This window comes from Bubalus kerabau, unplaced genomic scaffold (genome assembly GCF_029407905.1).
Source record: "Bubalus kerabau isolate K-KA32 ecotype Philippines breed swamp buffalo unplaced genomic scaffold, PCC_UOA_SB_1v2 scaffold_40, whole genome shotgun sequence".
NCBI lineage: Eukaryota > Metazoa > Chordata > Mammalia > Artiodactyla > Bovidae > Bubalus > Bubalus kerabau.
Genome location: NW_026577894.1, coordinates 2,994,012 through 3,065,509, shown reverse-complemented (window position 1 = coordinate 3,065,509; position 71,498 = coordinate 2,994,012). Strand labels below are relative to the sequence as shown.

The window sequence follows — 71,498 nt, the reverse complement described above, 5'->3', positions numbered from 1 at the left end:
AGAACCCTCTGAGGGTACTTGTGTATACTAGAAACAGGCAATGGTGAAGTGTGAAGAGAAGACACAGAAACGGAAACATGCTTCTGGGGTGCTGTACAAATTTCCAAAGATCTGAAGTTCTTGATACTTGGCATTTTTAAAAGAAGCTTCTTAATGTGTAAACGCAGAAAGGATATTTCCAGGAGAAAGGACAAAGGAATCATCCCATTGGGACAATTTGGTGTCCATGTGGGAAAGTAAGTTGGATCCCTACCTCAAAAGACAGCACCAAATCAATTAGACACATAGTAAAAACCAACAATTGAAGGAAAAACTTGACAAAATTTCGAACCATTTTTGATGAGGGAATATCTTTTCTTTAAATTGAGGTATTGTTGATTTACAATTTGTTTAAGGTTTACAGCAAAGTGATTCAGTGATTCAGCCTCTCAGGTACTTCCTTGGACAAAATTCATTCCCTTTGGGAGGCCCCTAGGCCATGCCCTCTACTCAGAACAGCTAAGAATCCTGAATAGGCAAAGCAGCATGTCGTGGTGCTCAGTGAGGGTTTTTAGACTGAATAAACTATTCTAACACGATACAAGGAACAAGCCCAGAGTTTAAGAGAGGATCTCCAAACCTACCTTCCAAAAGGAGGTCTTGCTCCCTTGAATGTCAGTGCGTGAAACAGCGCTTGGGAAGGGAAAAGGTGTGTCATGAATATTTGGTCTGCAGAGGAGACAAAGTGGTGTGTAGAGATGATGTGCAGGCATGTCCCAGGACACTGAACACACGGACAGAGTGACCGGACTCTCAGCCCTGCTCTGGGGGCATTGCACTCTCTCCATCCCTGACAGAGCGTGAGCAGCTCACACGTGTCTTGGCGAGTATGGTCACATGACCTGGACCTGGCCAATCAGTGTGCTCCATCCCTGGGCACCATGATTGGCACTGACCAATCGGGACCCAGGACCAGGCCTCAAACTGGATTCAAAGGAAGAGGAGGGCTGGCTCTGCCGGAAGGGGTGGGGGCCTGTGAGGTCAGGCTGCAGCAGTGGGATGGGGTGTGAGTTCACCCGGGGCAGTTGGTGACCTTCTTGCGCCCGTTAGGGCAGAGCCGCTGGCCTGAGAAGGAGGGCGCTGCTGAGCCCAGGGGTTGAGAGCGCCGGTTCCTGCTGTGGTCCCGGGGCTCCACCTGAGACCGGAGGGAAGCCGTCTGCCCGTGAGTCCTCTCCTGCTTGACTGTCAGCTTGTTTGGGCTGCGCTGGGTTTTCTGTCCAGCTGGCTACGTGAAGACCCTGGAAATGCACCTGTGTGGGTTTTGGCTGGCTTCAGGGAAGAAATGCCAGATGACACTGGGAGACTCCAGTTTAATCCGGATTCAGGTCATATCTCTTGAAAGTGAAGTGAAAGTCCCTCAGTCGTGCCCACCTCTTGGCGACCCTGTGGGCTATACAGTCCATGGAATTCTGCAGGCCAGAATACTGGAGTGGGTAGCCTTTCCCTTCTCCAGGGGATCTTCCCAGTCCAGGGATTGAACCCAGGTTTCCCGCATTGCAGGCAGATTCTTTACCAGCTGAGCCACAAGAGAAGCCCAAGAATACTGCAGTGGGTAGTCTGTCCCTTGTGTAGCGGATCAGCATTCCCGACCCAGGAATCAAACCGGGGTCTCATGCATGGCAGGAGAATCCTTTACCAGCTGAGCTATCAGGGAAGCCCAGTATCTCTTAAGGCCAGCTATTCATTGTAGTATCAACCATATTAGTCTTCATGGGATTAAGGTAGCAACCTGCTAAGGTAGCAATCGATGTCCTTTTTCTAGAGGACAAAACTGGGGCTCAGAGAAGGGGGTAACACAGCTAGAGCAAGGAAGTGTGTACCTAGACAAAACCCCCCGATCCTGCTGTTAGAACTCAGGGAAGCCATACGGTGGCTTGTCCATGTGACGGGGGCTAAGACACCCAGCCCACACCGGATACTGTGGGGACCTGACTTGGTAACTGCCTTCTCGCAGCTCTGAGACTCAAAAAAGCGATTTTCACTGGAGAGAGGAAGGATACGTCCCTCCATCCAACCCACCACATCCTCCAGGTACTCCCACACCCTGCCCCCTTTCTCTTTCTTTGTGAGGGAATAAGCGTCACGCTCATGTGACCACATTGGCTGTCCACTGTTCACGAGCTACCACCTGGAGCTGCTACCGGAGAGGCCAAGAGCCTTTGCCCCCGAGTACCCCTCTTTCCTTTGCACCGTGGGGGCCCTTCTCGACACCTGCACACCAGAGGCCGTTTCTGAGGCATGCAGGGACCCTCCTTCAGTTTGCAACAGACTGCATCCATCACTGTCCTTTCAATGCTTCCCTTGACACTCAGCTCCTGAGCTCCTTTGTCTGCATTGCGACCCACCTGGCTGCCACGGGAGGGACAGAGCTGACCATGAATCCAAAGCTCAGATCTGACAGGCAGGAATCTGTGTATAAAGGGCCTGATTAATCATGCCGTAGAGGCTGTAGTGGGCTCCAAGGATCCGTAAGTAGGACTTGGGCCAAAGTGATTCCACAGCTGTTTTAATGCCTGGGGAGGGTCTGGCTGTAGTGGGGGTGGGGTGAGTCTCCTGAGGTTCTGAAGGCCCACTGTGTGCAGATTCATGGCACATAGAGAAGAGAAGGCGGAGTCCTTCCCTGGAGGTGGTCCAAGCTCATGGATGAGCCAGACAGGCAGGCAGGGCACGAAAGCACCTGAGCTGCCATTATGAGTGAATGGTGTGGGGGCAGAGGAAGAGAACCAGGTCTGCTCGCTTATTGGCGCCCAGGGCAGGTTGTCCCCAGACTAAACACTTATTATGGTGATGACCGTCACTGCTGTCTGCAAAGGGTTTACATTGGTGTGTGTCTTCATCGAGTGGTCAGGCCTTCTCTAAGCTACACTGGCCATGGGCATTGCCTCTCCTTGGAACTTGACATGATTCGTCTCTTCCTTATGGAACATTCATTTCTAAGAGGGTTTTTGGGCCACAAGGATGTTGGGTTTTTCTCTAGCTTTGTCTCATGAGGAACGCTTTTCCACTCGTTGATGTGGTTTGTTTTCCCAGCTCTCTTTCTTGCTTTATTTTGTCAATTTGTTTCTGCCAGAGGAAGAGCTCAGAATTTGCCTCTGGCTGATATGTGACACTTACAACAGCGACACCCACCTGGGTATTATGACCACATTTGCCGAAAGGGCTTTGTTTTGCAGAAGACATCTTGAAAGTACCTACACTGTCCTTTCAGATTCCCAAAGGCTATTTGAAATGAAAGAAAAACAAGAATTCTCAAGTTTAGTCTTACAATATGTGGGGAGTCAGAAAAATCCCCTGGAGAAGGGAAACACCACCCACTCCAGTATTCTGGCCTAGAGAATTCCATGGAGTGCCTACTCCGTGGGGTCACAAAGAATCAGACAAAATCTGATGACTAATCAACAACACCGAAGCTTCACCATTTGTCAGAGATAACAACAGTATTTACACGACCGTGTGCATGTTCAGTGGCTCATACGTGTCAAACTCTTTGCAGCCCTGTAGCCCCTAAGATCCTCTCTCTGTGGAATTTTTCAGGCAAGAATACTGAAATGGGTTGCCATTTCCTCCTCCAGGGGATCTTCCCAACCCAGGAATTGAACCCAGGTCTCCTGCATCTCCTACATTGGCTGTCGGGTTCTTTTCTGCTGAACCACCTGGGAAACAAGTCATTACATCACTGGGTTATCCTAAAGTACTTAACTTGGAGTCTGGCACTGGGGAAGTTCTCACTGGTGATGTGAATATTCAGTCATATATCATTATTGCTCATATGATAATGAAATGGCCATGCTCATAAAGGAGAAAGAAGAGCCTTTCCAAGTCCAATTAAATCCTTTGCCACACATATGTTTTTAAAAACTTCTTGACTTTGAAATGAACATCAAACATAAAGACATTGGTTATGGCCTCCAGAAAAGATTGAGCTGTACCAATAAGTGACGAGGATTCTTCTCCCAGTTCCAAAATGCATGCGTTGTTTCCCGGGCACCACCGAGCACTTCTCCGGTGGGCTCAGAGAGGCTGAGTCACTCACCAGAGACCACACAGCAGCAGACCAGGACTCCGACCCAGGTCGCTGAAACCACGGCTCCCTCCTGTGCCCATCTGACCTGCCCCTTGAGGGCAGCAGGAAGATCTGGGCTCCCCTGGCCTGAGCCCCTGGGCCTGCCTCCCCTCGTCCGCGCTGGGATGTGTCCATTCCCAAATCATGCACTGTGTCCCCCAGCCCTGGGCCGTCATGTCAGGCTCCAGGCTCCCTGCAGGTGAGCCCCACGCCCACCAGCACACCTCCGAGCCCTGCCCATCTGGTCTCTGTGCCCGAGTGTCCTGATCCTAACTGTTTTCTTGAGGCAGCCCCAGGACTGGGCCCTGCTTCCTCGAAGCTCCCTTCACCAAGCCCAGTGAGGCTCTGCCCTGTGGCTTCATGACAAGTATGTTGGGCTGAGTGGTGGCTCCGAAAGCCATCCATCCTTCTGCAGCCTCCAGAGGTGGCCTTATTCCGATGAAAGGTCTCGGCAGATGGAAGTAAGTTCCTGACCCCTGCACCAGATCACCCGGGATGCATGTGGACCCTAAATCCAACGACAGGTGTCCTTGGAAGAAAAGAGGGGGTGATCTGAGGCACAGAGCCACCCAGGGGAGAAGGTTTGTGCAGATGGACGCAGAGGTCGGGGTGATGTGGCCAGAAGCCCAGGGAGGCCTGGCGTCCCCCAAGGACTGGACCAGGCCAGAGGGACCCTCCTCTGGAGCCTCTGGAGGGAGCTCAGCCCTGCCCACACCTTGATCACAGGTTTCTGACTCCAGAACTGGGGGGGGGGGGGAATGAATTTGTGTTAAAGCTGTCCAGTCTGTGGCCAGTGGCTGCAGCCACCCCTGGACACCGAGAGTGAACTTGCTGGCTCCAAGGTGAGAACAGTGGCAGGACCCACCCCCTACCCCCCAACCCCAACACACAATCTTGTCATGAGGTTAAATGAGTTCATACACACAGATGGCTGAATCAGGGACTGACACTTGGATCTCAGCCCGCTTCACTTCCTCCTCCTCGTCACCATCACCGTCATTGTGAGGGGCCCTCATCCACTCATTCAGTGGACATACAAGGGCCTGATGTGGGCAGCGAGGCCAGCGAGCTGGGAGGCTCCGCACAGGACTCACCCTGTCTGCTGGGGCCGCATGGACGAGGCTTGTGCGGTGACACGGAGGCCCCGGGAGAGGCTGGATCCTCCGGTCGTGGGAGGCATGGGCGCCTCAGCATCAGAGGTGGAGGGTTGAGCTGGGTTCATCCTGGGGGGGTGCAGCCCTTCACTCAAAGTGAGGGAAGAACCCCATTTGGCACCCAGTGTCCGGTAGCCTCCCCTTGCCATGGCAGGCTGCGGGCAGAGCCATGGATGACCAGGAGTCTGCATCTCACTAGGAGCCGAGGCTGGCACTGAGGGAATCCTCAGTGAGGATTTTTTTTAAAAAAACCATCCTAAGTGACTTCAGCTCCATTGCTTTTTGCCAAAAACCTGCAATGATCCCAAGAGCTTTGTACACTCCAAGGGTGGTGACTGGACGTGGAGCCCAGCACAGACCCAAGTCAGTCCTGCCCTGAGTCCCACGGGCCGGCCACACCCTCCCCTTTCCTTGGCCTGGCTTTCTTCTGCCAGGACCCCCAGAATGGTGGAAAGGCAAGTGTGGCCTCAAGCTGAGGGGCCCAGCCTGGGCTCCAAGCCCCTGGGGGTCCCCTTGGGACGTCTGGTGGACCTAGTTCCCCCTGCCGTGGGGCAGCTCTCTCGCGGGGACTGTCGTGTTTCTTTGCTTTCTGCTGTGATGGGGCACCCCAGTTATCTCGGGGCGATGGGAAGTCTGTTGGTGTTACATGCTCCTGCCTTAGATGGGGAAACGTTATTGCTGCATTGACACTGCTCACTCGATACTGGGAATCGGTTAAACACAAATGGCAAGGGGAACAGAGCAAAACAGAAAAAGAAAAATAGAGAGTTGCTGGGTTGCTTCAGGGCTCACCTGTGATTAAGAGTGTGTACAGCCTGCACGTGAACCTGCGTTCCCACACCTGCCAACTACCAGGTGCCAGGCCCTGATTTTAGACCCCCAGCTTCACTAAGGAGTCATTGACAGATACAGTTTATGTGTATTTAAAGTCTACATTGTGATGACTTGATGCCCACAGATGTCATGGAATGATTGCCTTACATACGCATCACCTCACACGGTTAACTCTGTGTGTGTGTGTCTTTATGTTGTTCTTATAATCCGTGAACACAATATAGATAGCTCTCCATTTTTTAAGATCTTCTTTAATTTATCTTAGAAGTTTATAGTTTGCTGTATGTCTTACAAATGTTTAATTAGATATCTTGATATTTTCAGTGCCATTATAAATTCCTAATAGATACAGAATTTACTTTTCTATATTCACTTGGTAAATCCATATATTTCAAATCATTCTAATTGTATTTATTTATGTATACACAATTATGTCTGCAAATAAGTTCTTTTTTCCCCTTTGCAACTGTGATAACCCTTTACTTTTTCTTGCCTTATTGTATGGACTAGGATCTCCAGTACATTGGTGAACAGAAGTAGTGAGAATAAGTATCCTTGTCTCTTTCACATTATCAGAGGAAAAGCTTTCAGTATTTCACCATCACACATGATATTAGCTTTTCTGTAGACAGTTTAATCAAAATATGTAAATTCTTCTCTGTTAGTTTACTAAGAGTTTTTTCTTAGTCGTGCACTAAAATTATTACATTAAATTTTCTTGTTTATTTTCTGCAGATTTTGAAACAGGTAATTTTTCTTGTATGTGATTATTTTTCTTTTATGTGATTTAACTTTTAAAAAATTTTGTGATTCTAAAACGACCCCAACCTGATCTCAATGTATTCTCCTTCAGTTGGACTTTATTTCTTAGTGTTTTATTTAGGATTATTTCATCTATACTCAGAGTCTGTAATTTTACTTTCTTGTACTTCTTCCTGGTTGGATTTAGTATCAAGGTTATGCTAGTCTTATAAAACAAGGTTGGAGAGTGTTCCTTGTTTACTGCAAGAATTCCTGTGAGATGACTCTTTTCTTCCCTAGAATTTTGGAAGAATTGATTGGCAAAACCAGTTGGTTTTATTGTGGGGAGGCTTTTAATTTCAGATGTAATTTTTTTCATGCAAATAAAATTTTCTGATTTTGTATGTCTTCTTGGGTCTATTTCAGTAAAGCATTTCCCTCCTGCTAGGAAGTTATTGAGGCGAGCAGACTCTCCAGTTAGTAAGTGAACTGTGGTTCATAATATTTTTCTTATCTGCAAGATGTGTTGTCTCCCCTTTTAAAAACCCCTGATGCTGGTGATTTGAGCTTTGTCTCTTTCTCTTAATAAGTCTCTCTAGGGGTTTATCAGTTCTTTCAAAGAGCAAACTTTTGGCTTTGTTTTTAAAAAACTTCATATTTGCTTTCTGTTTCCTTGTTTTCTGCTCCCTTTTTTCCCCATCTATGTTGTGTTTCGTTTGCTATGTTTTTTCCCTGGTTTCTTGGGAGAGAGGCTTAATTGATTTTTAGCCTTCCTTCTTTTCCAGTGTATGTGTTTAAGGCTTTAAGTTACCCTCTAGACACAGTCGCTGTGTCCCACAGGTTTGAATAAGCCAGATTTTCATTATCTTTTATGGAAAAGTATTTTCTAATTTTCATTGTGTTTTTCAAAATCACTATCCATGAAATTCTTCAAGCAGTATGTCATTTAACTTCGCAATGTTTGGGGAGCTTTTTCCAGTGATCCTTTTTTGATTTCTAGCTTAATTCCATGAAGAGCCCCGTCATAGGCTTTTGGGGTTACTGTTATAAATCCTGTAGACTAGCTGATAAACAACAGAAAGTTGTTTCTTGGAGTCCTGAGGCTGGGGAGTCCCAAGATCACCAGCAGGTGCCACATCTGGTGAGGCCTGTTTCCTGGTTCCTAGACTGCCTCCTGCTTCTCCCTGTCCTCGCAGCACAGGAGCCCATTCCCTCCTGGCCTGACCCTTCCCAGAGTGCCTGCCTCCTCGGATCATCACCACGTGCTGGGTGAAGTTTGAGGGCCCATAAACCGTCAGCCCATTACAATCCCTAAGTATACTCTGCATTATTTCAGTCCTTTGAAATAATTCAGGCTTTCCTAATGGCTCAATACATATTCTTTCTGTTATATGTTCCTTGGGCTCTTGAATATGTATCAGTGGGAATGCAATGTTCCATGTGTATCAGTCAGATCAGGCTTGTCACTCATGTAATTCAGATTCCGGTAGCCACGTTGAATAAAAGCAGAAGTAGGTGAAATTACCTGTAATATATTTTATTTTAACACACCCCAAATATTATCATTTCCGTGTGTCATCAACATGATAAAACCTAATGAAATAGTTCACGTTCTTTTTTTCACGCTAAGTCTTTAAAATCCAGTGTGTGTTTCATGCCTGCAGCGCATCTGATTGTAGAGCAGCCACATTTCAGGTACTTCATGGCTGCAGGTGACTACATACCAGGGGGCCCAGTTCCACGAGAGATGTGTCTTTAACGTCTCCCACTGGGATTATGAACTCGGCTGTTACTCCTTTTCTATTTCTGTTGGTTTTTATGTATTGATATTTTGAAGTTATGTTATTAGGTACATTCAAATTTAGAATCCTCATCTTCTTGCTAGACTGAACTTGTATCAGTATGAGATGCTTCTTTTTATCGCTAGAAATGCTTCTTTTTTAGAGACTATTTGACAGTGATATTGCCACATCGGTTTTCTGTCCTTGTTGGCCTGGGTATCTTTTAGGTTCACCTGTCTAAAAGATATTCCATCTTAACATGTAGCTCTGTGAATAGTGTGTAGTTTTCATTGGAATCAGTTTGACACTTTATCTTTTAATGAGAGTATTTGCTCTGTTTATAATGTTGATATTCAGTGTGTAGACACCATGTTGCTGTGTGTTTTCTGTTTGTCCCGCCTAGTCTGTGTTCTTTGCTCTTGCCTTCTTTTAGAAGTTTGAAATGTTTCTCTAGTTCTGTGCTCCTCTGTCAGATTGTTGGGTGCACATTCAGAGACACAGCGTGTGTTTTACATTGAAGTCTAACTTAGTACTTTTACTGCCTCCCTGACACGACTGTTTCCTCCTTGTCACTGTTACACTTTGAACTGTTAGATATATATTTGGCGTTAACATCATTGTTTTGTAAAGTTTGTATTTACCCTCACAGTTACCTCATTGTTGGTCTCTACTTGTTTTTTATATTTCCATCAGAGACTACTTTTTTTTTTTTCCCAAAGCACTGCCTTAATATTTTTTTAGTGCATGTGTGTGGGTGATGAGTTGTCTCATTTCCATTTGCCATAAAAGTCTTTATTTTGCTTTCATTTTCAAAGAGTGTTTTTCTTGGGTATAGAATTCCAGGTTGGTGGTTATTTGTTTTTCAGCATTTTACAGATGCCAGTCCATTATTTTCTGACTTCCTTGTTCTTGGAAAGTCAGCTCTCAGTGTTGCTGTGCCATTAAAAGCCACACCATTTTTCCTCTGAGCGCTTGAACATGTTCTTCTAGCCTTAGGCACCCACAGAGCTGCTGAAACCAATGGGTGATTTTCATTTTTGAGTCAGTGGTCTGAGTCTTGAACCAAATCTTGCCACTGTCCCTGTCAGCCAGTTCAGTCGCTCAGTATCTGCCCCGTTGCGACCCCATGGACTGCAGCACACCAGGCTTCTCTGTCCATCACCAACTCCGGAGTTTGCTCAGGCTCATGACCATCAAGTCGGTGATGCCATCCAACCATCTCATCCTCTGTTGTCCCCTTCTCCTCCTGCCCTCAGCCTTCCCCAGCATCAGGTTCTTTTCCAATGAGTCAGTTCTTCGCATCAGGTGGCCAAAGTATTGGAGCTTCGGCATCAGTCTTTGCAGTGAATATTCAGGTCTGATTTGCTTTAGGAGTGACTTGTTGGCTCTCCTGGCAGTCCAAGGGGCTCTCAAGAGTCTTCTCCAACTCCCCAGTTCAGAAGCATCGATTCTTCGGCATTCAGCCTTCTTCATGGGGCAACTCTTACGTCCATACATGACTACTGGAAAAACCATAGCTTTGACTCAGTGAACCTTTGTCGGCAAAGTAATGTCTCTGCTTTTTAATATGCTGTCTAGGTTTGTCATAGGTTTCCTTCCAAGAAGCAAGCATCTCTTAATTTCACCATGTGCAGTAATTTTGGAGCCCAAGAAAATAAAGTCTGTCACTGTTTCCATTGTTTCTCCATTTATTTGCCATGAAGTGATGGGGCCGGATGCCATGATTTTCATTTTTTGAATGTTGAGTTTTATGCCAGCTTTTTCACTCTCCTCTTTCACTTTCATTAAGAGGCTCTTTAGTTTCAACCCCTGGAGGCATTTCTTATTCCCCTTTCTGTCTTTTCTCCACCATGAGAGTCCCCATTTATACTTTTTAACAACATAGTTTAACAAGGGGCTCCTTCAATATATTCTATCCTTTTTTTCTCTCTCTCTTATATATATTTTTACCTGACCAATCCTTCAGTTCATTGATCCTCTCTTCAGCTACGTCCGATTTGATGTTAAGCCCAGAGACTGAGTTCTTAAATTCAGTCACTGTTATTGTAAAGTTCTAGAGTTGGTTTTGATTCTCAGAAATTTTTCCTTTTGTCAAGTATATTTTTGAACAGGTGACATTTGCATCTGATACCTCTAGCACACCTCTGATATGCTGATATACATCTGATACCTCTGGATCTGGTTCAGCTCTTTTTCTCTTGGTCCTGTTTGTTGTTACACCCTTTTTTGCTTCTTTGGTTGCATGTTGGACATTATGTTTGGAAAACCCTAGAGGTTCTGAGTGATGCTGCCTTCTCCAGAGTTTCCTCTGACACACACGTCCAGTGGGAACAGAGCTGTCTGTTCACTTAGGGCCTGAGGGACTTGAGGCTGGGGAGGGGGCGGTGTCCTTGTAAGCTCAGTCTCAGCAGCCTTCACCCACCTTCCACCACCACCCCAGGGAGGAGCTTTCCAGCGTCTCGGTCTGGAAGCCTGGGCTGCCCCATAGGGCGCCCCCCTTCTCGGCAGGTCCTGAGTGGGGGGCTGCCCCCATCCGCGAGGCTGTGTAACAGAAGGGCCCGCCTGTGGGCACTTTTTCAGTGTTGCAACCCCAAGGCAAAGACCAAGACCAGGAAGAACTTGGCCTCGGCCCAAGTCCTGGAAGCAGAGTGGCCTGAGGTGAGAGCAGCCGGGGGCTGGGCCCGTCAGATTGGGCCTCACCCAGCGAAGCGTTGGGGTTGTGTTTCATTTTGTTAGCATGGTTGTGGGCCCTGCCGGCCAGGGCGCTTTGGCCTTAGTGGGCAGGATCGACCCCAGCAGGATTACCTTGTAAGAGGTTGTGCAGGTGCCACGTGGAGGATGGTAGGGGGGCCCCACAAGAAGGGAAACACTGGCTGGAGGAGTCACTGGGGCACGTGGACTAAGCTGTAAAGTCAGTCCTTGAAGCAGAAAGGCTAAGCCCCTTAACGTCTCCCTTCTTCCAAAGAAAGGATACACTGGCTGGAGGAGTCTCTGGGCATGAGGATCGAGCTAGAGAGTCAGTCCTTGAAGCAGAAAGGCTAAGCCTGTTAATGTCTCCCATCTTACAAAGCACAGACCAGTGTGTCCAGTATTTTAATGATGGGTACCTACTGCTTACATGTATGACATACACCCTCATAGCTACACATGTCTACTACATGCCTCTTACAAGTGCTGGGCACTGTTCTGGGTGCTGGACACTCAGTATGTAGTAGGGGATACGTAGCCCAGGATTTTTTTATTTCTGCAAAGAAAAATAGAACGAAAGATTCCATGTGGTTCAGTTTGAGAAAGTTCACCATGTGGAGGGCCCCATGTGCACGCAAATTGTGGTAAAATACATATAACATAAATTTAACATTTTAACCACTTGATTGAATGACTGGGTGGCTTCAGTGGAGTCAGGCTAACAGATGGCCCTGAGGTGCCATCCGCCTTTCTCCCAGAGGAACACTCCAAAGCTTGGTGGCCCTGTAGACCTTCGCTTTATTCTTCACTCTCCCCAGTGGCTCTAAGTCATTGGTCTGTGTGTCATTTAAGAATCTCTTTATCCACTTTGTTGTTAGGTTTATGTTTTGGAAAGCTTCTCAGACGTCCCTGGGTCTTGAGAAGGCAGGCTTGGATTCCAGGTTCTCCCTTGCCACGTGCCTGCCAGGTCGAGGTGGAGGCCGAAGGCTGGTCTGAGTTGTGGTGGTCTGTGTGGTCGTGGGGTCAGTGGACCGCCTCTTCTGTGGAGGGGCAAGGAGATCCTTTGTGTGGAGCCTGGAGAGACTTGACAGGGTCAGTCTTCACAGTCTCGCTCTCATTTTTAATTTATGTTTGCATTTAGTTTCTCATTTAACTGTTTTCTAGGAGTTTCCAACTGCTACTGAAGAACTAAAAATATGCAGGGAGCAGCTTCTTGAAAGATTAAGAAGAAATCACTGAGCTTAGAGTGGAAAGAAGCAATACCAGGGTCAGTAAGGGGATTCTCAAGTGTTGACATTTGCCCCACGGGGGGTCACCACTGGCCTCCGTTTTGGTGTCTTTAAACTCTGTCTGATTTTCAAGTCATTTTTCACACCTTCCCACTGAGCAGACCAGGGTGGATCAGTTCGGGATTCTCATACCTTGCTTCAAATTTATGATGAGAGCTAATGTAATTTTAGAACATTTGAGGGGGGAGTTCTCTTAACTTACATTTTTGTCCATGCTACACTTTGTGTGGGATCTTAGTTCCCTGATCAGGGATTAAAACCAATGACCCCTGCAGAAGTGTGGAGTCTTAACTACTGGGCCCCTGGGAAAGTCCACTCTAACTTTAGCTTGAACTGGCGGGATTCCGATGTGCCTTAGCATGCTTTCCGCTATAGGGTGAGTCTGAGAGGAGTTATTGGCCCTGAATCAAGCATGAGGTTGATGGTGCTCCTTTGGCCCTGCCCTGCAGCTGCTGCTGGAGCACCTGGAGTGCCTGGTTTCCTGGTATGTGCCGTCCCTCCAGATGACGGTGGGCATGCAGCAGGCGCAAGCAGCAGCAAGCTAGCCAGCATTACCAGCGACGTGGAGGTGCTCAGGGCACCGAAATTGCTGTTTGAGCACCACAAGACCCTGGACGAGAAGGTACCAGCCACCCAACCGTCCTGGATTTGTACACTTGCTGTCTTGTTAGGTGGATGATGCATGTATTTATGTAACTACTTGACTTTTGAGCTTCTTGAATTCTTGTATATATATTTTTTTCTGTAAGAAGTCAGAGTTTTATATAGTTAAAAAGCATTGCCTGTGTACATGCTCAGTCATGTCCAAATCTTTATGACGCTGTGGACTGTAGCCCACCACACTCCTCTCTTCATGGGGCTTCCCAGGCGTGAATACTGGAGTGGGTGTCCATCTTCCACTCCAGGCAATCTTCCCGACCCAGAGATCGAACCTGCCCTCTTGTATTGGCAAGCGGATTCTTTACCACTGAGCCACCTGGGAAACCCCCAGTTAAAAAGTATTCGTTGGCATGAATGTCTCAAGATTTATTATATTCTGTATATCAACTTGCAGTTAAAAACTGGGTAATAGAATTAATTTAGGATAACATTTTGTTCTCTCAAATTTAGAATTTAAAGCTGTTAACAAGCAGATTCTCTTGACGTTAAGATCAATGAGAGACATTAAAGGTATTCTGTGACAGTATCTATGTATTAGGGTGAGTATACACTAAGAAGTGTACTAACGTATATACACACATCAACACAAGGTGACTTGGCCCCTTTTATTTGAGTTGAGAGCGTGATTACAAGTAGCACTCGAAAGGTGTAGTTTGTTAGAAGAAGAATTAGGTGCCACACATAAAGAGGTAAGTTTGATCAGTCATTGTGTAATTTCCGTGAAGGGTTTGTCATTTGAATCCTTTGATTTTAAAAAAGAATGAAAGCTGTAGTGGTGGGCATCAGATGTTATTTATCGTTCTGATTGAGAACCTGCCCACCTGGGTTATTTTAATGACTAGTAAACTAGACTTGTGGCTCAGAGCTGCAGGATCTCTTAAGTACCCCCTTTGTCCAGCAGAAGACAAATTCTGACTCTAATCACCTGGTGGTATTCGGGATGGATAGCATCACCATGTATTTTCTTTATATGTTGCATTTTCAGTTTAGACTTGAATATTTCCAGGTGTTTTGCTGTCTTTACTTATTTCTTGACTCTAATTCAACTTTTTGGTTTTAGCAGATGATTCTTAAAGAGGAGAATAACCAGGAAAAGATACTAACGCACAGGGTGCTAGATGTAAATCATGAGCAAGAAAACATGCCAAGCGCCAATGGAAAGGCAAGTCCTTGGTCTCACCCTCTGTCTGGTTCTTGTCTTACCATCCAGTCTGTGTGGGGCTGTCGGGACCTCTCACCAACATACCATGTAGGTCTGAGTGGCTGTGAGGGTCTTGTGAGCTCCCAGAGCGCAGAAGGCAGTTTTGACCTCACCGATTGCCCAGAAGTGCTGTGGTCCCTCCCTCTCAAAACAAGGCTGTCTAAGGCTTCCTTTCCCCCTTAGAGACCCTCTAAGCCACGAGGAGGACCTGGCTAAGGTGATCAACCTCCAGGAAGTCATAGACAAGCAGGAGCAGAGCCAGATGGAGGAGCGCCTGGCAGCCCTCTTTGCCCATGTGACAGAGCTGAAGGAGGACCTGGACACGGCCAGGAAGGACCTCCTCAAGTCCGAGGACGTGAACAGGAAACTGCAGCAGGATGTTCACGAAGTAAGTGACGGCAGCTGTGTCTGTTGTCCTGAGGTGGACTGTGGGTCCCTTGTTCCCCGGTGATCTCAGCCTTGGCATGGCTGCGTGAGCAAGAGCAGAGCTCTGGCGAGACTGCAACTGGCTGCCTCCCCGCCTCTGCGTTGAGATCTCTGGGGTAGAAGAGGCCTGGTCCATGCAGTCCGTTGGCAGTGAACCAACATTAGGGCAGCCCTAGCGCTGTGCTGCACCCTGGGTGTGGACTCCTCATTTCTACAAGTTCTAGGGTGCCCAGTGTGTTCCTTTTCTAAAAATTCATTCATCCATTCATTCATTTCTTGGCGTATAGTTGCTTTACACTGCTGTGTCAATTTCTGCTGTACAGCAAAGTGAATCAGTCATCTATCTATCTATCTATCTACGTATCTCCCTCTCTTTTAGATTTCCTGCCCATTTACTTCACCACAGAGCACTGAGTAGATTTCCCTGTGCTATGCACTAGGTCCTTACTCGTTGACTTTATGTGTAGTATCGGTGCTGTATATATGTCAACCTGAGTCTCCCGGTTCATCCTCCCCCAACCCCACCCCCACCCCTCTGCAACTCCCTGTCAAATGTGTTCCTGATGATGCTGAAATTTCCTTCTGATTCACTCAGGCGAGTCTGGTGACACCTGTGGAGCCTGTTCTCTCGGAGAGATGGGAGCATGCTGTGTGGGCTCTGCTGAGGCAGCTTGCCTGGCCGTCTTCTCGAGTTTTCTGAGGTTCCGCTCCTTGAAAGGATGTGTGACAGTGATACCGGCGGCCAGACAAGTCAAGTGGCATTTGCTCACACTCAGATCCTCAGGCCCGAGCTGTGTGACCATGTGGAATCATGATGTTTCTGGCGGTCGTGTCTGCGGGTGTCATGATTTATGAGAAACTACCTAACGGTCACTGTGAAAACAGAAGAGTGCTGGGGGTTCAGGCCTCTTCCTGTGAGCCTCGCCTCTCCTCTGTGCACAGACAGACAGCGCCCACCCTGCCCACCCCTCCCCCGTGAGACCATCTCAGAGAGAACCCCTCCAACATGTGGTACAGCAGGTGTACTTGTTCAGTAGCTTGGTGTGAGTAATTCTGTGTGAGAACTCAAAACAGAAATATTTGCACAGGTTTGTATAAGCTATTCACACTACTCTTTGGCAACAGGAGATTAGGTGGCAGAGTTTAATACATACAGAATTCTGGGAAAAGCGTTTTTAAGACCTTTCACTTTTAATGTTAGGACTTTGCCCACATTGGTTACTTAATGACCAGGGAGGGACCTGAAATGGATTTTGAACTGGCGCACAGGAGTTGTACCAGCAGCAAGTTCTGGTCCTGGTTTGAGCGTTTCATACATATGGTGTAACTCTGCTTTAGAAGAACTAGGCTTGAGAAATCTGCGCCCAGTTGTGTTACACTTTGATCTGCTTGCCTCATTCACAAGCCAGGTGATTCCTCCCACCGTAGTCAAGGACAAGTCATGTCTCAGTCTCCATTCACGTAAAAAAGACTACAGGTTATTAACCTTCTGCGACTCTTAAGAAATAGCACTGTCACAGTCTGTCAGGCCCCTCAAATGAATACGCTCAAATATCAACTTGTCGCCCCCCCCCCCCCCAGCTCTAAACCTCTGCCTGTGCTTTTGAGTGTTGTCAATCCTGTGACTACCAGTCCGTGGTACCATGTTTGACCCTAAGGAACAATGTTTGTCTCTTCTCTCTCGCTGGCCACGAAGCTACAGGCTCCTTGAGGTGCGACCATGAGCAACACCCAGTCATACTGTCCACACACCAGACAGGCCCTTGTCACACTCGACAGCGCTGAGGGGAACTGCTTGGGGGAGCGGCCTACCCGTGGTGGAAGGGAGCCCCTCGTAGCCTCGTCTGGTCCAGTTCGGCTCTCAGGGTTTCCAGGCTGCTCCTATGAAACAGCAAATGACACAGCCTGCACCGCTTGCTTTCTGGATGTAAAATGACTTGCACCAAAATGTGCAGAACAGGTTACAGGAGTAGTTATCAACTCCGAATATTTTCATTGTGAGAAAATATTCTCTAAGTGTCCCATAGCAAATAGAAGCACTCAGAACAATAGTAAACCCTATAAACCATAATGAATAAGAAGTTCCATCTCAGGTGTAGAAAAGCTTCTGGAGGAAACACGGCAAGCCATTAACAATGATGAAGTCTGTAGAGAGAAGCTGGACTTGGGGCGGGGGTTCGGGTAGGGGGGCAGGACTCACTCTATTGCCCTCACTCCTCTCATTGCTTTAAACTGTATCCATGGAGCTCACCTGCATTCCTGGGCATTCCTGACATTCATTCCTCTACACCCCCCTTCTTCACGGGGTAAAACAAGTCAAACGGGCCAAGTTTCTGAGTCACTTGACTCAACCTGGCAGCTCTGTGCTGTCGGCCACGGCAGTCACTCACCTCGTGCAGCCCCTGAGCACGTGAGACAGGCTGGTGCAAACCTCGATGTGGAAATCACACAGGATTTCAAGACTCGCAGTGAAAAAAGGACGTCAAATAGCCTGTTGGTTTTTAAGAAAGTTTAGATTGCATATGTGGCTCATATTATCTTTCTAACGGACAGCACAGTCCACGTGAAAGGCTCACGCTTTGTCTCAGCTTTCGGGTGAACCCAGAAAGGACTACTCAGAATTCTGAACCACACACAAACAGAATTTAGCCACACACTCTAAATCCATCTACAATGCAAACACATTCAGTATTCAAAGCCAGAAATGCTATACGTGTTACAGCAGTGGATTAGCCATAAGGAAAATGTAACTCGACATCTGCTAAGCATCTTTAGTGACTGGAACAACGAACCCAGCTCAATTCAGCTCTTAGCAAATTTCTAAACGATTTAGAGATATGTAGCTTGTTGTTTTGCATTTCTTCTAATTGCTTTTTAGCATTTTCAGCTTCCCATAGGAGAGAATTCTGAAAAAGATACAAACAGCTTTAGTGTCCATTCTTAACGGACGTTGCATGGACTGTGGGATGGCTACTCTTCTGTCTGAAAGCATAAAGCACCTCGGGATGAGTGGCGGACCTCGCGCCCAGAGTGAAGTGCCAGCACGAGGCTGGATGACAACTTTTAACATCAACTTGTACGCAGACAATCTCCTCCTTCCCCGACTGATCTTCTAGATACAAGGAGGCCAGGTCCCGGGAGAAGTGAAACTGCTTATAGCTTTTTGCAGTTCAGTGGTCACTCAGGAAACTGGCGCAGGTTTCACATGCCAAATTCAAACCTGAGACAAAACTATCCCACCTCAGGGCCAGCCCACAGGTCAGGGTGAAGTGAGGGGACCACACTGTGTGGTCTCTAGTGAGGTGTGTGTTTCATCTTGGGTTTTGTGGGGGGAAAACATGCCACAGAACTTGTAGTGACCATTGGTCTCTCTCAGACAATCGTTGCCCAAACGCCAACCTCAGGGAAGGTTCTGGGCCTTGTCTTTAGGGCACTGGTGCAGCTGGGACAGGTTTTCACCGAACCTGAACCAGAGTGTTGCCCACTGAGCTGCTCTGGTGGAGGTTCTCAGCCATTTTTCAAAGCAAATGAAAAGAGAGAAGGCTGGAGTTGGAATATGAGAATACTTGCTTTTAGTTGATTCAGTCTTTTCTATCACTTTATGTAAAAGATCCTGAACTAAACTTATTGATTTGACTGTGTCAGGCCTTAGCTTAGCTGCGTCATGCAGGATTCCTTTGTCGCGGTTGCCACGTGGTCTGTGGGATCTTAGCTCCCCAACCAGCCATTGAACCTGCGTCCCTGACCTTGCAAGGCAGACTCTCAGTCACTGGACTGCCAGCAAAGCCCCAGAAATAAACTTCTAAGAAAGAAACGAAAGGGTGAGGGTGGACCTAGAAGAAAGTTCTAGCATGGTGGCTGGTAACACTGGGGCCATCAGTGGATCCGGCTCTCTGATGCTTTCTGTAAAGGTTGCAGGCACACATCTATGTCTGTTCCTTTACACACTGCCTGTGGATGCTGTCACGCTTATTCACTAGCATGAAATGCTGCTACTCAATTATTCATACCAGTGAAGACATTCACTCCGGGGCCCTCTATGGAAAGAGTTTTCCAACTGCTATCCTGGAGATTTCCCACACACAGACCAGGCCAGGCCAGGCCAGGCCAGGCCAGATGCGCCTCTTTCTAAAGAGGCCGTGGGGCTGGCTCACCTTATCCTCCAAAGCTGCCATTCTCTCCTTCAGATGAAGCTGAAGCTTCTCATCTGATTCGGATAGAAGCTTATCCACGGTATCTGATAAGTGTTTATTGTGCTCTTCATTTTTAATCTCTGCATCGCCCAAAACAGGAAAAACACAAACTCATAAACTTCAAGAGCAAATATGGTCTTTCTTTTAAAACACCAGGGAGCCGTGACGTGAGCAGCCTATGTCCTGGTTCCCGAGGCGGTCCCCTCCCATGGCCACCTCTGGTGGGCTCTTAAGCATCACCAGAGCAGACAGGCAGGTGCAGAGGGAGGCAGGGACTTCACTTGTCAAAGGTCACTCCCAATGCTTCTCTTTGGCAGAGCACCTGGTGGACCTTACTGTCACCAGACATTACTCGTCGCAGGGGCTTGGGGAGCAAGCAGATTTACACTCAGAAACAAACAGAATTTAAAGGGGATCAGCTTACACACATGTTGGTGGAGGAATTTCCCAGTATACAAACAGAAGCTTGAGTCTGGATTAAGGGGGTAAAATGAATTCAATTTATAAAGCAAAAGGTGAGAAAATTCATTTTGGAAAAAAAGCCAGTGGAGATAGGCTTTCACATATTTTTCTTTACATGCAACATCACTTGAATTCTTTGAAATAATTGCTGTTGTTCAGTTGCTCAGTCATGTCTGACCCTTTGTGACCCCATGGACTGCAGCACGCCAGGCTTCCCTGTCCTTCACTATTTCCCAGAAGTTGCTCAAACTCATGTCCATCGAGTCAGTGATGCCATCCAACCATCTCGTCCTCTGTCGCACCTTCTCCTCCTGCCTTCGCTCTTTCCCAGCATCAGGATCTTTTCCAAGGAGTGTGTTCTTCACATCAGGTGCCCAAGTATTGAATCTGCAGCTTCAGCATCAGTCCTTCCAATGAATATTCAGGACTGATTTCCTTTAGGATTCATTGGTTTGATTGCCATACAGTCCAGGGGACTCTCAACAGTCTTTTCCAACACCTCAGTTGAAAAGCATCAATTCTTTGATGCTCAGCCTTCTTCACGGTCCAACTCTCACATCCATACATGACTACTGGAAAATCCGTTTCTTTAAGTAGGTGGACCTTTGATGGCAAAATAATGATCTTAGTTTTTTTTTTAATGTTCAGTTTAAAGCCATCTTTTTCACTCTTTTTCACCTTCATCAAGAGGCTCTTCATCAAGGTCCTCGTGGCTTTCTGCCATAAGGGTGGTGTTATCTGCATATCTGAGGTTAATGATATTTCTCCTGATCATCTTGATTCTAGCTTTTTCTTCATCCAGTCCAGCATTTCTCATGATGTACGCTGGATGTAAGTTAAATAAGGAGGACGATAATATACAGCCTTGACTTACTCCTTTCCTGATTTTGAACCCGTCTGTTGTTCCATATCCAGTTCTATCTGTTGCTTCTTGACCTGCATACAAATTTCTTAGGAGGCAGGTCAGGTGGTCTGGTATTCCCATCTCTTGATGAATTTTCCACAGTTTTTTTGTGATACACACAGTCAAAGGCTCTGGTGTAGTCAATTAAGCAGAAGTATGTGCTTTTCTGTAAGTCTCTTGCTTTTTCAATGACCCAACGTATGTTGGAAATTTGATCTCTGATTCCTCTGCCTTTTCTAAATCCAGCTTGAACATCTGGAAGTTCATAGTTCACATACTACTGAAACCTGCCTTGGAGAATTTTGAGCATTACTTTGCCACCGTGTGAGATGAATGCAATTGTGCAGTAGTTTGAGCATTCTTTGTCATTGCCTTTCTTTGGGATTGGAATGAAAACGGACCTTTTCCAGTCCGGTGGCCACTGCTGAGTTTTCCAAATTTGCTGGCATATTGAGTTCAGCACTTTCACAGCATCATCTTTCAGGATTTGAAATAGCTCAACTGGAATTCCATCACCTCCACTAGCTTTGTTTGTAGTGATGCTTCCTAAGGCCCACTTGACTTCACACTCCAGGATGTCTGGCTCTAGGTGAGTGATCACACCATCGTGAATATCTTGGTTGTGAAGATCTTTTTTGTACAGTTCTTCTGTGTATTCTTGCCACCTCTTCTTAATATCTTCTTCTTTTGTTAGGTCTATACCATGTCTGTCCTTTACTGTGCTATCTTTGCAGGAAAAGTTCCCTTGGTGTCTCTAATTTTCTTGGAGAGATCTCTAGTCTTTCCCATTCTATTGCTTTCCTCTATTTCTTAGGATTGATCACTGAGGAAGGCTTTCTTATCTCTCCTTGCTATTCTTTGGAACTCTGCATTCAAATGGGTATATCTTTCCTTTTCTCTTTGCCTTTCGCTTCTCTTCTTTTCACAGCTATTTGTGTGGCCTCCTCAGAAAACCATTTTGCCTTTTTTGCAATTTCTTTTTTTGGGGGGATGGTCTTGATGATCGTTTCCTGTACAATGTCACCAACTTCCGCCCATAATTCTTCAGGCATTCTATCAGATTTATTCCCTTGAATCTCTTTTATCATTTCCACTACATAACTGTAAGGGATTTGATTTAGGTCATACCTGAATTGTCTAGTGGTTTTCCCGACTTTCTTCAATAGAAGTCTGAATTTAGCAATAAAGAGTTCACGATCTGAGCCACAGTCAGCTTCCGGTCTTGTTTTTGCTGACTCTATAGAGCTTCTCTATCTTTGGCTGCAAAGAGTATAATCTGTCTGATTGTGGTGTTGACCATCTGGTGATGTCCATGTGTAGAGTCTTCTCTTGTGTTGTTGGAAGAGGGTGTTTGCTATGACCAGCGTGTTCTCCTGGCAAAACTCTATTAGTCTATGCCCTGCTTCATTCTGTACTCCAAGGCTAAATTTGCTGTTACTCCAGCTATTTCTTGACAAATTAAGGTGCGTGAGTGTAAAGTCACTTCATTCGTGTCCCACTCTGTGCGACCCTATGTGCTGTAGCCTGCCAGGCTCCTCTATCCATGGTATTCTCCAGGCAAGAACAATGGAGTGGATTGCCATGCCCTCCTCCAGGGGATCTTCCTGACCCTCATAGTGGCACCTGTGAAGCTGCACAAATTAGGGGGGGGGGTGTCATATGTATTTTCATTTTGTAATCTATGGCTTTGTACTATTAAAAGACTCTTAGTTCTTGGAGGATCTCTTCAGTATTGAAATGTTGCTGCGATGAGCTGTGACAGATGCCAGGATTCTTGGCCTCTGGAGGAAAGGAATTCGATCCAGGGCCAGTGATGTGGCTTGATTGCTCAGAGCTTTTTATATATAAAGTTTTATATATATAAAGTTTATATATATATATATAAAGCTTTTTATATATAAAGTTATAAATAAAGTTTTATTAAAGTATAAAGGAGATAGAGAAAGCTTCTGATGTATGTCGGGAGCCACCATGAGAGATCCCAACCATGACAAACGTCATGTGGAGAGGACCTGACAGACAAAGGCGAAACAGGACTCAAGGGATTCCCTGGATCTGCTCCAGCATCTACCCCAAAACTAAAATCTGTCTGTCTACTGTTTATTATATTATGCTTTTCACCAACTTTTTTGACATTTACAGGGGGCTATCCCTGACCACCTTTTTCTGAAACAAATCAACTTAAGGCTCTAGTTACTAAGTCTCCTGGGCTTGAAAGGAACATTTTTACTTTAACCCCTCTGTTACTATTTTAGCTTGTTTGGCAGGTTTATCCACATTCTTACAACTAATGCACATGATTGTTCACAACACCCCAAGCATAACCTTCGAGCGATAAAAAAGCTTTATTAAAATAGTACTGCATTGTTGAGCCAATGTTTGCTGCTGAGTTTCCTTGTCCTTTACCCAATGTGCGCCTGGGAGTACATTAACAAAAATAGTTGGTATGCAAGAAAAACAAGCAGTAGCCTTGGCATTAGCAACAGAAAACCCTTGAGTTGGTAAGTTCTTTCTTTGTTGTAACCCACTGTGCCTTTGTTCCATAAGAATGTATCTCTGTTTCTTGAGGGGGACTGCAGACTAAAAAGATAAAGGGAAAACAGGTTTTCTGGGCGACCAACCTTTATCACAAAAGAGTTACAAAATGTTAACAGGCCACAGGGCCAGAAGATGGTGTGCACAACATAAGACCCTTGTTTATAAAAAGCTATGCAAAAAATGTCCTGCTTTTGATAAGGGTGAAACTGATGTAATGTTGAGCTGACTCTATATAACTCTGTATCTTTCACTTCTGGAAATGTGTAACTTAGGGTATAAAAGCTCCTTTTGAAAATAAAGCTACAGACCCGGCTTCATCAGAGGTTGGTCTCCCTGTGTCATTTTTTTTTTTTTCCTTTTCACTCTTTTTTTCTCTCTGTTCTTTTTTTAGGATGACTACTTAAAACACAGGGGCTCTCTGTTCACTTTTTGCCTGGGCTTCTAAGACCCTATCGGGAAGGCGCCCTGAGTCTTCACCAGGGAGAGGGCGTCCTGAGTCCTAACCCCATCTGAGAGGGCGCCTGCAGACTCCGTGAACAGAACAAGTTCTGTGTCAAGAACTTTATTGGCTTTCTGTGTAAACCAAGGAAGATTAAGCCTATTTTTTTCCCCTTTTATCTCTCTTCTTTACTTTCTCCATTTGCCGACACCGTTCTCCTGAGAGAATCCCTGGATCCAACTGGGGCTGGACCCCGCAAAGTGGCACCCGAAACAGGGTCCCGAAGGTAAGTCTCCCCCATTGTACAGTTTTTCGGACGGCTAGGACCCCACTCAGGATGCCGCAGACCCCCCTGCATAAAATAGGTAGAGTAAAAAACAGTGGGAAGTAAAAATCTTTTTGACGAAGAGGTAAAAAAGATAATTTTCTGATACGGGTAACAGTGAGTCAAAAGAATGACAACTCTTTATAGGAGTAATCTTACAACTGTTAAACAAAAGAGGAATTAAGTTTAAGAAAGCTAATGTTCAATCGTTTTTACATTTGTACAAGAGCAATGTCCTTGGTTTCCAGAAGAGGGCACTGTTAACCTAGATATCTGGGAAAAGGTAGGGAAGCCCCTAAAAACTTACTACACTTTACATGGCCCAGAAAAGGTCCCCACTGACACCTTTTCTCTATGAAATATGATTAGAGATGCTTTAGATCCTGCTCATGAATCTGGTTAATCCACTGCATTAATTGCCAATGTGATTTAGTAATAAAATATATAAATAATTTACATTAATTTATTAAAATGTATTGTTATTATTTTGTAATTAAATAATATAATTTTAATATTAATAAATGTTTATGAATCTAATAATATATAAATGTATTACATTTATTAAATAATGCTATTATTACATTATTATATATATTCATTATACTTATGTATATACATATACATTATATATGATTAATATTTAATATTAGCTATGAATTACATTGTAATCATTTACATTACATACATCATATTACAAAAATTTATTGTAAATACTTATATTTACAGTATATTACTTTAATTAAAATGTACAATTATATAAATACATATATTTATTTATGACAATGCATAAATAATTATAAATTATTAATAAAAGCAATTTGTTAATTGTTTATAATTAATATACTTCACCTCAAGATGAAAAAGATTTAAAAGAGGCAGCAGCCCGATACCATTCTAATAAAGATTGGTCTTTTTAAGCTAAAAATGCTCCTAAGAGCTTAAGAGACACATCCCCAATCAGACCATCCATAAGATTCAGTCACCAAACAGTTAAAAGATCTCCGGAACAGGGAAAGAGAAACATGGGCCAAAAAGGGTTCCTGTAGATGCTTTTGCTCTGTGGAATGTGATTAGAAATGTCCTGGACCCCCGTCATGAGGCTGTTAGAGAGCCTGTGGGGGAGGCTATGGCGGTGGATGGTGGTGGGTCTCCACTTTCTGCGCAGATCATATTTTTCTGCCATTGATGAAGAAAAGGAGGGAGACTGTGCTTTACCTCCTGAGAAAGGAGGGGGCTTACAGGGCACTGCAGCTGGGTGCCCTGGCGAGCCCCCTGCCCCTCTGCGCAAACCTTTAAAAACTTATCCACCACTTTCTGATTTAAGGCGATCGCCGCCGCCTCCGTTTGCGCCTCCCAGGGCCCTCCCAATCTCTGAATCGGAAGGCACCTAACAAGTCAAGAGTCTTCGGAATAGTGTTTTATGTAGTGGTATCCGAGCCAATGATGAAACTTGTAACAGTAGTGGCCTGGATTCTTCAAAAAAAATGATAATAATCCTGCCTTTAAAAATCTGTCTTATCTCCTGGTAGGCCTTATCACACCTCATCACTGGACCTGGCTTTTTCCCCTCAGGCTTTCCTAGGTATTCTTGCTCATTTTTCATGTGAAACTTAGAATCAGTTTATCCTGAAAATCAGTCTGAATGGCTGTTAATTAGGATTGCATTAGATGTTAGACTAACGAGAAGTGACATTTATATGACATTCAATCTGATCATTAAGAACACTGCGTGTCTTCACAATGACCCAAGTGCTTGCATGTGTGTAGTTTCCTCCAGATGGTGTTGAAGTTTCCTTTATGTTCCCTCTGGAAACACTGGGCATCTATACTGGAGATGCGGCATGAACGCAGCAGACACAAATTCCTGCCCTTGGACTTTTGGCTACCTGAGGTCATGAAGATATTCCCCTATGTCATCTACCGGTTTTTCTTTCCTTTCCACTTAGGTTCACTATTCACTTGGAACTGACTTTTGTTGGATCGATTTTATTCCATCTAGATGGGCAGTTAATTAAGCAGCATTTACTTTAAATCTACTTGCCTGCTCACTGGTACTGAGTCAGTGAGTGAATGAATGAAAGTCACTTAGTCGTGTCTGACTCTTTTCAACCACCTGGACTGTACACTCCATGGAATTCTCTAGGCCAGAATACTGGAGTGGGTAGCCTATCCCTTCTCTAGCGGATCTTCCCAGGCCAGGAATCGAACTGGGGTCGCCTACATGGCATGCAGATTCTTGACCATCTGAGCTATCAGGGAAGTCAATGGTACCAGTAGTGTAGTAAAGCAAGTACTCGTGTATGGGCAGAACTAGATATGTCTCAAAGACAGAATCAACTTTGTTTTCTTCAATTCATGTCTGGAGCTGGTGGAAGGAAGGAGCCAAGAATGGAATCGTTGTTTGGGCCGGAGAAACAGTAAGCAGTGACTACTATGGGGGGAGGGGTGGGGGGGGCACCTGCAGGAACAGAGTAGAGGCGGAAAGTCATGGCTGTGGCCCTGCTGATACTGAGGCAGATCTTAGACTTCAGAATGAAGATGGGAGGTAGGCAGGTGGAGATGAAAGTATCAAGTTATATCTCTGAGCACCATTCCCTTTACAAAATTAGTTCTCTGAAAGCAAAAAAGTATTAAGATCCTCCATGTAGTCAAAAATCTGTGTACACTTTACAGTCAGCCCTCTATAACCTCGGTTTAATGTCTGTGGATTCAAAAACCATGGGACATGCCATAGATATATTTATTGAAAAAAATACAGGTGTAAGTGGACCTGTGCAGTTCAAATCTGTGTTGTTTGAGGGGTAACTGTGTTTGTAAAGCATTTTGCTTATCCATTGCCCATGGATGAACGTTTGGGTTGCATCTCCCTTTTGTCTGTTGTGAATGGTGCTGGTATGAATATTCGTGTACAAGTGTCTGTTGGAGTCCCTACTGGCAATTCTTTGGGGTTTAGACCTAGAGTAGTTTTGTTTCAGGAAGGAGGACCCCTTCCAGGGCCCGAAACTGGGCTCTTGTCTAACACTCAGAAATGAATTGTCCAAGGAGACACATGTGCTGACAAAGCAAGAGATTTTATTGGGAAAGGGCACCCGGGTGGAGAGCAGTAGGGTAAGGGAACCCAGGAGAACTGCTCTGCCGCGTGGCTCGCAGTCTTGGGGTTTATGGTGATGGGATTAGTTTCCGGGTGGTCTTTGGCCAATCATTCTAATTCAGAGTCTTTCCTGGTGGCACACGCATCGCTCAGCCAAGATGGATGCTAGCGAGAGGGATTCTGGGAAGTGGACGGACACACGGTGTCTCCTTTTAACCCTTCCCGAACTCTTCCTGTTGGTGGTGGCTTATTAGTTTCGTATTCCTTATCAGGATCTCCTGTCATAAAACAACTCATGCAAATTGTTACTATGGTGCCTGGCCAGGGTGGGCAGTTTCAATTAGTGTGCTTCCCCTAACAGTTTTGCCAGCTCATAGGTCAATTTTAACTTTTTGAGGAATGTGTGAACTTTTTTCCACAGTGGCCACATCATCTTCCATTCTCCCCAGCAAGATACAGGGTTCCTGTGTCTCCACGTTCTCCCACCACTTGTTAATCCTGTGCACTCTTGTCATATTCTGTTGTTTCTGATCTTTACATTGAAGCTACTTTAGATGTGAGATACTTTCTCATTGTGGTTTTAACTTGCATTTCTCTAGTGACAAATCATGTTAAGTATCATTTCATGACCTTAGTATAATCCACATGCAGTAAAATTTAAGGGTATAGTTTTATGATTTCTGACAGATAAATACACCCATGTACAGCCACCACAAGCAAGATACAGAATGTTTCCATCACCACAAATCTTCTCTTGTCCTTTTCCCAACCATTTTGATCAACACCAGGCAGCCAATGATTTGCTGGTTTCGAGAGATTAGATCTATTGTCTAGGATTTCATAAAAACCGGATCATGGGTTTGCATTTGTGTCAGACTTCTTTTGTTTGGCATAATAGGTTTTCTGTTGTTGCTTTTTGTTTGTTTTTAAATTTCCTTAATTTATTTCTAATAACCGTCAGGGCTTTTCCTGAAAAGGAAATGTCCCCATTTTTTACAACATTTATCAGAAGTATATGGATACTATTTTATTTTTTATGCTGTCTGTGGCATTCGTAATTTTTCATTTTTTTTTTAAATTTGGCTACGCTGGGTCTCAGTTGCAGTTTGTGGGATACAGTTCCCTGACTATGAATCAAATCTGGGCTCCCTGCTTTGGGAGTGCAGAGTCGTAGCACCAGGACCACCTATTTGTTTTCTCTCTTTTTTAAATTGTGTTATAGTCATTTTACAATGTTACATTATTCTCTGCTGTACAATGAAGTAAATCATTTATATGTGCATATATATCTGCTCCCCTTTGAGCTTCCCACCCACCCCCTCTTTCCTCTTCTTTAGGTCAATGGAGAGCACCAAGCTGAGCTCCGTATATTAGACAGCTGCTCTCCACTAGCTGTCTGGTTAAAGACCTGAGGATTATTAGAAATAAATAAAGGAAATTTAAAAACAAACAAAAGCAACAACAGGAAACGTACATCCTAGCAGGGCATGCATGTCCCTGCTGGCCTCTCACTTTGCCCCTCCTCCCTCCCCTGCTGCGTCGTCGAGGTCCTTCTCTGTGTCTGTGCCTCTATGTGGGCTCTGGAGATAAGAGCCTCAGCACCATTTTCCATATACGCTGTGCTTAGCTGCTCAATCCTGTTCATTCTGTTGCCTGCAAGGCTCCTCTGCCAAAGGGGATTCTCCACACAAGGATACTAGAGTGGGTTGCCATGCCCTTTTCCAGGGTGTCTTCCCAAACCAGGGATCAAACTCAGGTTTCCCACACTGCAGGCAGATTCTTTACTCTCTGAGCCACAAGGGAAGCCCAACAATAGTGGAACGGGTAGCTTATCCTTTCTTAGGGGATATTGCCAACCCAGGAATTGAACCAGGGTCTCTGGCATTACAGGAAGATTCTTTACCAGCTGAGCTACTATGGAAGCCTATAGATAGACAGATAAATGTATAAATTCATATATACGAATATATATATATGTGTGTGTATATATATATATGAAGATACAATATATGTTTTTGTTTTTCTGTCTCATTTCACTTTATGACTGACAGTCCATCCACATTTCTTCAGAGGACCCACTTTCATTCCTTTAATGCCTACATAATATTACACTGTATATATGTAGCACTCTCCCTTACCCATTTCGCAGTTGCTGGACATTTAGGTTGATTCCATGTCCTGCTGCTGCTAAGTCACTTCAGTCGTGTCTGATTCTGTGCAACCCCATAGACGGCAGCCCACCAGGTTCCCCCGTCTCTGGGATTCTCCAGGCAAGAATACTGGAGTGGGTTCCCATTTCCTTCTCCAATGCATGAAAGTGAAAAGTGAAAGTGAACTCACTCAGTCCTGTCTGGCTCTTCCTGTCCCCATGGACTGTAATCTACCAGGCTCCTGCATCCATGGGATTTTCCAGGCAAGAGTACTGGAGTGGGCTGCCATTTCCTTCTCCAGATTTCATGTCCTAGTTATTGTAAATAGGGCTGCAATGAACATGAGCGTGCATATGTCTTTTTGAATTATGGCAGTCTCAGCAAACCCAGTGGGATTATTGGGTGGTATGGTAGTTCTCTTTTCAGTTTTTTAAGGAACCTACATACTGCCCCCCAAAGTGGCTATGTCAATTTACATTCCCACCAACAATTCATGGGGTCACAAAGAGTCGGACATGACTGAGCAACTGAACTGAACTGAACTGAATAGTGATAGAATAGTGAGTGATGTTGAGATGCTGTTGTGTTTGGTATTCCATCCTATGACTTATTTATACAATGGGTAAGTACATTTGAATAGATTCTGATTGACCCTTTGCACTACATAAAGTGACAGGCTTCGACAAATGCATATTGACAGGTATCCATCCTAAACGATCACTTCCAATTCCCCACTCCGTGATCTGCTTATCATCTATGTAGCTTTACCTTTCCAAGAATGTCACAATGGGGTCATACTGGGTGCAGCCTTTTCAACTGGATTCTTTCACTTAGCCATGTGCATCTAAGATTTATCCCTTTCAAGGGTTGATGTTTCATTCCTTTCCACTGTTGAGTGTTATTCCTTTGCATGTATATAGGAGGAAAATAAATTTCCCTCTCCCCTTCCAGGTTCTTGGTTGAGCCCTCCTTCTCCATCATTAAACACAAATTATCAGGAGAAAGAAGTTTAATGAACATGTATACCTTTTGCATAGAGAGGAGATGCCAAGGAAAATTGAGTCCTCCCTGAAATGACCAAAGACTTCACCATAAATAGCTCTTCAACCCCAAACAGAAGAAAGATCTTGAGGGGAAGGCAGAGGCCATTTATGGCAGGTTATCATGCAAAGCACAGTAAACAAACAGATGATTGTTTGCAGATTTAAGTCCTGACTTCTTCACTGATAAGTGTTCCTTCCTTGAGATGTAATTATTCCTCTCCTAGGTTCAAAGGGGGACACCCTTACAAATGGAGATTTCTCTCATAAATGTAAATGTACCTCACAAAAGGGTAACCTCAGTCTTCCCTGGTGAGCTAGCTGCTAAAACTCTGCCTGCTAATGCGGTGGACACAGGTTCTATCCCTGATCCAGGAGTATCCCACATGCCTCAGAGCAGCTGAGCTCATGCACCACAACTACTGAGCCAGCGCTCTAGAGCTGGGGAGCCACAACTACTACATGCAGGCACCACAACTACTGAAGCCTGCACACCTAGAGCACATGCTCTGCAACAAGAGCAGAACTAGCTCTCCACAACCAGGGAAAGCCCTCTCAAAGCAACGAAGACACAGCATGGCCATAAAGAAAGGAACACATTTAAAAAAAAAATAGGGGGCAACCTCTACTCAGATTCTTTTATTATTATTATTATTTTAAATTAAACTAAACTAACTCATGTCAGACATAATTCGGGGTGGTGTGTTCTGGTCCCCTTGATATCTGTGTACACCAATTTGCTTGCACATTCATCTACTGAAAGATATCCTGATTTCTTCAAGTTTGTAGCCATTGTGAATAGAACTGCTGTGCAAAACTGCATCCTCGTTTGCATTTGGATGTACAATTTCAGAGCAACTGCGTAAATACTGAAAGCATGATTGTTGGATCCCAAGGTGAAACCTGTTGAGCTTTGGGGAAAACTACCAGACTGTCTCTCATGGGGGCTGTACATGCATTCCACCAGCAATGAGGAATTGCTGTTGTTCCTCACCCTCCAGCAATTAGTATTATCTTATATTTGGAGTTTAGCAGTCCTAAGAGGTGTGGTGTGATAGATCACGATTTTAATTTGTAATTCCCCGATTGTACATGATGGTGAGCCTGTGTGCTGTTTATTTTTAACAACTAAGGAAATTCTGACATGTGTTGCAAATTGAGTAAAGTTTGAAGTCATATGCCAAGTGAAACAAGCTAAACAGTAATGGACAAATAATCTATGATTCCACCGTGAGATGTCCAGATAAGTCCACTGCAAACACAAAGTAGAATAAGGCTGCCAGGGGATAAGGGGAGTTGGACCTGTTGGACTTGAACAAGGGCCAGTGACCGTGCACGATGATGGTGGTGGTCAGTCAGTCAGTCAGTCAGTTCAGTCGCTCAGTCGAATCTGACTCTGCGACCCCATGAATCACAGCACACCAGGCCTCCCTGTCCATCACCAACTCCTGGAGTTTACCCAAAGCATGTCCATTGAGTCAGTGATGCCATCTAACCATCTCACGCTCTGTGGTCCCCTTTTCCTCCAGCCTTCAATCTTTCCCAACATCAGGGTCTTTTCAAATGAGTCAGCTCTTTGCATCAGGTGGCCAAAATGTTGGAGTTTCAGCTTCCACATCAGTCCTTCCAGTGAACACCCAGGACTGATTTCCTTTAGGGTGGACTGGTTGGATCTCCTTGTAGTCCAAGGGACACTCAAGAGTCTTCTCCAACACCACAGTTCAAAAGCATCAGTTTTTCTGCGCTCAGCATGAGACACAGGACACAGCCAGCAGTAACACCTTCTCACACAGATTTCCAGTCAGTGCCTGTCAACCTTCTACACCCTTGGTTTCTCTCCTTTGGGTCTGAGAGCTCAAGGCCTCATGAAATTGAGGTGTTCTCCTTCTCAGAAAATGGAACCTAGCACACAGCCCCATGCCTCATTCTGCCAGCCAAGGCTATCAGCTCCTCTTACTGAAGCGCCATGTGTCACACGTGTCCTATAGAAATCCTCAAATTAACAACAATGCCAACAAGAAGACCTAGGGTGGGGGACGGCTGAGCTTAATGAAATTATCACCAGATGCACCAGACTGCCAGCTGCTAAGGTATGTGGCATCAACTTCCCACTGGCCTGACATCTTGGAGGTCATGCCCTCAAACTGGTGAAAAGACACCTATGAGGGACACTCTGGCAACATGATCAGCAGGTAGTGAGACCTGCAGGGAAAAGTGGAAGTGGACAGAAGGTGGATCCTGCAGCAAGAGCAGGTTCTCCGAGTTGCTGTGCTTGGCATGTGCTACGCTTAGTTGCTCAGTCATGTCTGACTCTTTGCGACCCCATGAACTGTAGCCCTCCATGCTCCTCTATCCATGAGGATTCTCTAGGCAAGAATACTGGAGTAGGGGATCTTCCCAACCCAGGGATCGAACCCACGTCTCCTGCATTGTAGGCAGATTCTTTTACCGTCCAAGCCTTCCCAGAAGAGAGATTGTAAATGGAACTGAGTAAAGGTCAGGTTATTTGACCAGAGACCAAGCCCTTGGCCTCTGAAAGCTCTTGAATTTTCATTTGCTTTGCTCTCACTACTGTTTCTTGACTTTCCAAGAACTTCAGAAGGTTAGGGGGTAGGGAGAGGAAAGCAGTGAATCATCAAGGAGAATTGTAGTCCTACAACTAAACTATGATCCTAAGATATTGTCTTATATCTTATATAAGACTTATATAAAAAAGACTTCCACCTCCACGAACCCAACTCAGGAGATATTCAGAGTTTGAATGTTGCCAAAGAAATTTTCATTTCCTTCTTTTATATTGCATAATGCATCCTCCTTAATTTTCAGTCTCTAAAATCTAAATTAATGGGGACATCTGCTTCTAGCAAATGCAGTCAGTGTTGTCTTGCCACCACCAGTATGCAATCATAAAACCAAAAGAAGAAAAAGAGGAGTAAAAAGGACAACACGGCACAGCTTCCAGAAACCAGACCCTTTCCCAAACCACCCCCTTTCCACACCCATCTTGCTTCTTCCCATGTGTCGCAATCTGCTGTCATAATTCAACTGCAAATACATGTGTGTGCTCAGTCATTTCAGGCATGTCCGACTCAGTGCATCCCCATGGACTGTAGCCCACCAGGATTCTCTGTCCATGGGATTCTCCATGCAACAATACTGGAGTGGGTTGTCTTGCCCTCCTCCAGGCGATCTTCCTGACCTAGGGATCAAACTTTTATCCCTAGTCTTCGGTGTGTCCTAAATTGGCAGATGGGTTCTATACCACCAGAGTCACCTGGGAAGCATCCTGCTACAAATATACTTAACAGGAAATGCACTCCAGGCCTGTTTGGTCTCTCGTCAATCAAAAACCACCAAGATTTGGTCAGAACTGAAAAATTCAAACAATAAAATCTTGGTAAAGACAAACTACACTCAAGGAATCTGTATGCCCCCGACCAGTTCAGCCACAAACGACTCCAAAGGGGAGAGTCTAACTCTTTCTGGGGAGAGGGGTGCCCCACTCCCAGCCCGATGGTCGTTAGGTCCCCCAGCATGGCTTTTGCTCTAGGCCAAAGCTGTCCAGTGAAGTGTACTATGGACTACAAACTCAAGCTCCATATAATACCTTAAATTTTCTAGTAACCACATTTAAAAACATAAAGAAGCAGATGAAATTAATTTTCAAATTATATTTTAATCCAGTAAACAAAAAGTATTATCATTTCAACATGTGATCAATATGTCACAAGTCATGGCTGGCGTGCAGGTAAGTCTGACCTTATTTTGATGACTAAATACATTCCTTTCTAAGACAAAGTGCCACTCCTAGGATGGGAAGCTAAAATGGGAACCCCTTTACCTTGGGAGTAAGCCTGTCAGGTAAAACACAAGACATCTAGTTAAATTTGGTTCTCAGTGAATAATTTTTTAGTATAAGTACATCCCAAGTATTGCAGGAGATGGACTTCTACTAAAAAAAGAAAAAAAAGTTTTCATTGTTTCCCAAAAATTCAAATTTAACTGGGATTCATGTATTTCTGTTTGGTAAATCCAGCCACCTAAAAAGCATGATTAGAACGGATTCCTTCTTTAGCTAAAAGAGAGTACATCAGTGGTGAGTGAACACAGCTCTCTCCCATCAGGGCCAGAGTTAACGATCACGGGAGGATGACGTGTCATCAGGTGGCCAGTAGGGTTCAGAAGTGCAAACGTGCATCTTCCTTGGCCCAGCACAGACCACAAGGTACTGGCAACCCCACAAAAGACGAGGCGATAAGGCAGAGGAGATGAAGGCAGAGGGAGAAAACATGGCCAGTTCAGGAAGCAGCAGAAGGTGATGGTGCCCAGGAGGTCACAGGCCAGCCTGCTGGGGAGCCTCACAGTTCAAGGTGTGAAGCGCTCTTCCCAGGGTTCAGTGGTGATCACACCTGCAGGAAGGTGCACAGCTAAGCAGTAGGGGGTCACTGAAGCCCAGTGGCTACTCTGCTCCACCCTTGTTTCTTTTCCATGAAGTTTACAAAATATCTGTACATCCTGTACTCCCATGAACCTTGTACAAGACCTTGATCTTAATGCAGCATCTGCACCTTTGCAACCTGCTGTAGGATTTTCTTTTTTTTTTTTTTCTTTTCTTTTTTTTTTTTTTAATTTTATTTTATTTTTAAACTTTACATAACTGTATTAGATTTGCCAAATATCAAAATGAATCCGCCACAGGTATACATGTGTTCCCCATCCTGAACCCTCCTCCCTCCTCCCTCCCCATTCCATCCCTCTGGGTTGTCCCAGTGCACCAGCCCCAAGCATCCAGTATCGTGCATCGAACCTGGACTGGCAACTCATTTCATACATGATATTTACATGTTTCAATGCCATTCTCCCAAATCTTCCCACCCTCTCCCTCTCCCACAGAGTCCATAAGACTGTTCTATACATCACTGTCTCTTTTGCTGTCTCGTACACAGGGTTATTGTTACCATCTTTCTAAATTCCATATATATGCGTTAGTATACTGTATTGGTGTTTTTCTTTCTGGCTTACTTCACTCTGTATAATAGGCTCCAGTTTCATCCACCTCATTAGAACTGATTCAAATGTATTCTTTTTAATGGCTGAATAATACTCCATTGTGTATATGTACCACAGCTTTCTTATCCATTCATCTGCTGATGGACATCTAGGTTGCTTCCATGTCCTGGCTATTATAAACAGTGCTGCGATGAACATTGGGGTACTCGTGTCTCTTTCCCTTCTGGTTTTCTCAGTGTGTATGCCCAGCAGTGGGATTGCTGGATCATAAGGCATGTCTATTTCCAGTTTTTTAAGGAATCTCCACACTGTTCTCCATAGTGGCTGCACTAGTTTGCATTCCCACCAACAGTGTAAGAGGGTTCCCTTTTCTCCACACCCTCTCCAGCATTTATTACTTGTAGACTTTTGGATTGCAGCCATTCTGACTGGCGTGAAATGGTACCTCATAGTGGTTTTGATTTGCATTTCTCTGATAATGAGTGATGTTGAGCATCTTTTCATGTGTTTGTTAGCCATCTTTATGTCTTCTTTGGAGAAATGTCTATTTAGTTCTTTGGCCCATTTTTTGATTGGGTCATTTATTTTTCTGGAGTTGAGCTGTAGGAGTTGCTTGTATATTCTCGAGATTAGTTGTTTGTCAGTTGCTTCATTTGCTATTGTCTTCTCCCATTCTGAAGGCTGTCTTTTCACCTTGCTAATAGCTTCCTTTGATGTGCAGAAGCTTTTAAGGTTAATTAGGTCCCATTTGTTTATTTTTGCTTTTATTTCCAATATTCTGGGAGGTGGGTCATAGAGGATCCTGCTGTGATGTATGTCAGAGAGTGTTTTGCCTATGTTCTCCTCTAGGAGTTTTATAGTTTCTGGTCTTACGTTTAGATCTTTAATCCATTTTGAGTTTATTTTTGTGTATGGTGTTAGAAAGTGTTCTAGTTTCATTCTTTTACAAGTGGTTGACCAGAGTTCCCAGCACCACTTGTTAAAGAGATTGTCTTTAATCCATTGTATATTCTTGCCTCCTTTGTCGAAGATAAGGTGTCCATATGTGCGTGGATTTATCTCTGGGCTTTCTATTTTGTTCCATTGATCTATATTTCTGTCTTTGTGCCAGTACCATACTGTCTTGATAACTGTGGCTTTGTAGTAGAGCCTGAAGTCAGGTAGGTTGATTCCTCCAGTTCCATTCTTCTTTCTCAAGATCGCTTTGGCTATTCGAGGTTTTTTGTTTTTCCATACAAATTGTGAAATTATTTGTTCTAGCTCTGTGAAGAATGCTGTTGGTAGCTTGATAGGGATTGCATTGAATCTATAGATTGCTTTGGGTAGTATACTCATTTTCACTACATTGATTCTTCCAATCCATGAACATGGTATATTTCTCCATCTGTTAGTGTCCTCTTTGATTTCTTTCACCAGTGTTTTATAGTTTTCTATATATAGGTCTTTAGATTCTTTAGGAAGATATATTCCTAAGTATTTTATTCTTTCCGTTGCAATGGTGAATGGAATTGTTTCCTTAATTTCTCTTTCTGTTTTCTCATTATTAGTGTATAGGAATGCAAGGGATTTCTGTGTGTTGATTTTATATCCTGCAACTTTACTATAGTCATTGATTAGTTCTAGTAATTTTCTGGTGGAGTCTTTAGGGTTTTCTATGTAGAGGATCATGTCATCTGCAAACAGTGAGAGCTTGACTTCTTCTTTTCCAATTTGGATTCCTTTTATTTCTTTTTCTGCTCTGATTGCTGTGGCCAAAACTTCCAAAACTATGTTGAATAGTAATGGTGAAAGTGGGCACCCTTGTCTTGTTCCTGACTTTAGAGGAAATGCTTTCAATTTTTCACCATTGAGGATAATGTTTGCTGTGGGTTTGTCATATATAGCTTTGATTATGTTGAGGTAGGTTCCTTCTATTCCTGCTTTCTGGAGAGTTTTGATCATAAATGGATGTTGAATTTTGTCAAAGGCTTTCTCTGCATCTATTGAGATAATCATATGGTTTTTATTTTTCAATTTGTTAATGTGGTGTATTACATTGATTGATTTGCGGATATTGAAGAATCCTTGCATCCCTGGGATAAAGCCCACTTGGTCATGGTGTATGATCTTTTTAATGTGTTGTTGGATTCTGATTGCTAGAATTTTGTTAAGGATTTTTGCATCTATGTTCATCAGTGATATTGGCCTGTAGTTTTCTTTTTTTGTGGGATCTTTGTCAGGTTTTGGTATTAGGGTGATGGTGGCCTCATAGAATGAGTTTGGAAGTTTACCATCCTCTGCAATTTTCTGGAAGAGTTTGAGCAGGATAGGTGTTAGCTCTTCTCTAAATTTTTGGTAGAATTCAGCTGTGAAGCCGTCTGGACCTGGGCTTTTGTTTGCTGGAAGATTTTTGATTACAGTTTCAATTTCCGTGCTTGTGATGGGTCTGTTAAGATTTTCTATTTCTTCCTGATCGAGTTTTGGAAAGTTGTACTTTTCTAAGAATTTGTCCATTTCTTCCACGTTGTCCATTTTATTGGCATATAATTGTTGATAGTAGTCTCTTATGATCCTTTGTATTTCTGTGTTGTCTGTTGTGATCTCTCCATTTTCATTTCTAATTTTATTGATTTGATTTTTCTCCCTTTGTTTCTTGATGAGTCTGGCTAATGGTTTGTCAATTTTATTTATCCTTTCAAAGAACCAGCTTTTGGTTTTGTTGATTTTTGCTATGGTCTCTTTTGTTTCTTTTGCATTTATTTCTGCTCTAATTTTTAAGATTTCTTTCCTTCTACTAACCCTGGGGTTCTTCATTTCTTCCTTTTCTAGTTGCTTTAGGTGTAGAGTTAGGTTGTTTATTTGACTTTTTTCTTGTTTCTTGAGGTGTGCCTGTATTGCTATGAACTTTCCCCTTAGGACTGCTTTTACCGTGTCCCACAGGTTTTGGGTTGTTGTGTTTTCATTTTCATTCGTTTCTATGCAAATTTTGATTTCTTTTTTGATTTCTTCTGTGATTTGTTGGTTATTCAGCAGCGTGTTGTTCAGCCTCCATATGTTGGATTTTTTAATAGTTTTTCTCCTGTAATTGAGATCTAATCTTACTGCATTGTGGTCAGAAAAGATGCTTGGAATGATTTCTATTTTTTTGAATTTACCAAGGCTAGCTTTATGGCCCAGGATGTGATCTATCCTGGAGAAGGTTCCATGTGCACTTGAGAAGAAGGTGAAATTCATTGTTTTGGGATGAAATGTCCTATAGATATCAATTAGGTCTAACTGGTCTATTGTATCGTTTAAAGTTTGTGTTTCCTTGTTAATTTTCTGTTTAGTTGATCTATCCATAGGTGTGAGTGGGGTATTAAAGTCTCCCACTATTATTGTGTTATTGTTAATTTCTTCTTTCATACTTGTTAGCATTTGTCTTACATACTGCGGTGCTCCCGTGTTGGGTGCATATATATTTATAATTGTTATATCTTCTTCTTGGATTGATCCTTTGATCATTATGTAGTGACCATCTTTGTCTCTTTTCACAGTCTTTGTTTTAAAGTCTATTTTATCTGATATGAGTATTGCTACTCCTGCTTTCTTTTGGTCCCTATTCGCATGGAAAATCTTTTTCCAGCCCTTCACTTTCAGTCTGTATGTGTCCCCTGTTTTGAGGTGGGTCTCTTGTAGACAACATATGCAGGGGTCTTGTTTTTGTATCCATTCAGCCAGTCTTTGTCTTTTGGTTGGGGCATTCAACCCATTTACGTTTAAGGTAATTACTGATAAGTATGACCCCGTTGCCATTTACTTTATTGTTTTGGGTTCGAATTTATACACAATTTTTGTGTTTCCTGTTTAGAGAATATCCTTTAGTATTTGTTGGAGAGCTGGTTTGGTGGTGCAGAATTCTCTCAGCTTTTGCTTGTCTGAAAAGCTTTTGATTTCTCCTTCATACTTGAATGAGATCCTTGCTGGGTACAATAATCTGGGCTGTAGATTATTTTCTTTCATCATTTTAAGTATGTCTTGCCATTCCCTCCTGGCTTGAAGAGTTTCTATTGAAAGATCAGCTGTTATCCTTATGGGAATTCCCTTGTGTGTTATTTGTTGTTTTTCCCTTGCTGCTTTTAATATTTGTTCTTTGTGTTTGATCTTTGTTAATTTGATTACTATGTGTCTTGGGGTGTTTTGCCTTGGGTTTATCCTATTTGGGACTCTCTGGGTTTCTTGGACTTGGGTGATTATTTCCTTCCCCATTTTAGGGAAGTTTTCAACTATTATCTCCTCAAGTATTTTCTCATGGTCTTTCTTTTTGTCTTCTTCTTCTGGGACCCCTATGATTCGAATGTTGTAGCGTTTAATATTGTCCTGGAGGTCTCTGAGATTGTCCTCATTTCTTTTAATTCGTTTTTCTTTTATCCTCTCTGATTCATTTATTTCTACCATTCTATCTTCTAATTCACTAATCCTATCTTCTGCCTCTGTTATTCTACTATTTGTTGCCTCCAGAGTGTTTTTAATTTCACTTATTGCATTATTCATTATATATTGACTCTTTTTTATTTCTTCTAAGTCCTTGTTAAACCTTTCTTGCATCTTCTCAATCCTTGCCTCCAGGCTATTTATCTGTGATTCCATTTTAATTTCAAGATTTTGGATCAATTTCACTATCATTATTCGGAATTCTTTATCAGGTAGATTCCCTATCTCTTCCTCTTTGGTTTGGTTTGGTGGGCATTTATCCTGTTCCTTTATCTGCTGGCTATTCCTCTGTCTCTTCATCTTGTTTAAATTGCTGAGTTTGGGGTGTCCTTTCTGTATTCTGGCAGTTTGTGGAGTTCTCTTTATTGTGGCGTTTCCTCGCTGTGTGTGGGTTTGTACAGGTGGCTTGTCAAGGTTTCCTGGTTAGGGAAGCTTGTGTCGATGTTCTGGTGGATGGAGCTGTATTTCTTCTCTCTGGAGTGTAATGAAATGTCCAGTAATGAGTTATGAGATGTCTATGGTTTTGGGGTGACTTTGGGCAGCCTGTATCTTGAAGCTCAGGGCTGTGTTCCTTTGTTGCTGGAGAATTTGCTTGTTATGTCTTTCCCTGGAACTTGTTGGCCCTTGTGTGGTGCTTGGTTTCAGTGTCGGTATGGAGGCGTTTGATGAGCTCCTGTCAATTAATGTTCCTTGGAGTCAGGAGTTCCCTGGAGTCAGGGATTGGACTTAAGCCTCCTACTTCCAGTTATGGGTCTTAATTTTACAGTAGTTTCAAAACTTCTCCTTCTATACAGCACCACTGATAAAACATCTACGTTAAAGATGATAAGTTTCTCTACTGTGAGGGTCACTCAGAGAGGTTCACAGCGTTACATGGAGAAGAGAAGAGGGAGGAGGGAGTTAGAGGTGACCCAAATGAGATGAGGTGGAATCAATAGTGGAGAGAGTGGGCTAGCCAGTAGTCACTTCCTTATGTGCACTCCACAACTGGACCACTCAGAGATGTTCACGGAGTTATACAGGGAAGAGAAGAAGGAGGCAGGAGACAGAGGTGGTCAGAAGGATAAAAGGGGGAAATGAAAAGGCGGGAGACAGATCCAGCCAGTAATCAGTTCCTTAAGTGTTCTCCACCGTCTGGAACACACAGAAATTCACAGAGTTGGGTAGAGTAGAGAGGGGTTAGGGAGGAGATACAGGTGACCTGGTGGAGAAAATGGAGAGTCCAAAGGGAGAGAGAGCAGTCAAGCCAGTAATCTCGTACACTAGTGAAAAATGGGTCCTGAAGATTGGGTTCTTAAAGGTACAAAATTGGTAACAAATACATAAAAACAAAAATTAGAAATTAGAGTAGAGTTTGGAATTTCAAAAATGCGATGTTAATGAAAAGGAGAAGGAAAAGAAAGAGAGAAAAAACGAACAAAGAAAAACAAACAAGGTCGTGAAAGTAATAAAGAAACTACAGGTACAAAATTGATAACTAATACCAAACAGCAAAAATTAAAAATCCAGAGTAGAGTTTGGAATTTCAGAAATACAACGTTAAAAAAAAAAAAAAAAAAAGAAGAAGAAGAAAAATAAAGAGAGAAACCAAACAAACCAACAAAAACAATGTCGCAAAAATTATAAAGAAAATACAGGTACAAAATTGATATCAAATACCAAAAAGCATAAATTAAAAATCTTGAGTAGAGTTTGGAATTGCAGATATACGATGTTATATAAAAGAAGAAGAGAAAGAAACAGAGGAAAAAAAAAAAAGTCACAGCAATTATGAAAAAAACTATAGGTACAAAATTGATAACATATATCAAAAGGCTAAAATTAAAAATCTAGAGTAGAGTTTGGAATTTCAAAAATGCAATGTTAAAGAAAAGAAGAAAAAGAAAAAAAAAGAAAAAAAAAAAAAAAAACCACGGTCAAAAAATTATAAAATATATATATGAAGTTTGCTGAAGAAGAAAAAAAAAAATAGGGTCTTTTTTTTTTTTTTGCAAAGTAATAGTTATAAAAGTGAAAATTAAAGGACAATAGAGGACTTAAAAAAAATTTTTTTTTAATTAAAGAAAAAAAGAAAGAAAGAAAGATTGATCGTAAAAATAGTAAAAATATATCTAGGTCTTTCTCTGGTTTTGTTGTGAGTATTGTGGGTTCAGTTCATTTTTGGCAGTTCCTTAGTCCGACTTATATTTCTCAAGATCTATAGGCCCCTTCCTATGTAATCCGTAGTAACCACAGGGTTTTAATCTATGGCCTGTAGCTTCCAAGGCGTTTCCCTCTGTTAGAGCTTCTTCTGTTTGCTGGTCTCTTCAGTGTCTGGTTCCCGCCCTGACACAAAGGGGACGGTGGAGGACCCTATTTTTTTTTTTTTTTTTTTTTTAATTTAGGCTCACTTGTTCAGCCGCGCTGTGGGGAGGGAGGGAGGGATGCTGCAAACAGATAGCACTGGCGTGCGCTCGAAGTGCCTCGGCCACACTGGGTCTGCCCCCGCTCACGGCGCGTGTAACCTCCCTGCCCACACTGCTTGGGCTCTAGGTTGTTCCGCCGGGAACAATCAGAGGCCGGCCCTGGACTGAGCTCCCAGGTCCAAGCCGCTCAGGTTCAGGCACTCGGGTAGTCCTCAGAGGCGCAGACTCGGTTGGGCCTGCGTTTTGTGTTCTTCCCAGGTCGAGCAGCTCAGGCGATGAGGTGCTTGGCGGGCGCCAATGCTGCGACTTATCGCCTCCCCGCCACTCGGTTATCTGGGTGTAAAACCGGCGCACCTTCTCAGGCAGATGTTGACCGTCCAGACCCCCAAGAAGTTTTAGTTAGCAAAGAAGCCTGCTTACAGTTTTATAGATAGTGTCTCTCTGGGGCTGCGATTGCCCCCTTCCGGCTCTGGTTGCCTGTCACCGGAGGGGGAGGTCTGCAGCCGGCTATCTCTGTTCAGTCCTTTGTTCTGTGCGCGGGCCTGGCGGTGTCTTAGGTTAGGGCTGGCTTTTCTCGTGGTAGATATCCCACAGTCTGGTTTGCTAGCCCAAATTATTTCGCTCAGATAGCGCTCAGGACATTCGGCCCGATTCTTACTCTAAGGGACACAGCCTGTGCCGCACTTCCCTGCCCAGCCCCCGCTTGCTAATGCCGTGTGCAGGCGTCTGCGCTGCTTCTCCGCTGGGGGAGTTCCCGTAGGGCTCACAATCCGCGATTTTTAATTGTTTATTTTTTTTTTTTCCCCTCCCTTTTATGTTGCCCTCTGTGCTTCCAAAGCTCGGCACAGATTCGGCAGTGAGAGGGTTTCCTGGTGTTTGGAAACTTCTCTCTTTTTAAGACTCCCTTCCCGGGACGGAACTCCGTCCCTCCCTCTTTTGTCTCTTTTTTTGTCTTTTATATTTTTTCCTACCTCCTTTCGAAGAGTTGGGCTGCTTTTCTGGGTGCCTGATGTCCTCTGCCGGCATTCGGAAGTTGTTTTGTGGAATTTACTCGATGTTTAAATGCTCTTTTGATGAATTTGTGGGGGAGAAAGTGTTCTCCCCGTCCTACTCCTCCGCCATCTTGGCTCCTCCTCTCGGATTTTCTTTACCAATCAAATTGTTCTTTATTTTTACTTTATGTACTAAGAACTCTCACAATGGGTGACGAGAGAGAAGTATCGTGTCCAACTTATTAGATATTCCTTAGTATCTTCCAAGTGAGAGTGGTGAAACATACCCCCCAAATTCCTAAAATTCCTCAGAATTGCAGAACAGTAGTGCCTGGTTAAAGCTAAGGGGCACGGTGGGCCCAGAACCTTGGGGGAGATGTGTTTCAGGTTAATTTAGGATTGAGCATGTGTATGGCTTGGAGGAATGATTCAGAGCATCTCATACAGTAGATCAGGGTGGACCTTAAGAAACTCCAGTTTTAACCACTTCCCAGGTGATGCTACCACGGCTGGTCCAGTGATGACACTTTGAGAACCACTGACTTACACAAGGAGACAGCTTCCACAGAAACTGAAACGGCACTTTTTGAGACACTTACTCTATTTTATTCTGAGAGCTTCCTCACATGGAAAACCCAGATGCCAACTTGAAAATTAGCAGAGTAGCTCTTCCACAACTAAGGTTGTAAAGAAAAAACAATATGGAGATGCATTGGAAGGGAGAGATAGAGTCTAGTCAGGACCCATACTCCTGATGGGTGACCCAGAATTAGGAGGGGGCATTACCAACTTGGTATCTTCCCTGGGAGGACATGCTGAGCACCTGAGCCCTGGTGACCTGAATGAGGAAGACAAGCCCCCATATCTTGATTTGAAACCAGCAGAGCTACGTCTGGGAGAGAGCTGGGGGCTGTGGTAAGCCAAGACCCCATGCTTAGTAGGTTAGTGCCAAACTTACTGACGCTGAATGTTGCCGGTAATGATGCTCAATGTAGCCACAGGTCACATGGGAAAGAGAATTATATACTAATTTTAGGACACGTGCCAAAGGGGCAAGGATTTCTTGAAACTTTATCCAGGGATGAAATCACTTGACATTTAAAAAAATCCTCCCTGTACCCAGCTGTCCCAGTGCTAGAAGGAGACTTTTCTGACATTCCTCACTTACCTTGCTAGCACTGCTTGCCCTGCTATGTCTCTGTGTTCCCTGTGGAACAGACATACCCAGCCCAGCCACGCCCACAACGCTCCTCCAAAATGGCTTTGCCCTCAAGGGCCTGGATTCCCACACAATCGCCTCCTTTCCTACCATTCACGGTGGGTGGACTCAGCCGTGACTTGCATCCCCTCAAGGTGAGTCCCACTCCAGGTCAGCTCCAGCCAGAAGTACACCTGCAACTGTTGAGGTGGGGCTTACATTCAGCTGCACTGGGGGCCAGCCAGACCCACCAGCATGCCCAAAGCAAATGCAGGTCCATCTAACAGAACACCAAACTCAGCCTACACAGGAGACACCCTGGATTTCCTGTCTCTGGTGACCTGGGGGAGCTGTTCCTTTGGGCCGCCTAGGAGACACTCTACAAACATCCACTTATTCAACATGGAGACATAGTTCATCTACCTAATATTAATGCATAGAAACAAAAAGGCAAAATAAAGAGACAAAGAATCTATGCTAAATGAACAGCTAAGACATAAACTCAGAAAAAGAACTAAACAAGATGGAGATAAATAATCTACATCAAATGACTGCAAAGTAAGGGTCATAAAGATATTTACTGGGTCTTCCCTGCTGGTTCATTTGTTAAGATTTTCCGGACAATGTAGGCAACAAGGGTTCAACCCGTGGTCTGGGAACTAAGATCCCAGGCTGCGGGGCAAGTAAAGCTGCATGTCACAGCTGTTGAACTCATGTACCCTAGAGCCTGTGCTCCACAAGAGAAGACAGAACGATGGGAAGCCCACGCACCAAAACTGAGTGCAGCCCCCACTCTATGCAACTAGAGAAAGCCAATGACACAGCAAGCCCCAGTGGACCCATTAAATAAACGAATAAAAGATATTGACTTCTATCAGGGGAAGCATGAAAGAACAGAGTGAGAACTCCACAAAGAGGCAATAAGTATAAAAAAGAACTGATTATAATGGAAGAATACAATAACTGACACGAAAAATACAGCAGATGAGTCAAGAGATTGGATGACTCAGAGGACAGATCAGTAAGCTGACACACAGAGCAGTGCCGGTGCACTGGGCTGACCCAGAGGGAGGGGGCGGGGCCTCAGGACGGGGAGCACATGTGCACCCGTGGCGGATTCATGTCAATGTACGGCAGAACCACTACCGTACTGTAAAGTAATTAGCCTCCAATTAAAATAAATATTTATATTTAAAAAAAAGACAAAGAAATACAGAGTAGTGGAAATCACCCGATCTGAGCACCAAAAAGAAGAAAATAAGCCAAAAAATTGAGGATAGTTTAAGGCCATTTGGTGGATATCAAACATGCTAACATTCACATTATAGGAATTCAAGGAGAAGAGAGAAAGATAAACTCTCCCTTGAAGAAACAATGACTGAAAATTTCCCTATATTGTTGAAGGAAACACACCCAGGTCCAAGAAGCACAGAGAGTCCAACACAGGGTAAACCAAAGGAGAAACATGCCAAGACATATACTGATCAAACTAAGAAAAACTTAGCAAAAAGAGAAAATGGTAAAAGCAGAAAGGGAAAAGCAACAAATAACAAGGGAATCCCCATAAGTTTAACAGCTGATCTTTCTGAAGAAACGCTGCAGGCCAGAAGGGTGTGGCATGATATACTTAAAGTTATGAAAGGGAAAAACTTACCAGCAAGACTACTCCAACCGGCTACGACCTCACTCAGATTCAAAGAACTCAGTACCTTTACAAATAAGCAAAAGTTAAAAAATTCAGCACCACCAAAGTAGCTTTACAACAAATATTAAAGGATTCTCTCTAGGCAGGAAATAGAAGGGAGTGAATAGACATGGAAAAAAAACAGAATAATAAAGTAAATAATAGTATCATGCATAGCAATAATTACCTTACCTATAAATGGATAAAATGGTCCAACTGAAACACAGACTGGCTGAATGGAAACAAAAACAAGCCCCATATAAATGGTGTCCATAATACATCCACCTCAGACCTAGGGACACACACGGACTAAAACGGAGGGCCTGGAAAAAAGGTATTCCATGCAAATGGAAATCAAAAGAAAGCTGGAGTAGCAATTCTCATCTCAGATAAAATAGACTTTTAAATAAAGACTATTACAAGAGACAAGGAAAGACACTCAAGGAAGACACTTACAAGATCCAGGAAGAGGATAGTGCAATAATAATACACACACATCCAACACAAGAGCACCTAAATACGTAAGACAAATACAAATAACCATAAAACAGGGAATCGACAGTAAGAAAATAATACTAGGGGACTTTACCACCCCACTTATACCAATGGACAGATCATCCACAAAGAAGATTAATATAGAAACATAAGCCTTAAATCACACATTAGACTAGATGGACCTTATTGATATCTTTAGCATATTCCATCACCAAACAGCAGAATACATTTTTTTTTTTCTCAAGTGCACATGAAACACTCTCTGGAATGGATCACATCTTGGGTCACAAATCAAGCCTTGCAAAATTTAAGAAACTGAAATCACAGCAAGCATCTTTTCTGATCACACTGATACATGATTAGGGATCATTTATAGGAAAATTTGTAAAAAACACAAACACATGGAGAAATCAAACAGGTCACTGAAGAAATCAAAGAGGAAATTTAAAAATACCTAAAAACAAATGGCAATGAATAAATGACAACCCAAAACCTATGTGATGCAATAAATCAATGCTAAGAGGGAAGTTTATAGCAATACAAGAAGCCTACCTCAAGAAATGAAAAGAACATCAAATAAACAACCTAATCTAACACCTAAAGAACCTAGAAAAAGAGGAAAATGGCCACAAAACCTCCAAAGTTAGCAGAAGGAAAGAAATCATAAAGATCAGAGCAGAAATAAATGGAAATGAAGGAAACACGAGCAAAGATGAATAAAACAATAAGATACGTCTTGGAGAACATAAACAAACTTGACAAATCATTAGCCGGACTCATCAAGAAAAACAAGGAGAAGACTCAAAGCAACTTGAAATGAAAAAGGAGACGTTACAACAGACCACAAAGAAAGACAAAGGGTCATAAGAGACAATTAGAAATAACTGCATGACAAGAAAATAGATATCCTGGAACAAAAGGACAAATTCTTAGAAAAGTACAATCTTCTAAAGACTGAACCAGGAACAAATAGAAAATATGAATAAATCAAGCACAATAATTGAAATATTATTTAAATTAAAATAAATTAAATATTAATTTAAATAAATTAATTCAATAGTTAATTTAATCAATATAATAGATTACTTTATAATATTAATATAATACATAATTTAATATTTAATGATTAAATTAATTCAATAATTTAATTTAATAATTTCCATTATTAAATTAAAAAATATTCAATTATTCAAGGACAAAGGAATCGTCCCATTGGGACAATCTGGTATCCATGTGGGAAGGTAAGTTGGATCCCTACCTCACAAAACACCACCAAACCAATTAGACACATATTAAAAACCAACAATTGAAGGAAAAACTTTACAAAATTTGGAACAATTTTTGATGAGGGGATATCTTTTCTTTAAATTGAGGTATTGTTGATTTATAATAATTTGTTTGTTTAAGGTGTACAGCAAAGTGATTCAGTGATTCAGCCTCTCAGGTGCTTCCTTGGACAAAATGCATTCCCTTTGGGAGGTCCCTGGGCCATGCCCTCAGAACAGCTGCTGCTGCTAAGTTGCTTCAGTCATGTCGGACTCTGTGCGACCCCATAGACCCACCAGGCTCCCCTGTCCCTGGGATTCTCCAGGCAAGAACACTGGAGTGGGTTGCCATTTCCTTCTCCAATGCATGAAAGAGAAAAGTGAAAGGGAAGTCGCTCAGTCCTGTCCGACTCTCCGCGACCCAATGGACTGCAGCCTACAAGGCTCCTCTGCCCATGGGACTTTCCAGGCAAGAGTAGTGGAGTGGGTTGCCATTGCCTTCTCTGTCAGAACAGCTAAGAATCCTGAATAGGCAAAGCAGCAAGCATATGGTGGTGCTTGTGGGGGGTTTTTAGACTGAATAAATTATTCTAACAGTATAAGAAACTGGAGAAGGCAATGGCACCCCACTCCAGTGTTCTTGCCTGGAGAATCCCAGGGACAGGGGAGCCTGGTGGGCTGCCGTCTATGGGGTCGCACAGAGTCAGACACGACTGAAGTGACTTGGCAGTAGCAGTGGTAGCAATACAAGAAACAAGTCCAGAGGTTAAGAGAGGATCTCCAAACCTACCTTCAAACAGGAGGTCTTGCTCCCTTGAATGTGGGTGTGTGAAACAGCGCTTGGGAAAGGAAGAGGTGTGTCATGAATATTTTGTCTGCAGAGGACAAAGCGGTGTGTAGAGAGGATGTGCAGGCACGTCCCAGGACACTGAGCACACGGACACATGGACTGGAGTCTCAGCTCTGCTCTGGGGGCATCACACTCTCTCTACCCCGGACACAGGGTGAGCAGCTCGCACGTATCCTGGAGAGTATGGTCACATGACCTGGACCTGGCAATCGGTGTGTTCCATCCTCCCTGGCCACCGTGAGTGGCTCAGGACTGGGGCGGTGACCAATCAGGGCCCAGGGCCGGGCCTCACACTGGAATCAAGGGAAGAGGAGGGCTGGTTCTGCCGGAAGGGGTGAGGCCGGGTGAGGTCAGGCTACAGCCCTGGGAGGGGAGTGAGTTCAGCCTGGGGCAGTTGGTGGCCTTCCTGCGCCCGTCAGGGCAGAGCCGCCGGCCTGAGAAGGAGGGCGCTGCTGAGCCCGGGGGTTGAGAGCGCCGGTTCCTGCTGTGGTCCCGGAGCTCCCCTGAGACCGGAGGGAGGCCATCTGCCCGTGAGTCCTCTCCTGCTTGTCTGTCAGCTTGTTTGAACCACACTGGATTTTCTGTCCAGCTGGCTACGTGGAGACCCTGGAAATGCTCCTATGTGAATTTTGGCTGGCTTCAGGGAAGAAATGCCAGATGACACTGGGAGACTCCAGTTTAATCTGGATTCAGGTCATGTCTCTTGAAAGTGAAGTGAAAGTCCCTCAGTCGTGTCTAACTCTTGGCAACCCCATGGGCTATACAGTCCATGGAATTCTGCAGGCCAGAATACTGGAGTGGGTAGCCTTTCCCTTCTCCAGGGGATCTTCCCAGTCCAGGGATTGAACCCAGGTTTCCTGCAATGCAGGAAGATTCTTTACCAGCTGAGCCCCAAGAGAAGTCCAAGAATACTGAAGTGGGTAGCCTGTCCCTTCTGTAGCGGCTCAGCATTCCCAGCCCAGGAATCAAACCAGGGTCTCCTCATGGCAGGAGGATTCGTTACCAGCTGAGCTATCAGGGAAGCCCAGTATCTCTTAAGGCCAGCTATTCATTGATATCTCTTAAGGCCAGCTATTCATTGATATCTCTTAAGGCCAGATATTAATTGTAGGATTAATTAATTGTAGACCCTAATTAGTCTTCATGGGATTAAGCTGGCAACCTGCTAAGGTAGCAATTGATGTCCTTTATCTAGAGGACAAAACGGGGGCTCACAGAAGTGGGTAACACAGCTACAGTAAGGAAGTGTGTACCTAGACAAACCCCCCAGATCTTCTGTTAGAACTCAAGGAAGCCATGTGGTGTGGCTTGTCCATGTGACGGGGGCTAAGGCACCCAGCCCACACTGGATACTGTGGGGACCTGACTTGGTAACTGCCTTCTGGCAGCTCTGAGACTCACAAAAGCAATTTGCACTGAAGAGAGGAGGGACACCTCTCTTCATCCCCCCCACCACACCCTCCGGGTACTCCCACACCCTGCCCCCTTTCTCTTTCTTTGTTAGGGAATAAGTGTCACGCTCATGTGACCACATTGGCTGTCCACTGTTCACGAGCTACCACCTGGAGCTGCTACCGGAGAGGCCAAGAGCCTTTGCCCCTGAGTACCTCTCTTTGCTTTGCACTGTGGGAGCCCTCCTCCACACCTGCACACCAGAGGCCGTTTCTGAGGCATGCAGGGACCCTCCTTCAGTTTGCAACAGGTTGCATCCATCGCTGTCCTTTCAGTGCTTCCCTTGACACTCAGCTCCTGAGCTCCTTTGTCTGCATTGCGGCCCACCTGGCTGCCACGGGAGGGACAGAGCTGACCATGAATCCAAAGCTCAGATCTGACAGGCAGGAATCTGTGTATAAAGGGCCTGATTAATCATGCTGTAGAGGCTGTAGTGGGCTCCAGGGATCCGTAACCAGGGCTTGGGCCAAAGTGACTCCACAGCTGTTTTAATGCCTGGGGAGGGTTCTGGCTACAGTGGGGGTGGGGTGAGTCTCCTGAGGTTCTGAAGGCCCACTGTGCAGGTTCATGGCACACAGAGAAGAGAAGGCGGAGTCCTTTCCTGGAGCTGGTGGGCTGCGGGCACAGCCATGGATGACCAGGAGTCTGCATCTCACTAGGGGCCGAGGCTGGCGCTGAGGGAATCCTCAGTGAGGATTTTTTTCCTTAAAAGCCATCCTAAGTGACTTCAGCTCCATTGCTTTTTTGCCAAAAACCTACAATGATCCCAAGAGCTTTGTACACTCCAAGGGTGGTGACTGGACGTGGAGCCCAGCACAGACCCAAGTCAGTCCTGCCCTGAGTCCCACGGGCCGGCCACACCCTCCCCCTTCCTTGGCCTGGCTTTCTTCTGCCAGGACCCCCAGAATGGTGGAAAGGCAAGTGTGGCCTCAAGCTGAGGGGCCCAGCCTGGGCTCCAAGCCCCTGGGGGTCCCCTTGGGACGTCTGGTGGACCTAGTTCCCCCTGCCGTGGGGCAGCTCTCTCTCGGGGACTGTCGTGTTTCTTTGCTTTCTGTTGTGATGGGGCACCCCAGTTATCTCGGGGCGATGGGAAGTCTGTTGGTGTTACATGCTCCCGCCTTAGATGGGGAAACGTTATTGCTGCATTGACGCTGCTCACTCGATACTGGGTATCTGTTAAACACAAATGGCAAGGGGAACAGAGCAAAACAGAGAAAAAAATGGAGAGTTGCTGGGTTGCCTCAAGTCTCACCTGTGATTAAGAGTGTGTACAGCCTGCACGTGAACCCGGGTTCCCACACCTGCCAGCTACCAGGTGCCAGGCGCTGATTTTAGACCCCCAGCTTCACTAAGGAGTCATTGACAGATACATTTTTTGTGTATTTCAAGTCTACATTGTGATGACTTGATGCCCATAGACGTCGTGGAATGATTGCCCCACATACGCATCGCCTCACACGATTAACTCTGTGTGTGTGTGTGCCTTTTATGTTATTCTTATAATCCATGAACACAATACAGATAGCTCTCCATTTTTTTAGATCTTATTTATCTTAGAAGTTTATAGTTTGCTGTATGTCTTGCACATGTTTAATTAGATAACTTGATATTTTCAGTGCCATTATAAATTCCTAATAGAGATAGAATTGACTTTTCTATATTCCCTTGGTAAATCCACTTACTTCAAATCATTCTAATTGTATTTTTTTATGTATACACAATTATGTCTGCAAATAAGTTCTTTTTTTCCCCTTTGCAACTGTGATAACCCTTTCCTTTTTCTTGACTTATTGTATGGACTAGGATCTCCAGTACAGTGGTGAACAGAAGTAGTGAGAATAAGTATCCTTGTCTCTGTCCAATTATCAGAGGAAAAGCTTTCACTATTTCACCATCACACAGGATATTAGCTTTTTTGTAGATATTTTTATCAAAATATGTAAATTCTTCTCTGTTAGTTTACTAAGCAGTTTTTTCTTAGTCATGAGCTAAAATTATTACATTAAAAATTCTTAAGTTTATCTTCTGCAGATTTTGAAACAGGTGATTTTTCTTTTATGTGGTGATTTAACTTTTAAAAATTTTGTGATTCTAAAACAACCCCAACCTGATCTCAATGTATTCTCCTTCAGTTGGACTTTATTTCTTAGTGTTTTATTTAGGATTATTTCATCTGTACTCAGAGTCTGTAATTTTACTTTCTTGTACTTCTTCCTGGTTGGATTTAGTATCAAGGTTATGCTAGTCTTATAAAACAAGGTTGGAGAGTGTTCCTTGTTTACTGCAAGAATTCCTGTGAGATGACTGTTTTCTTCCCTAGAATTTTGGAAGAGTTGATTGGCAAAACCAGTTGGTTTCATTGTGGGGAGGCTTTTAATTTCAGATGTAATTTTTTTCATGCAAATAAAATTTTCTCATATTGTATGTCTTCTTGGGTCTATTTCAGTAAAGCATTCCCCCCCTGCTAGGAATTTATTGAGATGAGCAGACTCTCCAATTAGTAAGTGAACTGTGGTTCATAATATCTTTCTTATCTGCAAGATGTGTTGTCTCCCCTTTTAAAAATCCTTGATGCTGGTGATTTGTGCTTTGTCTCTTTTTCTTAATAAGTCTTTCTAGGGGTTTATCAGTTTTATCATTCCTTTCAAAGTGCCAACTTTTGGCTTTCTTTTTAAAGAAACTTCATATTTGCTTTCTGTTTCCTTGTTTTCTGCTTTTTTTTTTTTTTTTTTTTTCCCATCTGCCTTGTGTTTCATTCGCTATGGTGTTTTTTCTGGTTTCTTGGGAGAGAGGCTTAATTGATTTTTAGCCTTCCTTCTTTTCCAGTATACGTGTTTAAGGCTTTAAGTTACCCTCTAAACATAGTTCGCTGCATCCCACAAGTTTGAATAAGCCAGATTTTCATTATCTTTTAAGGAAAAGTATTTTCTAATTTTCATTGTGTTTTTTAAAATTATTAATCAGGAAATTCTTCAAGCAGTATGTCATTTAACTTCCAAATGTTTGGGGAGGTTTTTCTAGTGACCCTTTTTTGACTTCCAGCTTAATTCCATGAAGAGCCCTGTCTTCGTCTTTTTGGGCTACTGTTATAAATCCCGTAGACTAGCTGATAAACAACAGAAAGTTGTTTCTTGTAGGCCTGGAGGCTGGAGAGTCCCAAGCTCACCAGCAGGTGCCTCGTCTGGTGAGGCCTGTTTCCTGGTTCCTAGACTGCCTGCTGCTTCTCCCTGTTCTCGCAGCACAGGAGCCCATTCCCCCCTGGCCTGACCCCTCCCAGAGTGCCTGCCTCCTAGGATCATCACCACCTGCCGGGTGAAGTTTGAGGGCCCATAAACCGTCAGCCCGTTGCAGTCCCTAAGTATACCCTGCATTATTTCAGTCCTTTGAAATAATTTGAGCTTTCCTAATGGCCCAATATATATTCTTTTTGTTATATGTTCGTTGGGCTCTTGAAAATAATATGTATCAGTGGGATGCAATGTTCCATGTGTATCAGTCAGATCAGGCTTGTCACTCATGTAATTCAGATTCCAGTAGCCACGTTGAGTAAAAGCAGAAGTAGGTGAAATTACCTGTATATATTTTATTTTAGCACACATAAAATATCATTTCAGTGTGTAATCAACATGATAAAACCTAATGAAATAGTTCACATTCTTTTTTTCATGCTAAGTCTTTAAAATCCAGTGTGTGTTTCAGGCTTGCAGCGCATCTCATTGTAGAGCCAGCCGCATTTCAGGTACTTCATTGCTGCAGGTGACTACATACCAGGGGGCCGTTCCACGAGAGATGTGTCTTTAACGTCTCCCACTGGGATTATGAACTCGGCTGTTACTCCTTTTTTATTTCTGTCAGTTTTTATGTATTGATATTTTGAGGTTATGTTAATTTAGAATCCTCATCTTCTTGCTAGACTGAACTTGTGTCAGTATGAGATGCTCCTTTTTATCACTAATAATGCTTCTTTCTTTAGAGACTATTTGACAGTGATATTGCCACATCAGTTTTCTGTCCTTGTTGGCCTAGGTATCTTTTAGGTTCACCTGTCTAAAAGATATTCCATCTTAACATGTAGCTCTGTGAATAGTGTACAGTTTTCATTGGAATCAGTTTGACACTTTATCTTTTAATGAGAGTATTTGCTCTGTTTATAATGTTGATATTCAGTGTGTAGACACCATGCTGCTGTGTGTTTTCTGTTTGTCCCACCTAGTCTGTGTTCTTTGCTCTTGCCTTCTTTTAAAGCTATGAAGTGTTTCTCTAGTTCTGTGCTCCTCTGTCAGGTTGTTAGGTGCGCATTTGCAGACACAGCATGTGTTTTACACTCAAGACTAACTTAGTACTTTTACTGCCTCTCTGACTCGACTGTTTCCTCCTGTCACTGTTACACTTTGAACTGTTAGATATATATTTGGCGTTAACATCATTGTTTTGTAGAGTTAATATTTACCCTCACAGTTACCTCGTTGTTGGTCTCTACTTGTTTTTTATATTTCCGTCAGAGACTACTTTTCTTTTTCCCAAAGCACTGCCTGAATATTTTTTTAGTGCATGTGTGTGGGTGATGAGTTGTCTCATTTCCATTTGCCCTCAAAGTCTCTATTTTGCTTTCACTTTCGAAGAGTATTTTTGTTGAGTATAGAATTCCAGGTTGGTGGTTATTTGTTTTTCAGCATTTTACAGATGCCAGTCCATTATCTTCTGACTTCCTTGTTCTTGGAAAGTCAGCTCTCAGTGTTGCTGTGCCACTAAAAGCCACACCTTTTTTCCTCTGAGCGCTTGAACATGCTCTTCTTGCCTTAGGCACCTGCAGAGCTGCTGAAACCAATGTGTGGTTTCATCTTTGAGTCAGTGGTCTGATTCTTGAACCAACTCTTGCCACTGTCCCTGTCAGCCAGTTGAGTCGCTCAGTATCTGACCCATTGCGACCCCATGGACTGCAGCACACCAGGCTTCTCTGTCCATCACCAACTCCCCGAGCTTGCTCAGGCTCATGACCATCGAGTCATTGATGCCATCCAACCATCTCATCCTCTGTCGTCCCCTTCTCCTCCTGCCTTCAGTCTTCCCCAGCATCAGGTTCTTTTCCAATGAGTCAGTCCTTCACATCAGGTGGCCAAAGTATTGGAGCTTCGGCATCAGTCTTTGCAGTGAATATTCAGGTCTGATTTGCTTTAGGAGTGACTTGTTGGATCTCCTGGCAGTCCACGGGGCTCTCAAGAGTCTTCTCCAACTCCCCAGTTCAGAAGCATCGATTCTTTGGCGTTCAGCCTTCTTCATGGGCCAACTCTCACATCCATACATGACTACTGGAAAAACCATAGCTTTGACTAAATGACCTTTGTCAGCAAAATAATGTCTCTGCTTTTTAATATGCTGTCTAGGTTTGTCATAGCTTTCCTTCCAAGGAGCAAGCATCTTCTAATTTTACTGTCTACAGTAATTTTGGAGCCCCCAAAATAAAGTCTGTCACTGTTTCCATTGTTGCCCCATTTATTTGCCACGTAGTGATGGGGCCGGATGCCATGATCTTCATTTTTTTGAATGTTGAGTTTTGCCAGCTTTTTTACTCTCCTGTTTCACTTTCATCAAGAGGGTCTTTCGTTTCAACCCCTGGAGGCATTTCTTATTCCCCTTTCTCTTTTCTCCACCATGAGAGTCCCCATTTATACTTTTTAACAACGTAGTTTAACAAGGGGCTCCTTCACTATATTCTATCCTTTTTTTCTCTCTTATATATATTTTTTACCTGACCCATCTTTCAGTTCACTGATCATCTCTTCAGCTATGTCCAATGTGATGTTAAGGCCAGAGACTGAGTTCTTAAATTCAGTCACTGTTATTGTAAAGTTCGAGAGTCGGTTTTGATTCTCAGAAATTTTTCCTTTTGTCAAGTATATTTTTCAACAGGTGACATTTGCATCTGATACCTCTAGCATACCTCTGATATGCTGATATACATCTGATACCTCTGGATCTGGTTCAGTTTTTTTTTTCTCTTGGTCCTGTTTGTTGTTACACCCTCTTTTGGTTTTTTGATTGCATGTTGGACATTATGTTTGGAAAACCCTAGAGGTTCTGAGTGATGCTGTCTTCGCCAGAGTCTCCTCTGACACAGACCTCCAGTGGGGACAGAGCTGTCTGTTCACTCAGGGCCTGATGGACTTGAGGCTGGGGGTTCCTTGTAAGCTCAGTCTCAGCAGCCTTCACCCACCTTTCCCCCCGAGCCCAGGGAGGAGCTTTCCCGCGTCTCCATCTGGAAGCCTGGGCTGCCTCCCAGGGCCGCCCTCTTCTCAGCAGGTCCTGAAGCCCACCATCTGTCTCCTGAGCACCACGAGGTGACAGATAGTGCTCAACCAGTTTGGGCAGAGTGATGGGTCCATTTTCTGACATCCGAACTGATTCACTAGGCCTGCACTCAAATTTTTGTCTTCCCAGCCCAAGGAACCGTCCAGAGCTGTGTTATCCAGTCCCCTCCGCTTGACTTTTTTCCTGCCTTTTCTTCGCAGAGTCGGCTTTGTTCAGATGGCCCGAGGGAAGGAGCGGGCCTCTCAGTCTTCAGCTCCCTCACTGGGCTTCCCTTTTGTTTGAAATCTTGGATTGTGGCTGCCTAAGGACCTCTTTTTAAACTGTGTTTAGCTTTTCTAGTTCTTGGTAGGCTGATCTACAAGCTGCTTGCATCTGTCACTGGAAGTGGGGACACCCTGGGGGGTCTTCTGTCATCTGAAGCCACATGTAACAGTCACAGTACTTGTATTGATCAACTTTGATACTGGGGAAAACAAGAACCAGGTGTCCTTGCTTAGTACCCACGGTTGTGTTTCTGGTCAGAATCCCCAGCTTGCCCGGGCTGTTTCAGTGCCACGTGAACTTGGGAAGGAGGTGGAGCAAGCAGCCCACACGGCCTGGACACAGAGGAGCCGGTCTCCCCTCTTCCCTTGCCCCTGCCGGCCCAGGGCAGGCCTTGCGATGACGGGCTGCTGGTGGTGGAGGCCAAGGCTGAGGAGGGAGGGGTTACGTGACCTGTATTCTGTGACATGGTCACATGTGGGTTTTCTATTTCAGTTTGGAAAAATGACTGCTTTTAGTCTTCCCTCCAGTTTCACTTTAAGGTGGAAAATGAAGATTTTATTCTTAAAGTTGAGCACAGTGATTTTACAGTCTTTTTGAAAGCAACAGTTGAGGTTTTAAAAACACATCTCAGAGAACTCCAGTAGATAAAGCCAAAAAGAGAGAACGTGTTCAGGGTGAACTGCAGGTGGGACCCCAAACTGTACTCTGTCTCTCCCAGAGTGTGTAATTCGTGAGATGGGTGGATATAGGACCCCAAGCACCCTGGGGACCGAGGTCCTCAAATGACAGCAGAGGTCCAGGCTGAGCCAGGAGCAAGTGGCCTGTGCTCTGGCTAGTGGAGAGCCGCGAGGGTGGGAGTGGGGCCAGGAGAGGGGTGGGAGACTCGGGGACGGAGGGTGGTGCAGCACCTGGTGGGCTCTGGGAGGCGCTGGCTGTCGCGGCTCGAGGCAGGGACACCCCTGAACCTCCACCTTGCAGCCCCCACGGGGCAGAGTCGTCTGAAAGCCCAGGGTCGAAGTTAAAAGGGCGAGTTCACAGCAGGTTGAATGACCCCCTGTACCCACTGTGGGTTCATTTTAAGTGCCTGGAGCGAGGTTGGTCAAGCCCTTGCTGAGCTCGAGTGAGGGAGTCAGTCAGGGAGGACCGAGCTCAGGGTGAGAGTGAGGGGCAACTAGCGTGGTGAGTCCTCCTCAGCCAGGTGGGTTCTGGGGACGCCCTTGAGTTCATGGGTGCCCTTTCAGTAGCCTCACTGGAGGCTTGTTTGGGGCTTAAAGGGGGGCAGAAGCCCACTTAGAAGATGTGCTCATTCCCAGGGGTGGTGGTTTCTGAAGGAGTTCATACTGGTCGGTTCGACTGTGACCCAGTACCTTGCAGGGTCATGTTTGACTGGGGGCCTGAGCCACGGGCACGGCCTTCCTTCTCCCGCACCCCACACTCACCTGTCGTCTTTTTGGCAGCCAGTCCCCCCTCTCTGCACCCTTGAAGGTGGGCCTGAGCCCAGCCCCCCTGTTACCACAGAGCCCCTTGTGACTGAGTGGGTTCCGGTTCCAGGCTCGTAGGAGACGTGCTGGAGGCAGAGCCTTCATGCCATTTCTCCTTGAGACAGTGGTGCTAGTGGTCATAGTGTGAGAGCAGCGGTCATAGTGTGGGAGCGGTGTGTGTGAGAGTGGTGTGTGAGAGCAGTGTGTGTGAGAGCGGTGGTCATAGTGTGAATAGCAGTGGTTGTAGTGTGAGATTGGTGGGTATCCTGCCGTGAAACAGCAGTTGCCCCCGAGTGGGGGGCTGCCCCCATCCACGAGGATGGGTTGCAGCAGGGCCCGCCTGTGGGCGCTTTTTCAGTGCTGCAACCCCAAGGCAAAGGCCAAGACAAGGAAGAACTTGGCCTCGGCCCAAGTCCTGTAAGGAGAGTGGCCTGAGGGGATGTCAGGATGCATTTAACAGGAGGCTTCCTGTGTGCTGTTTTAGATCTGTCAGGAATTCTCTGCTCCTTATTAATTCCTGAATACTCAGGAATTAAGAGGAGAGGCAAGCCTCTCCCGCGGGCTGAAGAATCCAGGCATTTCCTTCATTAATTTTTCTATACAGTGATAAGTACCCTCTTCCTTCTTGTGAACCATACGGTAAAAGTGACTGCTTACAACTCTCTCTCTCTTTAATATGGATCGCCTATGTTTTGCAAGTCTGGAATTTTAATTTTTATCTTTGCTGAGAATAACTACCTTGTAAGACAGTATATATTTCCACATCATGTTGATTAAAACACCTTTGTTCCATCAGAGCTCTGGTCCCCGTGTCTTTCTTTCTCTCTCTCTCTCTCTCTTTTTCAGGCTGATCCCTTGGAGCTCTGCAAAGGCTCTCTGAGTTCACTTTCCTGCCCGGGCTTCTAAGACCCTCTCGAGAAGGCACTCTGTGTGTTCACTCCATTGAGAGGGCACCTGAGGCCTCCGTGAACAGAGCAAGTCCCGTGTCGGGGGCTTTATTGGCTTTCTGCATAAGCCAAGGAGTATCAGCCTCTTTCTGTCCCTTGCCTTCTTATCGTCAACTCCGGACCACCAAGTTCTGGTCCATTAAAGGACCTCAACAAGTGGCACCCAGAACAGGGACTTGGTACACGTAGGCAGATTCTTGGACGGAGTGACCGCAGGGCCTATTGAGGCCAGTAAGTACTAAGACATGGGTAAAAAGGCTGGAAAGCCCCATCACTTTTCTACTTTACTTCATCACTTATTTAAAGTTCAGGGATCTAAGGAAATGCATGCTGATTTTTTAGCTAGATTAGAAACTGCTATTTCCCGTAGTGTATTTGGAGAAGCCAAAAGGCAACTAGAGAAATTATTTGCTTTACAACTCTCTCTCTCTTTAATATGGATCGCCTATGTTTTGTAAGTCTGGAATTTTAATCTTTATCTTTGCTGAGAATAACTACCTTGTAAGACAGTATATATGCCCACACCATGTTGATTAAAACACCTTTAATTACTTGCAAATTACTTGCATTATGTGATAATGCAAATCAGGGATGTCAAAAAGCTATAGCTCCAATTCGTGAGAAAGGGACTATTGATTATTTCAAGGCTTGTCGCAATCTAGGATTAGAAACTCAAAAGATGCAAATGGTAGCTGAAACAATAGCTGCTGCCTTAAGAAAGGGAAATAAAGGATGCTTTACATGTGGAAATAAGAACCATTTAAAAAGGGATGGCCCTAAGAAAGCTTAAAAAAAAAAGAAAAGAAAAATATATAAAGATAAAAGACCTCCAAAAATCTGCCCTCGCTACAGTAGAGGAATGCATTGGGCTAAAGATTGTAAGTCTAAATCTGGCATTGAAAGGAAACCTATTCCAGAAAACTGCAAGCAGGGACCCCCCACGTCCCCTTCAGCAAAAACCTGAGACAAATTCCATCTTTTACCTGAAACCCTCAACATCTGGCAGTGTTGCCATCGATATACCAGCTTTGGTTTTAGATACTATGAAGTTAACGAGCTCTACTTAAATTCAAATTCACGTGAACTGAAAAATATTAAATATATATAATTATTTAAATATGAATATAATTTAAATATAATTGTTTGCTAATCTAATTAAGACATGTCTTAAGTCATCAACATTATATAATACTTTTCTTATGCCTAGGTTTAAGGTAAACTAAATTTGTCAACAAAAAGGTAACTCTTTATATATATATATATCTATATATAGATATATATATAGATATATATATGTATGAGATAAAAACTTTTGGATAAACTGTTAAAAGTAATTATAGTTTTAATAGAATAATCTATTATTATAATCTGTTATTGTAATCTAAAATAGTCTCTTAGGATTAGAATAACTTAAATTTCTAGAGTTGTACTAAAACTAAATAATAAAAGTTTATTAAACAGCTAGGTCATTTCCAAATAAAATAAGATTTTAAAACATTAATTACTAAACATTAAATTCCTCTTACAAAAAGTTTTTCTTACAGAAAAACTAAAGAGATTTTAAACGATTAATAAATATATTTTATAATGTATAATATATTGATATATATAAATATAAATATATTCACCAATCTATAAAATGCTAATATACAAGACACTTCATAGTTGCTAAGGAAAAGTGAGATATATGCTTTTAATAAAAAGATATAAGATATGACATACTGAGATATACATCCCACATTTTCCCTGGGGGCCACTGCTCATTTAACAAACAATACAATTATTAAAATAACTTGGAAGAATGACGAGCCTATTTGGACAGAGCAGTGGCCCCTCACGAAACAGAAATTACAGGCGGCTAAGGAACTTATAGATGCACAACTAGAATTAAAACATATTGAAGAATCTTGTTCTCCTTGGAACTCTCCTATTTTTGTCATAAAAAAAAAAAACTAACAAATGGCGTCTCCTAACAGACCTTAGAAAAGTTAGTGCATCTGTGAAACCTATGGGTGCATTGCAACCAGGACAAGATTGCTTTTTTAATATACCTTTACACCCTTTAGACCAATAGAGATTCGCTTTCTCTCTCTCTTCTCCTAATCATATTAGACCTCATGAACGGTACCAATAGACTGTACTGCCACAAGAGATGATGAATTCTCCCACCATGTGTCAGTACTACGTAGCCAAAACCCTTGAGCCTGTGAGAAAGCAATTTCCTAACTTTCTTGTTATTCACTATATGGATGATATATTGTTTGCGGCTCCATCTATCTTAAACACTGAACACATGTTTGATGTAGCTCAACTATGCTTTAAAAACTCTAGATTAATCATTGCCCCTGAAAAAATTCAAACCTCTACACCTTACTATTACTTGGGGTTCGTTGTTAATAGGCAACACATTACTCCCGAACTAACTCAGATCCGTGCTGATAAATTATCAACCTTAAATCATTTTCAAAAGCTCTTAGGTGATATTAATTGGATTAGACCTTCTTTAGGCATTGTTAATTATCAACTGAATAGTCTATTTAGTACTTTAAAAGGAGATCCTGATTTAAATAGCCCTCATTCACTTTCTCAAGAGGCACGAGAAGAACTCTGTTTGGTGCAAAATAAATTACAAAAACAATTTCTTACTCGCATCAAAATAGATTTACCTCTAGAATTGTTTATACTCCCCTCTAATTCTCCCACAGGACTTATTGCCCAACAAGAACACCCAGTAAAATGGATCTATACCCGTTTTATGGAAATAAAGTCACTTACACCCGACCTTGATTTAATTGCTCTAATCGTTATCAGTGGAAGAATTAGGACTAAAACTCTAATTGGCTCCGATCCTCATAAAATTGTAATACCTATCAATAAATACATATTACAGGTATTCCTTATAATCCACAGACACAAGACATAGTCAAAACAAACACATCACACACTAAAGTTACAAATAAAAAAAATTTTAAAAGGGGAATACACAGGTACACTACTGTCTTCCTTATCTAAAGCAGACTTTACTAGGTTCTAACATTTTCTAAACCTATAACTATTGTTACTACAGCTTTATTTGTTTTAAATTTTTTAACCTCTTCTTAAGATTCGACCCAAGGGGGGCCCCGGCATTCAAAATGGAGATGAAATAAGAACCCCAGGAAGAAGAAATTCCAATACAGGCCATGTCTGCTCCAAAAATCTCCAGAAAGCACCACCCTCGGCGGCATCACCCCGATGATCTCCTCACTTGGAGACAAATAAAAGCCCTACTAATCAGGCTGAAAATTTGGTCTCTCAACAAGGGTTGCCTCCGAGTCCTGAATACATTCTCCTGGCAATGCTCAGTCTTTTGGCCTGTGCCTCCCCCTGCTCAAGCTCAAACTAACACCCAACCCCCCTCTATTACAGGTGGTCGAATGGACAGAGAGAGGACCAATCATTTCAACTAATGACTCTATACATATGCTTTCTCCCCTAGTACATGAAAGGGCCTTCACACCCTGGGCAGGAAAGAAAACTAATTAATTTTTCTTTAGGCTATGAAGTCCTTCCCTTGTGCATGGGCCCAGCAAAATTGTGCATAAACGTCAGCCGACAAATTTGGGCTGACAAACTTGGGCTTTCGTCCTGCCTCCAAAAGAAGACTTTCAGACACTGCTTGGATTATTTACTGCCCTTTCTTCGTCTGTAAACCATGTTTATACTACTGAAACTTTAGGGAAAGAGTTAGGGAAAGAACAAAGAACTTTATGCAAAGGGTTTACGTATAAAAACTTTACTTATACTCCCATTCCTTGGGACAAATGTCAAACCAAATCAAGAAAATCAATGTTTGTGGCTAATCATACAATTGTTGATTGGGGACCCCATGGTATGTGGTTATCTGACTGCTCAGATGATATTAACAACACTGTGTGTGATATGGAAGGTCACTGACACTATGATGGAACATTACTATGACAAACGACTTCTTGAGTGGCTTGACCGTGGATTAGCCCCACCTCCTCCTAAGATCGTCCTCGATAAACAGAGTGGGTCTGAACAATGGGCCATTTGGAAACTTGCTGCGAGCATCAGAGCACCGAAGAACTTGGAACTTGGACTGGACATTTCATAGGGACCAGTCGTCATGGTAACTATTTCTTTTGCTACAGTCAGTCATATTTTATACAGGCCTGTGTCCCACTTCCTTTTGTTATAGCCATAGAAAATTTACAATTTAATAAGACTTTTACGTTCTGTAACTTGTATTAATTGCAAACTGTATACTTGTATTAACTCCTCTATTTCTTTAAGCTTTTTGTGTTATTCCTGTTCACGTCAATCATAGTGCCTACAACTGGGAACAAATCAAATTTCATTTACAAAATATACGTGATAATGCCTCTCTGAATGTACAATTACTATAAAAGAAAATCTTTAAAACCTTTTCTAAAAATCTGCCCTCTTCCCCTAATTTGGAAACCTTAGCTGAACAAATTACCTGGGCTAGACCCACGAGGATGGTTTCAAAGTATTACCCACAGTATCGGGTCTGGAACTGTAGCTTTGGTGATTGTCTTGATAATTATATTTGTTGTTTACCATCGCCTTTCTATAAGGTTGGTTAATACTAACCAAACTCATTTGGTCAAGACCTTTTTTTGACAAATTTAATAAAATAGAGGGAATTGTCAGGAAGCATTTAACAAGAGGCATCCTGTGTGCTGTTTTGGATCTGTCAGGAATTCTCTGCTCCTTATTAATTCCTGAAGAGGGGAGGCAAGCCTCTCCCGCGGGCTGAAGAATCCAGGCATTTCCTTCATTAGTTTTTCTATACAGTGATAAGTACCCTCTTCCTTCCTGTGCGGTAAAAGTGATTGTATACAACTCTCTCTCCCTTTAATATGGATCACCTATGTTTTGTAAGTCTGGAATTTTAATCTTTATCTTTGCTGAGAACAACTACCTTGTAAGACAGTCTATATGCCCACACCATGTTTGATTAAAACACCTTTGCTCCATCAGAGCTCTGGTCCCCGTGTATTTCTCTCTCTCTCTCTCTCTCTCTCTCTCTTTTTCAGGCTGATCCCTTGGAGTGCAGAGGCTCTCTGAGTTCACTTTCCTACCCGGGCTTCTAAGACCCTCTTGAGAAGGCGCTCTCCATCTTCACTCCATCGAGAGGGCACCTGAGGCCTCCGTGAACAGAGCAAGTCCCGTCTCAGGGGCTTTATTGGCTTTCTGCATAAATCAAGGAATATCAGCCTTTTTCTCTCCTTTACCTTCTTATCATCGACTCTAGACCACCAGGTTCCAGTCCGTTAAAGGACTTCAACAAGCTGAGAGCAGCCAGGGACTACGCCCATCGGATTGGCCCTCACCCAGTGAAGCATTGGGGTTGTGTTTCATTTTGTTAGCATAGTTGTGGGCCCTGCTGGCCAGGGCATTTTGGCCTTAGTGGGCAGGATCGACCCCAGCAGTTTACCTTGTAAGAGGTTGTGCAGGTGCCACGTAGAGGATGGGCGGGGGCCCCACAAGAAGGGAAACACTGGCTAGAGGAGTCACGGGGGCATGTGGACTGAGCTATCAAGTCAGTCCTTGAAGCAGAAAGGCTAAACCCTTTACGTCTCCCTTCTTCCAAGGAAAGAATACACTGGCTGGAGGAGTCTCTGGGGCATGAGGATCGAGCTAGAGAGTCAGTCCTTGAAGCAGAAAGGCTAAGCCCGTTAATGTCTCCCATCTTACAAACCACAGAGCAATGTGTCCAGTGTTTTAATGACGGGTACCTACTGCTTACGTGTATGACATACACCCTCATAGCTTCACATGTCTACTACATGCCTCTTACAAGTGCTGGGCACTGTTCTGGGTGCTGGACACCCAGTATATAGTAGGGGATACGTAGCCCAGGATCTTTCTGTTTCTGCAAAGAAAAACAGAAGAACGAAAGACTCCGTGTGGTTCAGCTTGAGCAAGTTCACCACGTGGACGGCCCTGCGTGCATGTAAATTGTGGTAAAATACATATAACATAAATTTTACATTTTACCCAGTTGACTGAATGACTGGGTGGCTTCAGTGGTGTCAGGATAACAGATGGCCTTGGGGTGCCATCTGCCTTTGTCCCAGAGGAACACTCCAAAGCTTGGTGGCCTTGTAGACCTTCCCTTTATTCTTCACTCTCCCCAGTGGCTCTAGGTCATTGGTCTGTGTGTCATTTAAGAATCTCTTTATCCACTTTGTTGTTAGGTTTATGTTTTGGAAAGCTTCTCAGACGTCCCTGGGTCTTGAGAAGGCAGGCTTGGATTCCGGGTTCTCCCCTGCTGCGTGCCTGCCAGGTCGAGGTGGAGGCCAAAGGCCAGTCTGAGTTGTGGTGGTCTGTGTGGTCTTGGGGTCAGTGGACCCCCTCTTCTCTGGAGGGGCAAGGAGATCCTTTGTGTGAAGCCTGGAGAGACTTGACAGGGTCAGTCTTCACAGTCTTGCTCTCTTTTTAATTTATGTTTGCATTTAGTTTCTCATTTAACTGTTTTCTAGGAGTTTCCAACTCCTAGTGTAGAACTCAAAACATGCAGGGAGCAGCTTCGTAAAAGAGAAGGAGAAATTGCTGAACTGAAAGCAGAAAGAAGCAACACCAGGGTCAGCAGGGGGATTCTCACGTGTTGACATTTGCCCCACGTGGGTCACCGCTAGCCTCTGTGTTGCTGTCTTTAAACTCTGTCTGATTTTCAAGTCATTTTTCACATCTTCCCACTGAGAAGACCAGGGTGGATCAGTTTGTGGTTCTCATACCTTACTTCAAATTTATGATGAGAGCTAATGTAATTTTAGTACCTTTGAGAGGGGAGTTCTCAACTTACATTTTTGTCCATGCTACACTTTGTGTGGGATCTTAGTTCCCCGATCAGGGATTAAAACCCATGGCCCCTGCAGAAGGGTGGAGTCTTAACTACTGGGCCCCTGGGGAAGTCCACTCTTAACTTGAGACTGAACTGGCAGGATTCCAACGTGCCTTAGCGTGTTTCCAGCTGTAGCGTGAGGCTGAAAGGAGTTATCGGGCCTGAAGTCAAGCATGAGGTTGAAAGTGCCCCTTTGGCCCTGCCCTGCAGCTGCTGTTGGAGCACCTGGGGTTACTGGTTGCCTGGTACATTCCATCCTTCCGGATTACAGTGGGCAAGCGGCAGGCACAGTGCCCAGCTAACATGACCAGCGAGGTGGAGGTGCTCAGGGCACTGAAACCGCTGTTTGAGCACCACAAGGCCCTGGACGAGAAGGTACCAGCCACCCATCCATCCTGGATTTGTACACTTAGTGCCTTGTTTTGACCTCACCGATTGCCTGGAAGTGCTGTGTTCCTTCCCTCTCAAAACAGGGCTAAGGCTTCCTTTCCCCCTTAGAGACTCTCCTACGGCTCTCTAAGCCATGAGGAAGACCTGACTAAGGTGATTGCACTCAGGAAGTCATAGAAAAGCAGTCACAGGAGAGCCAGTTGAAGGAGCGCCTGGCAGCCCTCTCTTTCCACGTTACAGATCTGGAGGAAGACCTGGACACGGCCAGGAAGGACCTCCTCAAGTCCACGGACATGAACACGAAACTGCAGTGGGACATCCGCGAAGTGAGTGACGGCGGTCGTGTCTGCCTGAGGTGGACTGTGGGTCCCTTCTTCTCCCGGTGATCTCAGCCTTGGGATGGCTGCGTGAGTAAGAGCAGAGCACTGCAGAGACCACAACTGGCTGCCTCCCCACCTCTGCGTCGAGCTCTCTGGGGTAGAAGAGGCCTGGTCCAGGCAGTCCGTTGGCAGTGGACCAACACGAGGGCAGCCCTGGCACTGTGCTGCACCCTGGGTGTGGACTCCTCCTTTCCACAAGTTCTAGGGGGCCCAGTGTGCTCCTTTTGTAAAAAGTCATTCATCCATTCATTCATTTCTTGGCGTATAGTGGCTTTACACTGCTATGCCAATTTCTGCTGTACAGCAAAGTGAATCAATCATCTATCTATCTATCTGCCTCTCTTTTAGATTTCCTGCCCATTTACTTCACCACAGAGCACTGAGTAGACTTCCCTGTGCTGTACACTAGGTCCTTACTCATGGACTTTATGTGTAGTATCGCTACTGTATATATGTCAACCCCAGTCTCCCAGTTCATCCCCGCCTCCACCTGCCTGTTGAATGCTGAAATTTCCTTCTGATTCCCTCAGACGAGTCTGGTGACATCTGTGGAGCCCGTTCTCTCAGAGAGATGGGAGCATGCTGTGTGGGCTCTGCTGAGGCAGCTTGCCTGGCCATCTTCTCTAGTTTTCTGAGGTTCCGCTCCTTGAAGGGATGTGTGACAGTGATACCGGCGGTCAGACAAGTCGTGGCGTCTGCTCACCCTGGGATCCTCAGGCCCGAGCTGTGTGACCGTGTGGAATCATAATGTTTCTGGCGGTCGTGTCTGCGGGGGTCATGATTTATGAGAAACATCCCGGGGATGTGGCGCTGCTGGGGGAATCGTCCCCACTGCCAGCCAGCCAGCCAGCCAACCACCCTGTCCTTCTGGTGGGAAAGTGTTGCCCCGCGCTGCCAGTGGGCAGTGGCTGGGGATGGAGAGTCAGGCGGGGTTGTGCTGGCGCGGCTGTTGGGAGCGCTGCCCGGAGCTCCGTGAGCAGCTGTGGGGCCTTCCGTTGGTGGGCGGCCTGCGGTGTCAGGTGCGCTCGCAAACCCTCCCAGAGCAGGGTCACTAACAGCCGCCAGGGGGCGCCCTTCGCCTTTGATCTTCCTCTTCAGGATTGGTTTCTCCTCTCCCCTGGCATCTCTGCTATCAGTCCCAGGTTGGCCTTGTAGTTCGACCTTTCGTCTTCGGAAGCTCTGCCTCTAAGGAGGCTAAACGGTTCGAACTTCCCTCCCAGCTTAGGAAGGTAGAATGTGTGCCTCGCGCGTCCCACACTTGGCGCTGCCTGCTGCCTGTGCTGGCTTGCCACAGGCAGTCCGAGGAGGGGGCGCAGCGGCCGCGGTTGCAGGGCCGGGGCAGGGGGAGTACGTCTCCTCTCACCAGCCGGTGACCAGCACCCTCCGTGATCCAGGCGTCACACACAAAGCCACACAGGCTGCGTGAGCAGGCATGCGGGCATGCCCCCCACGAGCCCGGGGCCTGTGGGCCGCACAGAGCATGGCCCATTTGCCGCCCGTACAGTCACAGCCCGCATGCCGTCAGGACAGGGTCGTTGCGAGCGGAGCTGACGCTGTTCTTGGCCAACAGGTGGGAGAGAGTCACGGCAGCATCGAGGATAGGCTGTACCAGATGGAGGCCCAACTGGAGGAGAAGAACAAGGAGCTGCAGCGGGTGCCTGTGCTGATGGGGAGGCAGCGTCTGGGCGGGAGATGAGGCTTGGGTGGGGGCCAGTGCTGCCTTTCTTCACTGCTCCCTTCTCTGCCTCCAAGTGTGTGCCTGTGTGGCCCCATCTGCTGATCTGGGCACCCACCTCCTCGGGAGCAGGGCCAGAGGTGGTCGCCCATAGGCAGTGGGCAGGAGCCAGGGCTTCCCCACATTCAAAGAGGCTGCTTGTTGCTCTGACCAGTCAGTCCGGGGAGCTGCTTGGGATACAGGTGGACCTCACGACTGCCCCTGGGGTGCCAGCCCGGGGCCCATGAAACTGAAGGCATGGCGCCCAGGTGTGGAGCCTGCTTGCCTCGGACGTGGCGCTGGAGTCCCACATGCCAAACCGCTGGTCCAGACACGGTGTGTGTGTAGGATGGCTGCCTCTAGACAGGAGAACCGCAGTTGCGCTGGGACAGAAGGCGCGTCAGGAAAGGGTGATGGTGGAGGCTCGCGTCACCGAGTCCTGAGAGAGGTTTCCTGGAAAGGTTGGCCACACGGCGATACAGACCATTCAGGAAATGGAGTGGGGATCCCGGGTCCAGCCTCACATGTCAGTACTGTCCCCACCATGCCTGTGTTCTTGGGCCTGGACTGCAGAGCCTCAAAGATGGACTCCCAGGGGGCAATGGTTCTGACTCCCATAGTGAGCTCTGTGGTGAGGCGCCCTCCCGGCTTAGGCAGAGAGCTCAATGGCTCCCGATCAGGGGTGCTCTTCCTTACTTTCAGAACTGCTATTCAGAGGCTGTTGAGATCAGGATGCTGTTTATGACTAAGCCAATTCAAAGTCAACTTTTGTTTTGCTTTAAAAATCTTTGAATGCCAATGCCTTATTGTGGAAGCTGTGACAGGTTTTGTTTCCTTGGGCTCAAAAATCACTGCAGACGGTGACTGCAGCCATGAGATTAAAAAATGCTTGCTCCTTGGAAAGCCATGACAAGACATAGACAGCATATTGAAAAGTAGAGACATCACTTTGCCGACAAAGATCCATATAGTCAAAGCTATGGTTTTTCCAGTAGTCACGGATGGGTGTGAGAATTGGACCATAAAGAAGGCTGAGCCCTGAAGAACTGATGCTTTCGAATTGTGTTGCTGGAGAAGACTCTGTTCTAACAGAAAATAAACTGTTTTTAAATGTATTATAATGGAAAATTTCAAACAGGCACAAAAGTGGATGGAGTAGTATAATAAATACCCATGACCCGTCAATTAGTCTCAGCAATTTTTAACACAAAGCCAATCTCAAGTAGATCATTCTTCTGTCTTCTCTCCATTTTTTTTTATATGGTAGGTTCTAAAACAGCTTTTTAAACCTTGAAATTGATGCTCATTTTATAAAACACAGCCTTGCCAACTTTGTTATTACTTTAAAAATTGCTTGAGGTAATTATTTCCAGTTTTTTAATATGAATTTTCATATTGGAAAAGACCCTGATGCTGGGAAAGATTGAAGGCAGGAAGAGAGTGGATGACAGAGGATGAGATGGTTGGACGGCATCACCAACTCAATGGACATGAGTTTGAGCAGATGCTTAGCAATAGTCGAGTTACATTTTCCTTATGGCTAATCCACTGCTGTAACACGTATAGCATTTCTGGTTTTGAACACTGAATGTGTTTGCATTATAGTTGGGTTTAGAGTGTGTGGCCATTATGTGTGGTTCAGAATTCTGAGTAGTCCTTTCTGGGATCACCCGAAAGCTGAGACAAAGCATGAGCCCTTCACGTGGATTGTGCTGTGCATCAGGAAGATAATACGAGCCACCTACACAATCTAAAATTTCCTAAAACCCATCGGGCTACTTGACATCCTTCTTTCACTGTGAGTCTTGAAATCTCCTGTGTGATTTCCACATCTAGTGTTGCACCAGCCTGTCTCACGTGCCCAGGGGCGGCACGAGGTGAGTGACTGCCATGGCCGACAGCACAGAGCTGCCAGGTTGATTCGAGTGACTCGGAAACTTGGCCCGTTTGACTTGTTTTACCCCATGAGGAAGTGAAGTGGGCGTAGAGGAATGAATGTGAGGAATGCCCAGGAATGCAGGTGAGCTCCATGGAGACCGTTTAAAGCAATGAGAGGAGTGAGGGCAATAGAGTGAGTCGTGTCCCCCTGACCCGAACCCCCCGCCTGAAGTCCAGCTTCTCTCTAGAGACTTCATCGTTGTTAATGGCTTGCCATGTTTCCTCCAGAGGAACCTTTTCTACACCTGAGATGGAACTTCCTCCTCATTATGGTTTATGGGTGAATATTGTTCTGAGTGTTTATATTTTCTAGGGACACCTAGAAAACATTTTCTCAGAATTAAAATGTTCGGAGTTGATACCTACTCACGTAACCTGTTCTGCACATTTCGGTGCAAGTCATTTTGCATCTGGAAAGCAAGCGGTGCAGGCTGTGTCATTTGCTTTTTCGTAGGGCCAGCTGATTCTAAACCTGGAAACCCTGAGAGCCGAAGTGGACCAGACGAGACTGCGAGGGGCTCCCTTCCACCACAGGTAGGCTGCTCCCCGGGGCAGCTCCCCTCAGCGCTGTCGAGTGTGACAAGGGCCTGTCTGGTGTGTGGACAGTATGACTGGGTGTTGCTCATGGTCGCACCTCAAGGAGCCTGTAGCTTCGTGGCCAGCGAGAGGGAAGAGACAAACATTGTTCCTTAGGGTCAAACTTGGTACCACGGAGTGGTAGTCACAGGATTGACAACACTCAAAACCACAGGCAGAGGTTTGGAAGTAGGGGGCCGACCAGTTGATATTTGGGCGTATTCATTTGAGGGGCCTGACAGACTGTGACACTGATGTTTCTGAAGAGTCGCAGAAGGTTAATGACCTGTAGTCATTTTTACATGAATGGAGACTGAGACATGACTTGCCGTTGACTGTGGTGGGAGGAATCACCTGGCTTGTGAATGAGGCGAGCAGATTACTGAGCATTCTGATTTTTTCTTGCTCATTGTTCTAGGGGCGATAATTCTTATTAAGTATTTAAATGTTTCTTTGGCTTCTTAACGGAAAATGGTCACAAGTGAGAGATAAACTTTAGCAAAGGTCATTAAGTGCTTAACTGGTGACATTCATTCATCTGTAGGAAATCGACTACTGCTTGAAGCCTGACTTAGGAGACAGTTTGGAGCCCATATGCATATTTCTGTGTTTGTGTGCTTAGGGGATCCTCGAAGTCCAGGGCCCCAACCCAGCTTTCTTCTAGAGTAAGGGGATATCATTTGAGACAAAGGCAGAGCCAGAAACTGGCAGGTGGAGTCCGAAACCACAGTGGGTGGAGTTCAAGGAGAGCCCGTGCCCTGCAGAACGGATAGGGGACATGGCCGGACTTGCTGGTAGAGCTCC

The 71,498-nt window shown here is 44.5% G+C and overlaps 4 long non-coding RNA genes across 5 annotated transcripts in view; 2 read left to right on the top strand and 2 right to left on the bottom strand.

Moving 5' to 3' along the window:
• LOC129640762 (uncharacterized) overlaps window positions 1-864 on the bottom strand; it is a 2,451-nt gene extending 1,587 nt beyond the window's left edge. The window contains exon 1 of the long non-coding RNA XR_008708968.1: window positions 624-864. This is a non-coding gene — a long non-coding RNA (uncharacterized LOC129640762). The remainder of the gene's footprint in view (window positions 1-623) is intronic.
• Window positions 865-881: 17 nt separating this feature from the next.
• On the top strand, window positions 882-4,557 carry LOC129640763 (uncharacterized). Its single transcript, XR_008708969.1, has 3 exons — window positions 882-1,201; window positions 1,994-2,070; window positions 4,393-4,557. It is a non-coding gene; the product is annotated as an uncharacterized LOC129640763 (long non-coding RNA).
• Window positions 4,558-33,678: 29,121 nt separating this feature from the next.
• LOC129640751 (uncharacterized) lies at window positions 33,679-48,553 on the bottom strand. Its single transcript, XR_008708950.1, has 3 exons — window positions 48,310-48,553; window positions 44,187-44,275; window positions 33,679-34,427 (listed from the first exon to the last, which is right to left on the bottom strand). It is a non-coding gene; the product is annotated as an uncharacterized LOC129640751 (long non-coding RNA).
• A 64-nt stretch (window positions 48,554-48,617) lies between these two features.
• On the top strand, window positions 48,618-62,339 carry LOC129640757 (uncharacterized). Of its 2 annotated transcripts, none has more exons than XR_008708960.1 (2): window positions 48,618-48,703; window positions 62,231-62,339. It is a non-coding gene; the product is annotated as an uncharacterized LOC129640757 (long non-coding RNA). The 2 variants fall into 2 exon arrangements; XR_008708959.1 differs by lacking the exon at window positions 48,618-48,703 and adding an exon at window positions 48,715-48,899.
• Window positions 62,340-71,498: the final 9,159 nt, after the last annotated feature.